Here is a 68847-nt window from a genome sequence, read left to right as displayed (position 1 = left end):
ACTAGAACTCCTTCATCCACAGGAACTAAGCATATTTTTCACATTCTCGATAAGAAGGCATACTTAATGAATAATGAGGCATCTATTGAATCGAAGCAAGACAGAGAAAAAGAATACAGTAGCAGCTAGGCTTCATGGAGAAACCAGTATTGTAACTTGTAAGCGGAATAAAGCAGTGATGAACTGATGGAAAAAGCATCATCTGGATTGAGAATGGCAATACTTGCAATGACAATGGTCGAAAGAAACATTTCGTATTAAATAGAAAAAAGGACAGAGAATTACACAATATTATCCTTCCTCAAGGCACTTTCTACATGCCTTTTAGTCCTTAAAAATTCAGAGTACAACAACCAGGAGTTTAAGGCCTAACAGGGGAGTGATTACATATCCCAATGTACCAATCAAGTTATAATTGAAAATCATAGACTAGTTCATCAATTGAGCACAGAAAACAACCTCTTCATATAACTTAATTGCTAAACTATTAATAAAGATGTTCATTCTATTCATGCCAAGCCAGAAACCTTCGAAAGCTAATACAGATGCTCCTAGAAGAGATAGTGCTCCAAAATGGGAGTGAGCACAACTGAAAAGGCCAGACTTACTCTATTTCTAAAAGATATAAGAGAATAGGTGTACCTCAAAAATCTCAAAGCGAAGCCATTGATTATAGGCACACCGTAGACAAAAACTTAATGTTGGAAAAAGTTTTAAGCTCTCAACATCAAGTATAATGTGTAGTCAAGACACGTAAATAGGTGTATCACAAAAGAATTAGTTGCTTCCTAATAGTGCAAGTATACTACATTTGGAAATGGATTTGTTACAATACAGACTCATCAAGGACAATAATAAAGAAGAAAACTTACTGTGAAAATCGCAGCAGTCTTGTGATGACCTTCTGGTGACCATCCCCTTCTTGAGGAGATACCTCACTTAAACTTCCAAGCCGCACTTCAAATTTATCATCAAGAAGGATGCTGCTTGCCTGAATATCTCTGCAATCACAGGAAATATATAGTTTCAATTGATGATTAATACTGGTTAGTAGGTCTAAATCTAATATCCTGCATCTTGAAAAGAGAAACACGTGTGTGTGTATATCATTTATCTCACAGTCAAGTTGAATAGAGACAAACTTAGATCCCAGACTGTTATATACTTGAAGAAACGACAACAGCAACAACAACAACAATAATAATAATATTTTTTAAGCTACTAAAATGGTGTGCATATAGAATTAGTGCAACAATCATATCTCTCCAATTTCACATATTACTTTATTTATCGAAAGTAATATCTTAACCAATCAGAGACAGACTTGGTATTGCTCAGGTTTCCAAAATTGTCAAAAATCAAACATAACCAAATATCTAAACAAATCCTCTTTCCACATTATACCATCATGGTATACTCATCTACATATGATGTACATAGCTGTCTAGTGAAGACACCAAGATTGGTGGTGTAATATCTGGGAAAATGATTTCATAAACAAGTAAAAGTCCAGCTATTCACACGCATTTAGAACTAATAGTCAGCCACATGAGAGAGGCTTGGCATGGCAAGCGGACATATAGGGGAAGTTGGTAATAAAGGACTCCAAAAAAAAAGGACATATAGGGGAAGATGGTAATAAAGGACTCCAAAAAAAAAGGTCATACGTTGAGGCTAAAGAATAAAACATCAAGATAATCCAAAGCAACAGTAAACTGGGGCTAAGCTCCCAAATAAGTCCAAGAAATTTGGACCGTAATGTATCGCAATACGACAAAGAAAGAGGCTAGTCAAATGGTGATGGTTAGCCTCTGGCCTAAAACTGAATATCCCCCTCCTTAGCATACAGAAGGAACAAAAACTAGGAAGAAACAAAAATAAACAGGAGGAACAACACGTGCGCATGTTTCGGTGACAACTACACATAACCAGCTCTAGTCAAAAGGATTATCCATTTGACGACTACAAAAACTGAATCAGTAAACAGAATATATAAATTGGTGCCCCTAAAACATCCTTTAAGTACATGGAACATAAGTGGGTGATATCAGGTTCAAAATTCTAGACAATAATTATTGTAGAAGTTGCCGGGAGATGGAAGCACATAAGAGTCCCACTAAAATACAAAAATGATTAAAGCAATGCTCAGCAAATCAGCTTGATGTAAACTCTGCTACACTTCTTGAAAAAGATTTCATGCATTTGCTAGATAATTGATAAGATAGATTGATGAGATAATTAAAAAAAAGTAATCACATAGAACATCATGACAAATAAGCAAAACTTAATAAAATGAAACATCCGGTGCGATAGTTTCATTTATTAGTTTATTTTAATCAAAGCAGCTCAAGCAACAAGTCTTCCAAGAATTTCTTCAACCCCAATATAAGCACATCACTGTCATAAAAGTGAAATAGCAATCACATTGTTATTAAAATAACTTAATATCAATAGAAATTGCAGTGCTGATATTTCTGAATTGATAAAGAACACAATTGTAGAAAAAAGATATAAGAATGATTTCAGTAAAGATAGAAAATACCTATGAACCAAGGGCGGCACGCACTGATGATGTAGAAAACATAGAGCCTCAGCCACTCCTGTCGCAATCTTCAACCTTGTTATCCAATCCAAAGACTGCAAACCCTCCTCTTCCGACTCGTTCTTTCTGTACAACGCACTAGACAAATCTCTGTTGGGCATAAATTTATACAAAAGAAACTTCACATTCTCATTATCCAAACAGTGCCCCAACAATGGGACCAGTCTTGAATGTGAAGCCTTAGCAAAAACATCCAATTCAATGGCATGGCCTTCCTTCTTAACAACACGCAAATCAATTTTCTTCACCACCACGGGAACCCCACCTTCCAAGATACCATGAAAGAGATCTCCTGAGTGCCCGTGCTTGATAAGATTATCATCACTAAACTCTGACGTTGCTTTGATCAACTGATCATAAGTAAATGAATCCCCGACAGCCGACAAGTTAACAGAGGCACCAGAAGGAGGCGGTCCAGCTCCCGAAGGCACAGCATTCGCACCACTCTCTCTCTGTTCAGCAGCTTGGCCTCCACATCTCATCAAGCAAAGCACAATAAACACAATCACAAGTACTAGAAGCACAATGCCGCCAAAAACACTAATCAATATATACTTCAGACTCCATCCTCTCTTCTTTCGGTTTGATCCCGGGGAGACGACGGGTGGTGTAGCCGGTGTTGGGGCTGCAGGGAAATCGAAAGAAAGACCTCTCGCCGCATAGAACTGCTGACACTCTGAGACACTCCTCTGGCCAGGTGGACCCCGGAGACAATTCCCAGCGAAAGACACATTCTTTGTTGAATCCACGGCGGGCTCTGAGCCCTGGAAGTAATTTCCAGAGAGATCAACCAAAACATACTTTGCAAAGAGGGTATTAAACCCAGAAGGGACATGCCCGTAGTACAGATTGTTGGAGAGATTGAAGGCAGCTCTAGAAACATTGGCACCCGCACTGGCATTGGCCAGAGGAATGTCCTCAAGGGTTCCAGTGAGGTTATTGTGTGAGAGGTCAACAAATTCAAGCCCCAAGAGAGACCAGAATGAAGCCGGGATAGCTCCGGAGAAGTTATTCCGACTAATGATCACAGACTGGAGAAACAAGAGGCCGGAGAAGAGAGCACTTGGAAGAGACCCGGAGAGTGAGTTGCCGGCGAGATCCAAGCTGCGCAAGCTTCTGAGATTCTTGAGGTCGTCTGGGATAGCACCGAGAAGGGAATTGAAGCTGAGATCAAGAGAAGAGAGGCCGGAGAGGTTGCCAAGCTGTGGGGGAACTTGGCCAGTGAGATTGTTGTATGAGAGGGTTAGGGTTTGGAGATTTGGTAGGGTTCCGAGAGCGGGAGGGATCAAACCAGAGAGAAAGTTGGAGGATAGGTCGAGGGAAGAGAGATTGGAAAGCTGGGAGAGGCTCGGAGGGATGTCGCCGGTGACGGAAGCGGCGGAGAGAACGAGAACGGAGAAAGAGCTCGAGAGACCAGAGCCAAACCAGGACGGGATCCGGCCGGGGAGAAGAAACCCGGAGGCGATGAAGGACTGAAGACGAGTGAGGTTGCGCAGCCCGTCCACGGCGAACCGGGGGTTAAGCCGGCCAAGTCGAGTCCGGCGAAGGCCGGAGACGTTCACAGCGACAACGCGGCCTCCACGGCAGGAAACACCAGTCCACGTCGAGCAGGGGTCGGAGCGGCGAGGCCAGTCTCGCGCACGGAGCCCTAGCGATGAACGAAGGCTAAAGAGTGCGGCGAGATCGGTGCCGGACGTGAGGTTCTGGGCCGTCGCCGGCGCCGGCGACCCGAAGAGAAGGGCAAAGACGAACACCAGGAGAAGCTCTGGCATGGCGGTGAGCTCACCGTCTCTCACCTGGTCCCCGCCATTGCCCCAATCCCATTGCCGGGAGGTAACACAGGAGGTAAGAGTTGAAGGCGGTGACCGGAACCCTAATAGTTATAATTTTTATATATATAAAGAGAGGTTTAGGAAGAGGTTGGGGAGAAGAGAAAGAAGAGGGGGGTGGATGAAATGAATGGTATGATTAATATTAATAAATAAATATTAATAAATTAAGTAAGTAAATAATTAATTAAATTTTTTAATTAATTAATTAATTAATTAATGATTCGTCTTCTCACATCTCCTGTGATTGTGTCTATTTCTTAGGCTTTTCAATTGGTTTGGGGGTTTCCATATAAAAAAGGAGAGGGTGAGGGATTGTTTTGTAATTTTTAATTTTATAAAGGACTTGAATGAAAAATGTTTGGAACGGATAAATCATATGTAGATTCTACACAGTGTACTTTGATTTCTCACTGTCACTAATGCCCTTGATGTTAAATGTTTTGTTATTCGGAGACACCCAACAATTTTTCATAATTATATATGCCCCCTCCCTCCCTAAAAAAAGCACAAGATTATAGGATTACATAAAAAAAAAAAATATTTATTACATATTCTAACTAAATGTGATCGATCTTTTGATCTATTGGCACCAGGTTCTATTTATAGGATATTTGTTTCGAGGATAACCAAAGATCATATCGTAAAATTTACTAACTCTACATTTATAGGTATTTTTAATTTCTCTGTTTATCAATATATTTATTATAAAAGTAAATTTTTCCTATATTTGTATAAGAATTTGATTTTTTTTTTTTTATTGAATGGAATTTATATTCTGAAATTGTTATAAAATTTCAAATCTTCGAACATTTGAATTGTGTACCAGTTATTTAAAATTATTGGCCAAGTTCTTAAAATTTAAAAAATTAAATATAATAATCAAGATTTTAATGTAATTTGTTGTAGAATTTATTTCCTTTTATGATTTAAAAAAAATAGCATGAAAACCCACCAAAAACTGATATTATTATTTTAGATTATAGTAAAAAAATTAATAAAAATTTAAATTGTATAAAAAACATTTTAGTGAATGATTTTTCAGAAAGATAATAATAATAATAATAATAATAATAATAATAATAATAATAATAATAATTTCTACAAAGATGTTATAAAGAAAAACTGTTTCTCCGACTAGACATACAGAAAATTAGCCATTTTTATAGGGGGTCCACAGGATAAAAAATGCTGGTGAGTGGCAAATCGGTAGATTTTGGAAGATGAGGAGGGTAAATGGGGAAATACGAAATGTTGATTTTAATTGGATCGGTCAACGACTTTGGGTATCTGGTCAAAGGATCACCGGGTGGAGTTTTGTGAGTTGATGCTGACGTGGACCACTGTGTCCATGTGACGGGCCCCACTCGTGCCCTTTCTGCTACGTCATCATCTCAGTCACTCAAAACTTGCCACGTGGCCAACGTTTTTAACGCAAATCCGTTGGACGGTCGCGATCATTGATCGCGAGAAAATTACCAAATGCGGAAGAACGTGGATCACGTGGCACTCACGTGTGCATCCAAATGGGAAATCATGCATTATTTTTTACATTATTTTTATTAATATATTTTGCCTTTTTATGAATAAAATTATTGTAAACAAATTTCTTTTTTCAAAAATTAGTTAACAATAGTACTAGTTTTACTATGAAAATTGTTTCATCAAGATTTTCATTTTTCAGGTTCGAAACGTGAATAGTGGTATCACAAATATAATCTTTGGTTGTGAGAGCGAGTTTGTAACCCAATTTTAATATTTTTCAGCTGAGTCAATTTTAAAAGGTGTGTAAACATCTGACACTTGACTTTATCCATCATATCAAAATAAAATTATAAAAATAAAAAAATAAAGTTGACACTCCTCTCATTTGAAGATTGCTATTTAGATCATTTTAATAAATTTATATTAAAGAAATTATTATTGAGAATTATTTGAAAATTAAAAGCTTGTTTTATTTGGCAAAAAGTCAACAATTTTTTGTTACATTTTTCAAATGAGGCAATTCTATGGACAACAATACAACTATCAATTTTTAGAAATGTAAATAAATAAATAAATAAAATATGAAGGTGATAATGATATTTAGTTCATTTGTTTCAAAAATAATAAAAAAATATAAACTATGAACTTTTTCTTCATTGGAAAAATATCTTTTCAATTGTGACATGAATCAAAGCAAAAAGGAGATAATTAATGTAAAACCAACATTAGTTGTTCACAAGATCATTGTCCAACTGATGATAATGAGTGAAGTATTTAGCTATGTAAATGTATATTATTTAATTTTAATTTGACATGTCAAAGATATAACTTACAAGACAAAAACTTTTATAAGATATATATATATATAGTCAAATATATATATTTGTGTGGTCTAAGTGTTCACAATCAAAATTTTATATTAAATGAATTAAGGTATGTTAGACAAACATAGGTCACTTCCAAAGCTCTAATCAAGTACTCAAAGCTTAATTAATAGTCAAACATGCAAGCCATAATTAGATAGAGAGAGGACTTTAATATATGATTTTTTAACATTAAATATGGATTAAAACTAAGTATAAATCTATTATTATAACATTAATTTAGGATATCATAAAGGTATTGCTTGAGTTGAAATTGAATTAAGACTTATTCAAAATTTTTATTAATAGACATGCGCGCCGAAATTGAATCCAACAATAAAAAATGAACTAAATTATTTAAAAAAGGAAGAAAGTTATAGCAATAAACAAGTACAACAAGAAGTTTACAATATATATATTTTTAGTTTTTTTCTTATTTATTAAGATTAAAACTTTGGAAAAAAAAAATCAAACTTTTAATGAGTTAAGCTCTAGTTGAGCTTGCTTAACTTTCAACTTAGGTAAGCTTGTCGGCTATACATTTGGACTATTTGAAAAAATATTTTCTTTTTTTTTAATGTAATTAGAATAGTCAATTCTTATAAATTTTCACAATTTATTATAACCAATAAAAATATAAGCCGACATAAATATCTATTATTTAGGTATATATATAATAGAATATTCAATTATCAATTTGATAGAAAAACAATATGAAGAACAAATAATTCTAAGTCAACTTTGTTGTATGCAGAAATATATATATATATATATATAAACGTCAACAACATACGTCCTTAAAATTACTGTTTTTTAAGAATGTTTGATAATGATAACCATTAAATGATGATTTATATAATGAACTATGTAGGATTACTGATGTTTATTGTACATTATTACTATTTGAATTGTCTAACATTGTTTGGTACTATGCATAAAAGGATGGTAGCCGTTGGATGTAAATCCAATATCACTGTGAGATGTTTCTGGATGGCACAGCCCCCTATATATATATATATATATAAAGTATTAATTATGATTTTTGTTTCAATTTTACTAGTCTTGTTTAATGAAGTTTATTTAAAAAAAAAAATTGCATCAACAGAGGTAACTAATCCCAATACAAAGGGTAATATTGTCCTATATGTTACTTATTTCTAAATTTTAGGAGTTCTAATAATCTTTTTAATCATTATGGGAAGCTTAAACGTAACAGATAAATTAGACAGAGAGAATATATATTAAGAAATTAAAAAAAAAATCAAACTTAAGAGAGATAATAAGAAAAAAAAGAGTTACAAGAGCAGTGCAAGATTTGAGGTTTTGATACTTGTGATCTACATTGAATACATCGCATGCATGCATTTGCATGGTATAATTCCCATCATTAACTCTAGTTAATATTCAAGTCAAATGTAGACTCATCAAGCATTATACAAAGCAATTATTCTCGTCCATTTTTTGAATGAACATGCAAAACAACCACTTAAACCACTCAAATTAAATCATGATGTTGAGTTTATTATAACCCTTGTAAAAATAAACAACTTTTATCTGATTAACCTTTGCATACAAAATGAGAATTAAAAATTTCTCATTTTATTCAATTGTTTTTTTTTTATCTAGCAAAATTATGTTTAAATTTTAAAGTGATAGTGATGAAGAATAACATATTTAAACATGTAGATAAAGTTAACCTTTAAATTAGGTACATGAATAGATAATTTGGGGTATAAAAAGTTTTTAGAAGTGGCCATTTATAACTCAATGGAGGGAATATTTTCTTTATATATATAAAAGAAAAATTGATAGTATCATCTTTTGAAAAATGATGAATTAATTTTACATTAAAAAATTGTATTTACTTATATTTAACCTTTTGTTCCTAAATCTCAAAATTAATGAAGAGAATAGAGTGCAGGTAATATGATCTTTTTATAATATTTCTGTTTATTAACCTAAAATAATGATGATGCTTAAGGTTACATATGCAAACATGTAAACCTAACTCCACCCCCTCTTGAACATGAACCAGAAGAATTAACCTAATAGTCTTTGGCCACCTAATTGTTTGAACTTTGAAGATGATGTTACTAGCATTTACATATGCTTCATCATGTTAAACATTAGCTATGATTATTTCTTTTCAATCAAAATGTGGACCTTAAAATTATTTGATAAATATTGTATTTGGAGAAACCTTAATTTCATTAGAAAAACAAAAAGAATGACTAGAGTGGAATAACAATTATATTAAATTTAGAATTGATTTTGATAGATATGGGTCTGACTTACTAATTATGAAATAAGTCTTTGCTAATGTTGCATTATTACTGAGAAAAAATGGTTAACATATAAGAGTTTGATTTTTTTTTACTTAATCATTGATAATTACACTGTATTTTAGTTTTTTTTTTTCCTATTCTATTTCATATCCCATATTTTTCTAACCTACATTTTTCATGGTTGTACTTGTACCCAAGATTTACTTGTGATTCTATATTTATTCATCTTAATGTATATATAGTTGTATATGTACTTTGCTAAACTACAAATGAAGTGGAAAGTGAAGGAATCCTCAATTATTAATAATGCCAAGAAGACATAGATTTTGTCCCTAAAGGGTTCCAAAAGTTGGACAAGTGTTTTCTCTTTATTATTGTTATTATTATTATTTAAATAATGTTTTAGTTTTACATAGTTAATCATTATTCTTATTGTCAAAAGTGTTTGGTGGCCTATCTGTATACAACCTGTGGCTCATAACAAAATGAAGGACAATGACATGATGAAGGTTTAAAGAATCAAATTAATATATATAATCAAGTTTGAAGCACATTAATGTTGTACATTTTTCTTTTAATTTTTTCAAATGAGAGACTAAGATTATCATGCATGTGGATCCAACCACTCCACTCACATTATTCAAGCATGGCCCTTAAATTGGGGAAAATGATTCCAAGGTTGCTAGGTATTTACAAACTAATTTGAAGGTTCTAATATTAATTTTGTAATACTCTCAATGTCTCTGATTTTATCTATAAATTGTTTACAATTTTTTTGTTGATCTATAATACTACAAGTGTCCCAATTGTACCTTATTCTTTTGTTTTTCACTAATCATGTTTTTTAGATAATTCTTTTGTTGCTGTTCTTGTTTTGGACATACTTTTTATTAGTTTTCTTTTTTGTTATTTAAATATTTTCTTTTTTCTATTTATTTTTACTTTTTCATTTTGTTTTATATTTGTTGTACAATTTCATTAACAATGTTCATTCTTTTTGCATAAATTACAATAATAGGAGGAACAACTTAGCTTTTAAGATGTTAAAGAAGAAGCATGAATTGTTTAAAAATATTCACTACCTGTTTAGATTGTAAACTGTCTAATTAGAATCATATTTTACTTGTTTCGATGCTAGGAAGAGAAAGGGTAAATAAATTTTATTAATTCAAAAATATTATTTATCCACTTAAATTATAAGTGCTTAGATTATATGTGTATATGTTCTAATTCTCTGGCTACTTTATTAAAAACATTTATTATTTGTTCAAATTGTAGGTATATCATCTCTAATTCTGATCAGTTATTTGCTATTCACTGTCTACTCATATTGTAAATGTATTAAATTTGAAGCATGAGTTACTTGTTCAGAAAAGTAATTAAAAATATATAAAAATTTAATTTTACTTGTTTAGGATTATATTGACTGTGAGAATGTAGGTTGAGATAAAAAACAATTTTAGTTTTTTTTTCTCAATGAGATGTGGATTGTAGTTCTTAAAATTAAATCCTTTGTTTTTAAATTGATGATTTGGTGGATGCTGATATCAAGGTTACTTTTCAAATAGTGGGAAAGTTCCAACATACTACACAAAACGAAGCATATAATAATAATAATAATAATAATAATAATAATAACAATAATAATAATTATAATAAAAAATTTGAAATCGTGGTGTTTTGATTTTAATATTTATGTTTTTGTAGTTTTAATTTTATAACAAGTAAAAAACACAAAAAGTTCGTTGCTAGTGTCATGTTGGTTAAGTGTCAACAAATAAATAATTTTGATAAATTTAAGGGGTGAAAAAAAAAATTAACTATTCATGTTTTTCAATATTTATTTATTTTTCTTTTATAAATTTATTTCCTTATCAAATAGATGGAAATATTAAGGCATCTTATTTTTAATTTTTAAATAACATTTTAGTGGTGTTAATAAAAATTTTAACTAACAAGACTTGGTGCAAGCGACGGTCCCAGTACTTCAGTCCAAGAAATTGATGGGTAAAATAATATTAAAAATAAAATAAATTTGCTCTTTTTAAAAAATTAAATTAATTCTTCAAGGTACGTTTATAATATATTTTTTTAATACATATTTATAAAAAATATAAAGAATATATATATATATATATGAGACCGTGTTTTCCATGAACATCTGTTCAATTCTACCGATATTTGTGCACAACCGTTGGATTTCAATTCAACGACTGCAAAGCATCTCTTTTTCCAAACATTGGATACGCACAATGCTCAACTATAGTAGTTTCAACAGTGCAAGTTCGTTAGATAATGATTAATTTAATCAAAACTATCCAACCCAATTTATATTAACATCCTCACTGAAAATTTATAAAAACCCAACGGAAACCAACCATCCATTCTAGGTGCAACTACATGATTTGAGTTTTATTTATGCTACTATTTTTGTATCGATTTATGTCTATATTTTTCTATGTTTATTTTTTCCATAACTGTAAATATCCGCATTTAATATATTCTCTCAATATCTTAGTTTGATTTGTTTTGTATATATATATAGGGTAAGCATGCAATTTTGGATCTTCACAGGGCTGTATATGTAAAAACACTAAATAGGTTTTTTTGTAATTATTAAGCTTTTACTCAAAGCGATATAAACAAAATAAATTATTTTATAAGGGTATATATGCAAAATATATATGAATTTACAATCAGTAGTGTACCACCAGCACTACGGGGAGTAATTAGGGTTTCGGCGACGGTGATCATGGAGGATGGCCGGCGGCCAACGGCGGCGGAGGTAATAGGGAAATTGAAGGACGACGGGGATTTCGACACTCTCCGCCTCAAGATCATCCGCAAGGTCAAGGAGAATGTACGCCTTTTGCCCAATTTGTTCTACAATTACTTTTTTCGCTTTGAATTGGATGGTGTATTGATCTGAGATCCAAGTTCTAATTTTTGGTTCTTTGTGTATGATTTTTTTTTGGGCATCGAATTCTTTGCCTGATTTTTGGTGCATTGTTTTGGTTTGAGAATTTTTGTTATTGGTGAATTTGTGTTGTTTGTCCAAATTTTGGAAAAGTATGAGATTTCTTGGATTTTTTTGAGTGAAACTGTGCAATCTTTGGATTTAATGTAGTGGTTTGTTGATATTTGTGTGACCAATTGTTGATGATTGTGTGTGGTCTGTCCTAAATTTTTTAATTGAATTTTTGGAGAATTAAAATTTGAAATTTTAGCATTTATGATCCATGTAGTAGTTTTGCTGATTTGTGTTAGTGTGGCAAATAGTTGATGGTTATGAGTTGTTTGTTCATAGTTTGGGATTTTCTTGATTATTTTATAGAGTAAAACTATAATACTTCAACTTTGATGCCAAATGTGCACAATACAAGAGGAATTTTATTGTCATACTGTAGTTTTGCTGCTTTGCATTAGCTGACAAATGGTTGATGATCGCGTGTTGTTGTGCTAAATTTGGGAAAAGTCTGATTTTCTTGAATCTTTGGAGAATAAAACTATATTACGAACTGTGTTTGATAAGAGGAATTTTATTGTTGTGTCATAGTTTTGCAGCTTTGTATTTGTTTGAAAAATTGTTGATGATTGTTTGTTGACATTGTTGTTCCTCCAAAACTGTGGAAAAGTTGGAGATTTTCTCCAATTTTCAGAGGGAAGAACTGTGAAATGTTTAGCTCTGGTGCACAATGTGTCTGTCCCATGGAGGAGGAATTTCTGTGATGGTTGTGTTGTATGCTTTTTGGTCAGAGATTAGGAAAAGTTTGTGGTTTTTCTTGTCCTTAGAGAGTTGGAATGTTTTTTGTATTCCATAAAGAAGAAATTTCATCTCAGTGTAGCAATTTTGTGGGAGTGAATGAAAGGATGAGAAAAAAGAAACAATGAACAAAAGTTGTCAGTCACTTCGTCTTGGTTTGAGAAGTAAGAGATATTGCATCGAAGATTAAGTTCATTCTTCTCAGTAAGTACGAATACTTCATCGAGTAAATCCTTTCAAAATTTGGTACTATGATTTCGAAGTTTGTCTCTCATTGTGCATTTTAGCCTGTAAATTAGCATGGTACACCTTGCTATATTGGTCGTACTCATTTTGTTGCATTAACATTGAACCACTTCCACGGTTAGAATGGATTCATTAAGGTAATGCATGTTGTTTAAATTTTTCATTGGCTGAACAAGGTGATTGAACTCAGGAGGAGCTAAGAAACAACATCATAGCAGAGGTGAAGCAATCTGTGGTTCTTAATGAGGACGGGGCCGAGAATTTGAAACCAAGACAACTTTCTGATGGTATTTATCAAGAAATTGGGTGAGCTAGAATTATCCTTAATTTGTTTTTGTTTCAATAAATTTTCAGTTGGATGGTGTTATCATCAATGCATTGAAATGTATGATATAAAAATTTATGTATCAAGTGAAACTTAATCAACAAATTTACAATTTGTTGATTAATGTCGATAGTGTGGATTCTCGGTGTTGGTGGCCAAGTATGCACCTTTCAAATGTTGTGTTGTAGAAACATATACCAGTTTTACAATTTATTGATCGATGGATCTTGATCAATATAGTACAATGATCGACACCATTTTAAATGCATCTTTGTGAATTTCTCATGCACCAAACTTTCTTTGTAGGAACAAAATCATGGGACAAATTTCAGACGAGCTATGGAAAGTTATCAGATCAAACTATGGCATGAAGAATGACATTAGAGAGACGGTGGAGTCTGTTTACAACAGATTAATCAACCCCAAAAAGAAAGAAGAACAATCTTCTCCCCCTCGGCAGAAGCCATCAAAGAGGAAAAAAGAAAAAAATCATTCCTCCCCTTCACAGCCGCTAACCGGTGGCAAAGAAGATAACTCCCCTTCGACGGCAGTATCTACACACAAAACAAATATTTCTGATGGCAGCGAACCAACTGAACCACCCGGCTTTGTTCCATCGAATCAGCACGTCAATGGCAACAAGGAAGAGCAGAAGGATAGACCGCATTGTGTTCCAGAGATGCTCGAGCCAAGCATTGATGAACTGCCACCCGGCTTTGCTCCACAGCACGTTGAAACTAAGCCGGTGATCGGTGTCGGTGAGGAGGACCCTGATGTTCCTCCTGGTTTTGGTTGAGGGTGCTCAGAGTTGCGTCGCAATTGTATTTCTAACTACAAATATAAACTTCAGCAAAAGTTCGATTTGATTTTCGGGTCATGAGCACTCTCTCATATTGCTAATTGCTCTTTTCTTGGCAATTTTGCAGTCTTTTATTGTGGTATCAGAATTCAGAAACATAATATTAGTCTGTACAAGTCTGTAAATTTCTGTTGCAAAGAATTATCTCAACTCAAGATGGTCTCTTGTAAAAGTGTCAATCATGAAGAAATAATAATAATAGTTTTTTTTTTTTTTTCTGAAATTTGTATGGTTTCTGTAACAATAGTCAGATCAATGAAAAAGAATAATAAACAAGAAAACATAAAATTCATCCCCAGATCACCAATATTAAATAAGAATTAAGAATCTCAAATATCAAGTCCTTGAGACAGAATTCATATATTCAGAAATCATAAACATGAACAATAATGTTTGAAATCAAAAATCAAAAACAATTATTCATCCCAATGTAATCATATTGAGTGAGAATTAAGAACTAAGAATTATTTGTTCCTTTCCCATCTGCTTCACCTCCATTGCCACCAGCATTGGATGCTTTCAAGCTCTGCAAACACATAAACCAGAATCACACCATCAATGAATCAAAACAAAAACAGAAACAAAGCAATATATATATAAGATTAAAGAGTTTTACAAGTACCAATTCTTCTCTCTTATGCTTGACAAAGTCTCTGAAATCATTGAAACTCCTCTGAAGACAAATCCTATGTTGTTCCATGGAAGTGTTCATGAAAACATCAAACTGAGACTTCAAGTTATCAAAGAAGTTCCCTTCTTTCCCTTTCTTTGAGCATGGTATGTTCATCTTGCTTTCAACCTTGTTTGACTCCATATTATTTCCCTTTCCTACACCCCAAAAATAAATATCACAATCTTATTTAATCCAAATAACAAGAACAAGAATAGAACATACCTTAATCAATAACAACAACAACAACAACAATAAAAGAACCTTCTCTATATATTTCCAATGTATAACATATATATATATATATATATATTTATGTGTGTTTCTTTATATATATATATATATATATATAAAGAGGAAAAGAGTAAAGTGTGGTTTGGGAAAGAATAAGAGATAAGAGGAATATCTGGGTGCAAAGAAAAGGCCAAGATTCCTTTAGAGCCCATTGGAATAGGTTTACCAGCTCTTGGTTTTTGACTAGTCATTTGTTGTATAGTTTATGTTAAATGATTAATTTGATTTTCTTAATTAAGAAAATAATATTTTTTTATATATGGATATGGACCATATGGTCATAACTTTTATTAGGACAAGTGATTATTTTTTTATTTAAATTACTAAATTAGGATAAGTATATGTAATTATAGTAACATTGTCTATTCAAAGAGTAAACTTTTTTTTTTTTTTAATTAATGTAATGAATTGTTTGGATTCATGAATAATAATGGATAATTATTAAAGTTAAAGGAAAAAAAATTATATGCAATTATAGCAAACTTTTTAATAACTTTATGTAATCCATTATTTAAGTCCTTTTGAAAATGATAATTATATGTTAACGGGTTAGACCCGAATATGAAATGGATTCGGATTCATTTGAATAGGGTTATCGGGTTAACGGGTTATCGGGGCTCCGTTAGAGCTTTCTTGTTATCATGTTGTCAAAAACTTCGTTTTTGGGAATCGAAGCGCAGTCATGGCTCAGAATGGTTCTTTCAAGGTTGGTTTTCTCTCAAAGTTTTGATTTTTATCTTTGTTTATCTTTGTGTTTTTCTTCATCTTTGCTTGAAATTTAATGCAGATAATACTTGGATCGTCTTCGTCTTCTCGGAAGCAAATTTTGGCTGAGATGGGCTATGATTTTACTGTCAAGGTTTGCTGATTTTTTTCAGCTGTTTTTGGGTTGAAAAATTTTTAGTGAATTTTTGGATGATTTTGATTTTGGGATTAGACTGCTGACATTGATGAGAAGGAGATTCGGAAGGACAAGCCTGAAGAGTTGGTTGTGGCTTTAGCTCACGCAAAAGTAGGAATTTTTCTTTTTTATTTTGAAGTTTTATCCCATCTTTAATTTTTCCATTTTTTTTTTTCTAGTATTTTGAAAAAAAGGTTTGATTTTTTTTTTCTTTGGTTTTTTTGAAGGCAGATGCAATTATATCAAGGCTTCAGATTAGTGAATTTAGAGAAGTGGATGCTGAACCAACACTGTTGATAACTGCTGACCAAGTGTGCTTTCTATTCCTTCTCATTTGTAGAATTCCACTAATTACTAGTATTTCCTTTTCGTATCTATAAATGATGCATCCGAAGTTCTTGGATATTAGTAATAATTTCTTGTTTCATTACTTGACTCGATTGCATTGCCGTATTTGTTTTTATATCTGGTACATTTGAACTTCTTATATACTTCTGATAATATCTTGTAGTGTTTGTTGAGCAAAATGTACTCATTAATTGTACTTCTTTTCAGTATTTATAGCTGATGCATTTGAACTTCTTGGATACTACTATTGCTACTACTGTTAATATCTTGTTTCACGAATCAAGTCAATTGCATTGTGATGTTTGTTTTACTGTATAGAAGAAGCAGAGAAACAGAGCAAAATTCATTTTTTTTTTTGTTCTGATAAGTCTCTTGAATGTTGGCTTTAGAGCTCATGGTCATCATATGGTCGAACTTTAGTTAATAGTTTTGCTGCATAGTTAACTGCAAACTCTCTTTGCCTTGTCTCGTATCTTTTCATTAGCTAATGCTTCTCACTCTTTAATGATCATTTTTGGAATGTATGTGTACAGTTCTTGTACGCTTTGTGTGGTGACCGATCTTTTAATTAATGTGATGGGTCCACTTCTATCAAAATAATAAATTGTAAATTTAATTTAGTTTTTCAGAATTCATGCTCATCACATTGTTGAACTTTGTTTTTCAGATAGTTAGTAGGTATCTATCTTGGCCAATCTACACTGGTTAATGCATCAAATTGTTAAATAATCATTTTGAGAATCTATGTTGTGTTTCAGTTTTCAAAATCTGTGCATACTCAGCCTCTTCTTTTTTATCTATCATTGATATAATTTCATCATTTCGTTGGTCTGGACTCTCTTTGCATTTTCGTGGAACTTTCGTAGTTTATCTCAGGATGAATGAGCTTAAGATCTCTAGCCATAACTCATAAGGCTTGCTACAATCACCATAAATTCAACTTTTATCTGGTGATAGTCTTCTAATATTGCCAAAAATTTCATTTGGAATATTAATTGTCATCGATATGTACAACTTGCCAAGGTTGCAACTTGTTCATAGGTTCATTATTTTTAATATGGAATTCGACAACCATGTATATTCCCTTCCATAAGATGGTTGGTCAAAGGAACAATTAAACAGAAAAAAAAGAAAAGAAAAATGTTGATGAAAATTATTCATATTTAATGTATCATCCAGGTTGTGGTTCATGGAGGGATGATACGAGAAAAACCAGCTGACGCTGATGAAGCACGAGAATTTATTAAAGGTTTCATCGAGACAACTTCCATTCTTCCACAATTTGCCATAACTGCAGTTTTTGTACAAAGATCATGAAACAAATTCTCTTTTCAGGTTATTCTGCCGGTCATGCATCAACAGTAGGATCTGTTCTTGTTACCAACCTAAAAACCGGGATCAGGAAAGACGGGTGGGACAAAGCTGAGGTTCTTCACTTGCAACATTGCCTTGCAATTCCTTACATAAAACAAAGTAGATAAGTTCAATAACAAGGAAGAATAAGTTTACATGAATGACTTTCTTTGTAGATATATTTTCACAAAATACCCGATGAAGTCATCGAGAATTTGGTAATCAAGCACCGATCATTTTTCGCGTTGCAACTATCTTAAAAATATATCACTTGCATGAATACTTCGATGATTATAATTCTTTGCTCTGTGCTCAGATCAAGGAAGGTGATGTACTCTACGTCGCAGGGGGCTTGATGGTGGAACATCCCTTAACTTCGCCTTTTGTTGAAGCAGTGGTTGGTTTCTTGTTAAACATCTTTTTTTTTCTTGATGGTTTTGTAATTGAATCGACATGCAAGTAAACGGGAATTAATTTTCATGTAGGTCGGTACGATCGACAGTGTAATGGGACTGCCGAAAGCTCTGACCGAAAAACTTATTCAGGAGGCTTTGTAGTCATGGACATGAAGATACATGCAAAACTTGATGTTCTTTTAGAATCAGAGCATTAATCTATTTGACTATTTTGTGATTACTGTTATATTTTTGGATGATAACTTTGCAATCCAATGCAAGTTTAGCTCTTGAACAACAAATCAGGATGAAATTCATGGTGTTTTTGGACTGAGTGGTAATTGACTAAAAGAAAATTTTCTCTTAACACATAGTTTTTGTTTTCATTTTTTCATCCATTTTCTTGAATATCTAGTAAAATTCTGAAATCAGAAACCTAAGATAATTTCATAAAGGGTTATATATATATATATATATATGCTCTGAAAAAAAATATTTAATAATAAATAGAAAAAGATGAAATGCATATATAAACCTTTGACATTTCATGTAAAACTTTAGTTATCTATTCATCTTTTGATATGATTTATGTGGTATATGCATTGAGCTAATCATTTATGAAGGAAATTTATTTATATTTTTTTTGAATAAAAACCAATGTAAATAAAAAAAATGTTTGTCATTAATCATTGTCATGATATTTTAAAAGCATGAAGAAAATTCACAAGAACCAATGGGTAATTTTGAGTTTGGCAAGGGTGTTTATGTAAACAAACCCTTTGTTAAACACCCCTGTAAAATTCATATAAACAATCTCTGATTTATAGTGTACACAAATTTCTCAAGCTCTAATCTTGGAATAAATGAAACAAACAATAAAGAAAAGTTTGATTTAAGGATATATTAATCAGTGTTAGTTGTTTGTCCAACTGAGAATTTCATTCAAACAAGTATAAGAGTGAAAATTTCACTCTCAAAAGAATATGATCACATTCAAAATTACATCTCAAACTAATCGGCATTATATGAAAGAGCCTCTTGTATGAGCTTCTCCGTGAGAGCCTTCGGCAGTCCCATCACACTATCCGAGGCTCCAATCTACACAAGCGAAAGACGAATTTTCAGAGAGAAGATTGTGAGCGGAAAATTGCTTTCTTGTGTTCGGGTGGATGAACAATAATACAATGAATATTTAAATGCAACACTCTGAAAGACATTGAAGCATAGCAAGAAGACAAATGAGAAGAGATAACTAACCAAAGTGTCTACGAATGGCAGTATCAATGGATGCTCTAGAAGCAAGCCACCGGCAACATTGAATACAACTCGTTCATCGATCTGATAAACACCAAGCAAATACGTAATCTATTTAAGCAATATGACTTGATGTTGAAATTTTTATAAATCAGTTGATACAGAGTTTGAAGTTTTACCAGGTTCTGGATTATCTCGTCCGGTATGTCATGAAAATAAACCTGCAAAGTGTAGTAATATGAAGTAGTTTGTATGTATTGATTAATCACATTTTCTGTTACAAAACCTGCTGATCTTAATTAAAAGTTCTTTGTTATTGGATTATGGATTAATTGTTCTGTGTTTAACTTGATAGAGTATTATAGATGCATTAGAATATGTTTCTTCATCAAACCAAGGAATAGAACTTACCTCTGCTTTATCAATTCCACCGTGTTTAATGCCGGTCTTAAGATTGGTGACAAGCACTGATCCCACAGTTGATACATGCCCCTGAGAATAACCTGCGAATGTTATAACCGATAGTTATTATGCTGTTTGTTTTCCAAGGCCAACTAAGTAAGCAATGATGAAGTCAAGAACTAAAACATCTACATCATACTCCTTAGGAATTGCCGAGCTTCTTCCTCACTGGTTGGCTTTTCTCTAATAGTTCCCTCATAGACCGCAACCTAAAAATTAATGCATTGGTTAAACAAAGCTTTATTGATCCAAGTTCACTATTTTTTAATGAATAAATAATGAAAAAGCTTGATCAAGATGTGTGTGTAGGTGCAATCAAGAGACTGAATGCGTACTATATCAGAAGTGATAAGAAGTGTTGTTTCGACATCCTTTTCTTTGTAATCTTTGGTGTTCAGCCTGGAAATAATGGCATCGGCCTGACATCAAAATTAAATAAAAAAACCACATTCAGCTCTATCAGCGAGCTGGTGAGGGAATTTTTTAATTAAATATATGACAAATAGCAACCAAAGTTGTAGAGAAAATACAGTACAACCATATGCTTGTAGTTATTAATAAGTGATAATTGATCAATTTGAAGTCGTCTACTTCTGCAACAGTAAGTTGTGATTGTGAATAATCTACATAGCATCAAAAGTTCTCATATTACACTTCTAAATGCATTTGAAACAAAAACTTGAATTCAACATGAACTAGGGGAAACTCAGACTTAGTGTTGTTAGAATTAGTGTCAGATCCATAATTTAAAAGACGAGTTTTGTTGATATAAGTGAAAAGTGGCTTGATGAAGTTCAGCAAAGGACAAATTACCAATATTTCCTTAAGTTCAAGCTCAATTGACATCTAGCATGTCATGAAGTAGAAAGAATAAACAAGCAGTGAATCTTAACACAACGTCAGATTGATAACTTAGAAGCTCTTTTGATGGTTCTTTCTTTATACTATATCATACCATTATCCAACTTGGAAAATTCCTCGATTATCTAATATTGGGTTGCTCCTACTCTGTAATTGGTCATTTGACATGGTACCACAAAAACAAATGGATTCTAAGAAATAAAGTATCAAGAATAAAAGAGATGGTGCAAATAGACAAGGTGAAAAACCAACAGATAGGATGATTAAATTGATACTTTACGAAAAGGATACACCTTATATTTTCTAGATTTGTTGGGTCAAAATTCACTGACAGGGAATAAGACCGAGTAGCAGAAATACCAAGCATGATATTTGCAAGCAAGTGAAGAACACAAATACCATAAATAAAAAGAGGTTATAATCAAACTGCCACTTTATCTTATCGCAAACAAAAGAAACATCCGACAAAAAGAAAAAGAGGTAAATAAAAAGAGAAATTCAACATTTTCGGTTTCAGCCATCAATGACATGAATCAAGAGAAACACAACAAATCCAAACCGAAAAATTATCACAGCTCAACTAAGCAAAACCAAAACACCAAAACCAACAGGCCTGCATATAAATCCAAAGGACAAGCTAATCCATTATATAAATAAAGATAGTCAATATCACCATTGACAGCATACCAAAAATCCACACTTCTTGTAAGAATGCAAACAAATAACACCAAAACAAGTCCTTCAAATTAAAAAAATAAAAATAAAAAAAGAAAAAAGAAACGTATATACAAAATCACCTTAGCTTCGGCAAGAACCGTAACCAGTTCTTCAGGGATTTCCCTTCTAATACTTTTCTCATCTATATCTGCAGTCTAAATTAAGACCAAAGCTTTAAACTTTCTACAAAAAAGTATAATAACAGAAACTAAATAGAAAGAAAAAGACAAAGATAAGGATTTGCAACGAACCATGACTTCAAATTTGTATCCCATTTCAGCTAAAATTTTCTTGCGGGCAATTGACGAGGACCCCAAGATAATCTGCAGAATCAATGGTAACATAAACAAACATCAATCAAAAGTGCTTTTTGAGGTAAATTACAGTTAAAAAAAAATCAACTTTTGAGATGCCAAACCTTGAATGAGGATTGAGATTGGCTCCCAACCATCTCCCCCATCGTTGAACGATGAATGAGGGAAAGAGAACCAAGAGAATGGATATAAGAACTGTTGTTTTACACATTAATCCTTCTAAAAGTTAGAAATTATTTTTTTATTTCTTTTTTTTAATTTAAAATATTATTTAATTTAGACATCTCAGTTGATATATTATTTTTTTTCTAAAAGTTAGTAATTTTAATAGGGTTTGACGACTGTGATTGATTCAGTTACTGTGCTGAGATTGATTGGATAGTTCAGATTAAAATACTGTACATCCCACTTTTTACTGTGTTTATAAATAGTGCGTAATGTTACTGTTCATAAAACTGTGTGTAACGGTTGAATTTCAATCCAACGGCCCATATCAACGTTCACAGATTACGAATCTGTGAATGTTAGCATGCGATGCATGCTATATATATATATATATATTTATTTGAAATTTAAAATTTATTTATTTACTTCTCAAATTTCTCACCACTGGAAAGAACTTTAATGTAAATTTAGAAAATTTGAGGGGGTATATAGCAATTTGAATACTAAAACTTCTCCAAGCTAAAGCCCCTACTAAAACCCTGCGCCGCTGCCATCGACGTCGTCGGAGCTCTCGAATTCGAAACCCTAGACGGCTTCGAGCTTGAATCAATGATCATGGAGGCGAACTCTATGGATTTCAAGGTTGGAGAGCTCCTGAAAGAGGTAAGGATCGATTCCGCCGCCTCGAAAACCCTTGATAAAGCTGTCTCTTCCATTGTGGATGCGATAAAAGCGATTCCGGAGCGAGTAGTGTCGTCAAAGGGAGCTCAGAAATTCATTGAGGATCTTCGAGTTCCGGCAAAGAAGGCACGGTTCACTTTCAAGAGCCCGGAGTCCGTCATTGTCGCCGGGAGTCACTCGATTAGGTCCATTGCTCGGCCGGATATCAATGTCGACCTCTTGGTTCGGATGCCCAAGGTGATAAAGTAGACCTTTATTTGTTTTTTTTTTCAGGGCTTTCTTCTTTTATCTGAGCGTTGTTGCTGGATTTTCTGGAGTTGATCTTGAAATTGTTTTTTTAGCGAAATTTTACCTTTTTTGGGGAATTCTTTGATCAATGGTTGTAGTTGTAATCACTGTTAGATGGAGTTTATATTGAAGATTTGGAAATTATTGATTTCTTTCTTTGAAGTTCTCTGGATTTTTATTTTGTTAATTTTGTTTCATTATGTTGTTTGTAGGAATGTTTTCATCGGAATGACTACTTGAACCATCGGTATCATGCAAAGAGATGCCTTTACCTTCGGGTCATTGCAAAGAGCTTGAAATCATCTCCTTTAGTGCAGAAAGTAAGGTGGTCAACCTTCCAGAATGAAGCACGGAAGCCTGTTTTGATTTTGTCTCTAGGTATCTTTTCACTCTTTTTCCTATTTTGATTCTGTCTCTAGAGTATTTTATGTGCTTATAGTTTTACTTGTTATGATTGGAAGTTATTTCCATTCATGAAATAGTATATGGTCAGTAAGTGTGCTTTTCTATCCATATTATTTTTTGGCACTTATTAGCTATTAGTCAATATAAGTGTATTTATGCCCTCGTTATCTTTTTGAAATTTTAGTGGAATTATGAATCATACAGCTTATCATTAGCAAGTTTCAGTTTTTTTTTCTTGTTGGTTCCTAACAAAACTTTCAAGTGCTTGGTTTTATGGATGGCTTGAAAGTTCTTGTTGGTATGGATGTTTTATTGGATTTTGGTTTGCTATAGAATGTTGTCTGATGGTAATGACCTTGATTTGTGCTAATTGCAGTGCCTGAGCTTTCTGAACTACATGGATGTTACATAAGGATAATCCCCACTGCTTCTTCTATATTTGATACTTCAAGGTTGAGCTTGGAAAAAAACAATGTTCGTGAAGTCAGTCAGGGTAATGTAGCAAAACCTGTTTGTTGTGTATTTTAGTTTGAAATTGAAGTCTGTAATATTGAAGGATTTTGCTCTCAATTTGATCATACTTCAATTTTATTCCTGAAAGAATGTCACATATATATAGAGAATATTTACAGTATTAACCTCTGATTTCTTTTCATTTTTTTGAAGATGGCATTTCTCAACCAACTCCAAGGTACAATAGCAGCATACTGGAAGACATGTTTTTGGAGGACAATGCAGAATTTGTCAAAAAAATGTTTCTTGAATGGAGTAGTTTGGAAGAGGCTTTAGTCTTGGTTAAGGTACAACAATTCAACTCAGCCTTATAAGTGCTTCTTACATACAATGTGCTAGTATTTCTGAATAGTATTCATTTTTACTTGTTGAATATAAATATTAACTCTGAATCTTACCTTAATTTGATCTCTGTTGGCTTGTTTAGAAAATCAGTGAATTGGCAATCGCTGCATGTGCAAGTGTTTTTTTTTTCTCCCTTACAGAAAAGTTTTAGCTTTAACCTTTCTTCTGTCAATGTAGGTTTGGGCTCGTAATCGAAGTTCCATCTATATGCATGATTGCTTAAATGGTCACTTGATCTCTGTCATAGTGGCATACCTTGCAACAAGATCTGGAGGAAATTGCATCAACAAGTCAATGAATGCAATGCAGATTTTCCGAATTACATTAAAATTTATTGGTATATGTCCTTTTGTATCTTCATTTATATTGGTACATTCACTGCAAATTTTTATCTCATTGTCTTTTTAGTTGCTAGAGTGGATTTTGTTTTTTATTCCCCATCTTGTTGAGAATTTCTTTATTGATGATCTTATAAACTTTAATTTCGGTTGGCATGGCATATGGAATGTAGCTTTCCATGAATCTATTCTTTTCGTACCAAAATTGATTGACAGACTCAATTTTTATTTAATTCATTTGTTGTTTGTCCACACTTTTTATCTCTACCATTTATTCAGCTTTTAAGAACAAATTTTTTGATTGAATAATTTGATAACCAAAGAGAATGGGGGGAAACATTACATCAGGATTCTTTCCTTGATGATGCATTACTGTATTGTCGAATCTGTTTCGAAAATTAACTAAGGAAGTCCTACTTTCAGTTCATCATGATTGCTTCATATTTCTTTCAATTCGAAAATGCATGTATATTTACCTAAATAGTGAAAATTATCTTAAAACTACTTATGAAATGTCGCTGCCACTTTCAGGTACTTCTAGTGCATGGGACAGGTGCCTTTCTCTACAGCCTCTGGGGCAATATAATCTTTCTCAGGAGGTTTGTCACATGCTTTTGTTGGATATTTCTTGAACCTTGATGATTTTCCATGCAACCTCTGGTAAATAGTTTATTTTCTCATAGAAGTTATTTTATCCACTCCTGATGGGAATCAATTTCAGGATCTGAAACAATATCTACAAACTTTTGGTGTTGTTTTATTGGATGCATCGGGATGTTTGAATTTAACATTTCGATTGAAAAGGGCAGCCTTTTCAGAGGTAGTTCTCTGCTTTATTATAATTTTTTTTCCTCTTTCAGCTTTTTTCAACTGCTTCTCTTCTTTTCTCGATTTTTACCTCTTGTTTTAGTTCTAATTATCATATTTTGTCTGAATATATTTTAATTTTCAGCTTCAAGATGAGGCTGTTCGCACACTTAAATGCATTGAAAAATATGGAGATGGTGGATTTGAAGAGATATTTATGACAAAGGTTGACTTTGCTGCTAAATTTGATTCTTTCTTGAGGTAGATTGGTGTTGAATATTAAATATTTATTTTGACATTGGACACTTACTAACTTGCCAACCATTTCGAGCAAAAAATGTTCGAGTCAGAATAACTTCTGTCAAACAAAGTAAATAATAACCAGTTTTCAGCAATTGCTTACTAGGTTCATAGTGTATGAAAAGTAGAAATGCATCCCCTCATGTGTTTATGCAACTAGAAGCTACTATCCCTTTCTTATGATTACGTTTAATATAGAAGAGTGCTTAAGGCTTCAGCAATAGTAAACCAGCAATACAAAAATCGGCTGTAGAAAATTAAGCAATCAATATAATTCAAATTGAGCTTTGGTTATTGTGGAGGTTACAACACCTCAAAGCATACAGTAAAATGAACTGAGTTATTATATTTGTCTTAGAGTGCTAAGTATGTGTTGTGCCTGTATGTTTTGACATATAATTAACATCCTGATGCAATGAATGATTCCATGGATCTTCCTATGAAGCATATCTTAAAAATATCAAATTTTTTGCGCCATGTCACCTCAAGACAATGCCATATAATCTGAAAAATGCATAATGTGGTAATATTCTGAAGTCCACTTAAACAAATGTAATTGGCATACTTTTGATTATTTTTTGTCTAACAACACCTGTAATCATTATTCTATATATTTTTTATGATATTTGATCTTATCATATTTCCCTCTAAGATTTCAATTTTAATAAATGAGGTGCTCTCCATTGAGCTTTGTTTGTGAACTTGAACATATTCCTTACATGATTTGTTTCTTTTTTTATTCCTAGAATCAATCTGAAGGATTGTAGTAGGCTATATATGCCAGGCTTCTGTTTGGATGATGAATGTTGGAGAACAAGTGAAGACAAACTGCACTCACTTTTGAAACAAGGACTGAATGATAGAGTGAAATTAATTCGAGTGACCTGGAAAAATGCACCTTTTGAATGGAACATAGAAGATGTATGTTATCTAAACTTCTCAATGATGACTTATTAGAATAATAGATTATCTTTCACCAGAACATCAGCATTTCTTGAATTGATTCAATAGGGTCTGTCAAAGTTCAGTGATGAACCGATGCTTGTTGGCATGTTAAACAGTACACAAGAAAAGAGTTTTCGAGTTGTTGATGTCGGTCCAAGTCCTGAGGATAAAGAAGAGGTACTTTCTTGTTTCTTTGTTGTGCCTAATTCACATAACTGAGATGGTTGCCATGTTCTCTTTCTCCTCGCCAGTTGCACCTGATATTCCTGATATTCCATGTTCTAGGCTATCAAGTTCAGAAAATTTTGGGGAGAAAGAGCAGAGCTTAGAAGGTTTAAGGATGGAACCATAGCAGAGAGCACAGGTGATCCACGGTTTTGCATTTTTTGGTTCTTATCACATTCACCTTTCATTTTTCTTCAGGAGAAGTTGTCTCCAATTATTATGTTCTTCACTTATAGTTTGGGACTGTGAATCCTGGGAGAGGCATCTCATTATTAAAAGAATTACTGAATACATTCTCTGGAAGCATTTCCTCCTACCAAAGGAGGACATAATACATACAGCGGATCAGCTTGATTTCTGTCTTCATCTCGATGGCAAAGGCAAATTTGCTTACTGCTTCTGTGTCATAAAATTATATTATGCATCTGTCTCTGGTTTACTGTTCCCTGAATATATGTCTTGCTGATGATTGCAGATTCTGCATCATTTTCCGGTAGCCTTCTTGGGGCATTTGAAACTCTGTCCAAGAGATTACGCAATATAAAGGAAATTCCATTGAAGATATCAAGTGTGCAACCATTAGATCCAGGTTCTCTTCTCTTTAATGCCCCCGGATTACCAGATAATGCTTGCTTGTTAGTTTTATAAAGTCAATATGCTCTTATCCATTTTCTGCAGCTCTATCAGTTGTGTCTTGTGTCCAAAACCATCCATCCTTTTTCATTATGATTCGTACCAATAACCTCTTGCTAGACACTTAGGTTACCAAATATGATTAAATTCACTTCTCTTGCAAATCCCAACTGTTCTAATCTAAATCTGATTTATGAACTTCACTTAAGAAAAATCTCTGTGTATTTGTGTGTGTGTGCGTGCGCTCTTGTGTGGATCTTTGGCATGTTATTATTGTGTAACAAACTTGAGAGCTTGTCCATTGTAGTCACGTATGACTAAGAAATGATAATGGCTGCTGTGAAGTTCATGTGCTGTTTATGCTTCTTTTTGCCTCCCTTGTTTTCTTTTTTCTCGACTTTGGATTTCCATTGCCCTCCTTCTGTGCCTCTAATCTATTGCAAGTCAGCGGAAGATGAACTTTTTAAGTTCATGACTGAACCCACTGACAAGGTGCTACTTTGTTATGTGATATGCATGTACCTTGGCCTGCTGAATTTATTTAAATTTGCACTGTCATATGAAGTTGTGTTTTATGCCAACAACTACAGCCATGTTTGTCAGAAATTAGAATTTTGTCAGTTTTTTTCTGTATGTTTGACATGCTTGACCCAAGTTTTATTGTTTATGCAGCTCTAAGGCATACCTCTGTCTATCCTCCTCCACCTCATCCTTTGGCTTTCGAAAATAGTGTTAGCCAGAAACCACCAAAATTTGCTACAACCTGCATCCACTCTCTTGAAGTTATGATTCAGGTAAGATTCTGTTTCTCAGATTATGTGATTTTGGAAATGTTGCCATCAAGTTTTTGTCATTTTCCCAATGTTATATGTTCCTTGTATAAAAGTGATCAGTTGAGTTTTTTTCCCCTAACATGCTAAAAGCCTTGAGGAATTTGCTTTCAGTTTCTTAAGCAATTCTCTGGATTCTGAATCATTGTGTGCTTTTCAGATCTTTTTGTTTTTTGGACTTCATTGTTATGTTTGAATGACATTTATTTTCACCTTTACCATCTCTCATCCTTATGTCTGATTTTGACAAGCTATTGTAGATTGTGTATTTCTGTGGCGGACCACATTTTTTATGACTCTTTTCTTGCATACAGTTAGAGGGATCAGGAAATTGGCCATTGGATAATATAGCAATCGAGAAAACTAAAGCTGCTTTCCTTTTGAAAATCGGAGAAAGGTCGCGGAACTTAATATTTATAATGGTCAATTACTTCTGTAAAACATGCTAATAATATTGATACCTCAATCCTTTTTGATTTCTAATTAAGTTCTCATGTCAGTGCAGTCTTCAGGATAAGTGGGGTGTAATTTGTGATGCAACTGATGATGAGGTGAATGTCCTAATGTCTGGCCATGCCTTTCGTCTTAAAATTCTTCATGAAAGAGGTGTAAACCTATTGAAAAACCAAGGTGGGATCTTGAGGTTTCGTAATATCATTTCAATGAAAGCGGATATCAGTTCATTCAGCTTTTTAATTTGTGATTTATTTTTTTGGTGGTAGAAACTAATAAAATGAAAAGCACTTCACTGATAGACAAGGAGCTATTCCTCCGCAGCCAACACTCGAGCATGATTAATGGTTTACACGGTCGATATCCTACATACGGGCCAGTTGTGAGGTGAATCCCTTTCCTTCTCTATGAAATATTCCCTAGATCATTTTGTTTTGGAAGTTCTTTCTTTAACATCTGTCTTGTTCTTTTTGTGAAGGCTTGCAAAGCGATGGGTTTCATCACATCTATTTTCTTCTTTCCTAACAGAGGAGGCAATTGAATTGGTTGTTGCATACCTATTTTTGAATCCATTTCCATTTCTTGCACCGTCCTCCCGGATTACTGGATTTTTGAGGTATTGTTTAGAAGCGCAATCAATTTCTTAATTTTGCTGCTTATTTTGTCTGCTCAACTATCAAACACCATGAACTTGAAATTAATCTTTTGTCTAATACAGTGAAATCATGAAGCTAAGACCTTTTTAGTTTTCTACAAAATGAAAATTCTTCTATGTTATTAATTGTTAGTACTTTGATATGTTTCATATGCATCAAATGAATGCAGGTTCTTGCGGTTGCTATCAGACTATGATTGGACCTTCTCTCCCATGATTATTGATATAAACGAGGATTTCACGTCGGATGATTTAAAGGAGATCAATGTGAGCATCATCTGTTTGTTAACATTAGATGGGACTTTCTTCCCTGATTAAATCATTCATGATAGATGACCATCAGCAAGTTTTCTTTTTTTTATGTCTAGGAAAACTTTATGCTTAGCAGGAAATCATACGAAGAAAATGCTCAAGAGGTAGAGCCTGCTATGTTCCTGGCTACGGCATATGACAAGTCCTCTGAAGCTTGGACCAAACATTCTCCAAACAAAACGGTATATCATCTCCTCGAAAGTTATTATTTAAAATAGATTCCATGCCAAAGATACTCCATCTCTTCCTTCAATTTTATTGATTGTTATTATATTAATTTAGAGGAAATGTTGCATTAGATCCCGCATTGTTGAAACAGAAGGCCTAAAAAAGATGGCTAAACCATCTGTACCTATTAATCATCCCTGACAACTTGAAATCATTTTTTTAAGCCAATTGCTATGCTATCTAGACAAAATCATTTTGATTTCATATATTGAATGGGGATTATTTGTATTCTCTCAAGAATGCTTGCTAGTTGAGATATGTTACATCGGTTACCTATTCTGTTTTTAATGTAAGTATGCAATAATTCTTTTAATGGAGAAGGTACTTAAGCGGATGGCTTCTTACGCCCGGAGCTCTGCAGACCTTTTGACGAACCTCATCATGCAGGGCAGCTCTGGTCCTTACACATGGGAGGTGAGTCTCAACGGCTGTGCGTTGGTTGCCTCGATCCTTCCACAAAATTTTTCCGTATTATTATCTGTTTTTTATTCCAGTGTTTGTTCCGGACACCCTTAAACAACTATGATGCCATAGTTCTTCTTCATCAAGATAAACTCTGTAATCCTCACCAGGTTTTGTTCCCAACTGAGATGAGCCCAGGTTGGTTTTCCTTTCCCTTACGTACTATAAAGTTAGTGTCGATCTTTCTGATTAAAACAAACGATGATTCCTTAACCCTTTAGGAAAGCATGTTATTCGGGGGAAAGCTAGTAATGATTTTCATGCCTACATGTCACGTGGTGGTTCGAATAAAATCGTCGAAGATGCAAAGGATAAGCTGATGATAAACTTCGACCCAACCAAATGCCTATTAGATGATCTAAGGGTAAGCACAGCACAACCAACCACAAGTACGTATTTTGATGCCGCTTTAGATACGAAGATTTCTGATTCTCAAATTGATCTGCAGAAAGAGTTCCCGGATACTTTCGAGGTGTGGTATGATTCCATCGGTGGTGACGCAATTGGCCTGACATGGAAGAGAAGTTCGAAGGTACTTAAATGACAAAGGACTTGTCTGCAATATTGATGTATCCATTGTTTGTTTCCTGTCAAGCCGAAGATTTATGGTTAATTGCTTTTATTCGTAGAAACGTGGCCGGGAATCAACTGGCAATGACGAGGTTAATGGAGAACCAGTAGACATGCTGAAAAATGTAGGAGAGATTGGCAAAGGGTTTATAAGGAGTGTTTACCTTCTCAAAGCTCCAAGACTCCAGGATCAGTCATGATCAAACAGTAGCACCAATCAAAATCATTAGAAGATATTTAATTGTTTTTATTTTGAGTGATGTATTATTATTATTATTATTATTATTATTATTTTCTGCGAAATTGTTGTATTATAATCAGAGGGGGAATGTTTTGGTGGTTTATTTGCAGCCTGTTTTGAAGTTCATGGTAAACGTCCAATCTATCAATTTATTTATAATTACATATAGTTTTAGCAATGTTTGCGTTTACCTCCAAATCTTTTGCTTTTTTTGCAAGAAACTCTCATTTCTTTTCAATTATCACTTATTTTTCTAATTTTGTTTTTGCAGTACTGCTTAAGAATTTAGAAAATTATATACAATTATATAAAAAAAACCTGAAATTTTCTTATCAGCATAACAATCAACAAGAATTAGAGAACTCCCTACAAAGAGAGCGAAAAAAAAAATATCCTTCTTGATTTTTAACATGATGTATCACATTAATTTGTTCCATGATAATAAAAGCTTTATATTAAAATAGATTTTTTTTTCATACAAGCCTTTTTTTCACGCGGAAAGACTAAATACATAAAGATTCAAACTCAAAACCATTCCGATGAAGTCGAGCCCCGGTCATTACATCGACTCTTTAATCATTACATCACAAGCAAGATTATAAAGCAAAGCAAGAAATTTATTTGCATTACCCTAAATACTTAAATAAGGCATGAGACCCGGGTTATTACATCCATGTAATGTTGTTAAACAAAGAGCAATCACAAGTACAGATTGGAAGGTGTCACAATAAGTTGCACACTGAATGCTAGCTTTGTTGAATACCACTTGGCCATGTCTGGTTCTTCACTGGTGCTAAAATGGTTTCAACCTCCTCCAAAAGATCATCATCTTGGCCTATATTCAACAGCTCCAATGCAGCACCAACATTCTCCTCAACCTGCACAACAACTCAGTCATATTCCGGACTTTACGCTGGTGGATCGATAAGATTGTGGAGGCATCTCATGAGGTTTTCTCATTTGATGATTCCGTCTTTTTGCCAACCACAACTAGATTGACAACCCGAAAAAAAAACCTCAATACTTATAAGTTAAAGAGAGAATCGGTTGGAATGATATGAACATATTGTTAGATAAACGGTAGATGCCGCATAAGAAAGGTGAAAATTCTCCAGGTGAAAGGTCGTGGAAGAGGGAGAGATAGAACCTTTATATGATGATATGTCTCTGCATAGTTTAACTAGCCTTTCGGCTCTTGGCAGAGCAACGTTAAAGCGAAGAATTTACGTAACTGACCAAATAGCTGTGACTAACGGCTTCTTGTTGTTGTAGTTGACTACGTATTTGAATCAAACTAGTGGAGTAATTGTTACAGAATGAAAGAGAATAATCAATAATATGTAGACGAATCACAGAACCTGTTTGACGGAGTTCATGCCTACAAGCACAGATGCTACTTCTTTGTTCTTCAGGCTATACTGAAGTGCTAGCTTTGAAATGTTCTTCCCTTTTTCCTTGCAGTGGTTTGCCGCAGCTTTGCATGCTGACTGAAAACAATGCAAAATAGCAATAAGTTTACATACCAGAGTATGCTAAATGACACTAAACCTGTAAACCCATGTGAAATGCAAAAAATTCTAGAGAATTTCAAGTGATATTAGCTATCACAAGGACATTTTGAATGCTAAGGAATTGCAAGCAGGATTTTACCTTGAGTTCCGATGACGCCGGATGCCACTCAGGCGGTCCGTTTTCTGTGAGAAGGCCCATGGCAAGCGGAGATGCGCTAATTACACCAACACCCTTGCTCTTCAAGTAAGGAAGTAAATCCAGAAGTGTTAAATCATTGATGCTATAATGGCAATATGAAAGAATCACATCCACCGAACCAGGCGGCACCCTATCAAGCACATATGTGAAAATGTCTAACGGCAGCCCTGTTATCCCGATGAAACGAATCTTCCCTGTTTCTTTGAGCTTTTGAAGCGCAGGGATTGTCTCATTCACAATCTGATTCAATTCCAAAACAAACTTAATTACAATTCTTCACATCAAACAATTTGCTCAAAATCTTCATTTCCTAAATGCTACAACTGCAACAAAGAGATCCTCAATATATTGAATAATTCACTTACTGCCATGCTTGCAAACTATTAATAAGCTCCAAATATTCATGAAAATTCAATCAGCCGATGCAAAATCAGATCCTACAAACTGATTCATAATGCCATAGAGAACAATCACAGAGCCCTCATGCAATAGAATTTATACAGACAAGCAAAATAGTCAGAAAAATATTCCATAAAACTCATAAAAGAACTCCAACAAACAATGCCAGAAAATACAAAACAGATGCACAACAAGACAATCTATGAATGGACATCAGATGACTGAGAAAATTTAATCAACCAATGCACATGCAGATCCAAATCACAAAAACTTCACAACATCTTCATGAAATAGAATTTACACAAACAAGTAAAATTCTCCCAAAAATCACATGAAAAACAAAAATAGCAATCCAAAAAGACTACCAAAAAGTCCAAACAAATGAGCCGCCGTAACAACCTACAAATGAGCTCCAAATGTCCAAGAAAATTCAATCAACCAATGCAAATTCAGATCCTACAAAGCAAATCACAATGCCATAAAGAACTTTCTCAAGATCTCCATGCAATAGAATTTCTACAAACTAGTAAAATAGTCTCACCAAAAAACAAAAACTACAAAACTAATAGAGAACTTCAAAAAAATCCAGAAAATCCAAGAAACAAACAAGATATAAACTTTAAAGAAAAGGGAGCACCTGATCAAGAGACCCAAACTCAATGTCATGGCACTGGAAAATATCCACATAATCAAGCTTCAATCTTTGCAAGCTCTCATCAATGCTCTTCGTAACCCTCTCCGCGGAAAAATCAAACCCATCCTTGTAGCGCCCGCACTTCGTAGATACAACTATCTCATCCCGCGGCACTCCGAGATCCCTCAGGCAGTCTCCGAGCACAGTCTCCGACACCGTCCCCCCATAATACCTGCCGAAATCAGCTCCAATTGGTCAAGGATTCGAAAAAAGTTAGGGTTTTGTGGAAGAATGGAGAATGTACAGACGGAGAGGTGTCGAAGAAGTTGATGCCGAGTTCGAGAGCACGGCGCACGGTGGCGAGGGCCTCGTCACGGGAGACGGGACCGAAGACGTTGCCAAGCGGGGACGCGCCGAAGCCGACGCAGCTGAGCTTGAGGCCGGTGTTGCCAAGCTCCCTCCTCTCCAGCTTCGCCATTAACGACCTTGCGATTTGGTTCCGAGGGTTGGGGTTTTTGGAGAGGGGAAAGGGAAGAGTACGGACGAGAGCGTGCATTCAGATTCGTGTTTTGTAGTGATTAGTGCGGTGGCTGTAGATGCTGGGAGTTTTGTCTATTCGAACCGATGTTTGACACGTGGATTTTGGTTTCTGATCTCGAGGAGTTACAAACGGTGCTATTAGGATGTACGAGGTTTTGGATTCGGATGCAATGAACTCTGTACTGTAGTCATGTTTACCTTGCTGCTGACGTGGCAGGACCGGGACAAACTTCCCTTAATTAATACGGATTTATTTTTTTTTTTAAATTTTAAATTATATTATTTTTATTAATAATTATATCATGCTAATTTTTCTTTTTCATGGATTTCAGCAGCTTCAAAGGTATAAAAAAAAAAGCTCCAAGGCTTCAACTACAATTGCCAATTTTTAACTGTTATAACTTAAATATAAGCCATCAGAATACGAAGCTGGTTTTTTTTCAATAGAATTTGGGTTTTATTTATTTTTCTAATAGTTCTGATGTTGTGTTTCTCGTTGTTATTTTATTATTATTATTTTAATTATTTTCGTTATATATTTTTTTTAATTATTTTTGTTATATTTTATTTAGTTCTATCATTATTTTGTTTATCATTTTCCACTCCTAGTGGAATGTGAATGGTTTTCTTTTTTTCTTTTATTTGTTTAATTTTTTTTTTGATGATTGTGGTTCATTCATCTTTTCAAAATTTTTTTATTGTATATATAATTATTAAAATTTAAAAAAAATAATTAGGAGTTTTGAGAAATGAAAGTTTTTTCGGATATATGAAAATTTGAGAGTGAACTAGATTTTCCTTCCAATTAATTAATTAATTTTAAAATAAATGAACTAATTTTAAAATTAAAATTTAATATTTTAAGTAATAAAAAATTAAAAAAAATTTAATATCAATCCCAAGGCAATATCAACGGTTGTGATCCATTCGCTGCTTCCCCTTCGCTGCTACCATTCAAACACGAGATCCCTCGTCCCCCAAAACCTCTCGCTCGCGCCATTCCTCCTCTTCTCCCAATCCCCAATTCCCAAAATTAGGGTTTCTCCATTCCTCTCCTCCTCGAGCTCCGCGATCAAGACGGCATGAAGGTGAATCTTTATCCTCTCTTTCGATTTCCAGTTTCATAGACGGAATTCTTTGATGATTTCTCCAATTCTCTGCGATTCATCGATTTTGATCAGATAGCCATCGAGGGATGCATGCATGGAGATCTTGACAAAGTATACGCCACTCTCAAACGCTTGGAAGAGGAGGAGAAGACCAAGATCGACCTCCTTCTCTGTTGCGGCGATTTCCAGGTAGTATTTCTCTTTGCAGGCATTGGGATTGGCAGTGCATTCTCTTCTTTGTGGTCTTTGAACCTAATGGGTACTTTTTGATCAGGCTGTTAGGAATTTGAATGATTTAGAAAGTTTGAATGTGAAACCGAAGTATCGGAGTATGAATTCGTTCTGGAAGTACTACTCAGGGCAAGCAGTAGCCCCTTATCCGACCATTTTTATTGGTGGGAATCATGAAGCGTCGAATTACTTGTGGGAGTTGTGAGTTGCTTACTGCAACCTATTTATAAGAATAAAAACATTTATTTATGGCTTTGATGAGTTTTTGTGATAATATATATTGTTTGTTAGTTAGAGTAATTTAGTGCTATTTTTCTCTTTGCTGTGTATTTGCAAGATATTATGGAGGATGGGCAGCGCCAAATATATATTTTTTGGGCTTTGCTGGAGTGGTCAAGTTTGGTAACATTCGAATTGGGGGATTGTCGGGGATTTTTAAGCAAAACCATTATTCTCTAGGCAAGTTGATGCTATTTTTGTTTGATAAGGACTGGTTGCAATCTTTATGCAATTCAGTTTTCTTTTATAATAGATTGAGTTTCATGTAATGATGTTTCCTTTCTCAGTATTACTTTACTAAATGAAATAAGAACATTTTAGCTCATAGATTTTCTTACATGTAACGGTTTTACATTTGACTTTGGATGCATATTGATTTGTTCCTCTTTGACTAGAGTTAACTTTTGTGTATCAACTATTAAATGTGTTATATGTTCTCCTTTGATAGGACATTTTGAGAGACCTCCCTATAATGAGAGTGATATTCGATCTATATATCATGTGCGGGAGTATGATGTACTTAAGCTTATGCAAATTGAGGAGCCAATTGATATTTTCATCTCTCATGATTGGCCCCTTGGAATCACTGAGTATGGAAATTGGCAGAAGCTTTTGAGGGAGAAACCATTCTTTAAAGAAGAGGTAATCCTACTATGGGTTGACAGATATTTTTCTCATAGGTCTTTGGATGCGTCATCATTTTTTAAATGAGGTTTTAGATGCAGTGAAGTTACTATGTCTATTGTTTTGTCAGAACTATTTGTGTTTTCATCCTTCTGTAGTAGAATTCTTCTCCTCACTTATGTAATAATAGGAACCTATATGATTTATTTGCTTTATTGAAACACAAAAGGCTGTAGAAAGTGTCACTGAGCCTATTGTAGTTTTGAATAAACCATGATTTAATATCTATTGATTTTCTAGGATACCATACTAAAAGAAAATGAGCTCTTATTATGGCAAAGTTTGATGTTCTCTGGCTTGGCAATTTTCCTTAGGTATTGCATTCTATAAGTGGGCCCTTTACCACTTTACCATCAAGACTTGTTGATACAAAGATGGACAAAACCGATATAGCTTGTTGTACTTCATAATAATCAAAACATAAACAGAAGTTTATTTTGTTAATTTGGCACTTTTCCTTATGTAATCTTTACTAATGATCTTAGTTGGAATGAGGGATTTTTTTTCCCTTTACTAGGAGGGGGAATGGTGGGATAATATACTTTTTTTTTAACCGAGTTGACTCATTTTCACTCTTGCTTTGTGTCTTTGTCTCTCCAGAATTGCTTCTTTAAATAATCTGATGGTTTTCAGAACAAGGTCTGCCTGCCTTTTGGCATATGCAAACTTTGCTCTCTGAATTTTTTGGTCACTCAGTGTTGGGATGAAGATGTCCCTCAATCCAATGTTCTTTTATTTTCTTCATCATTTTACAGATTGATACTTAAAATCTTTCTCTGATTGCACCCTTTTATTCTACTGTCAAAATATGTAATCTTTCCTTAGGTTGAGAAAAGGTCTCTGGGTAGCAGGCCAGCTGCTGAGTTGCTGGCAAAACTTAAACCGCCATATTGGTTTTCTGCTCATCTTCACTGTAAATTTCCTGCAATTATCCAGCATGGGGAGGATGGACCTGTCACAAAGTTCCTTGCGCTTGATAAGTGTCTTCCAAGGCGTAAATTTTTGCAGGTATATCATGCTTTTATTGTTTTCATTTCTAATGCATTGATCTAAGTGGTATCTGGTAAGCTAAACATGATGCAATCTGATTCAATCTTCAGATTGTTGAAATTGAATCTGAACCAGGCCCTTTTGAGATTCACTTTGATGAAGAGTGGCTCACCATAACAAGAATGTTTAATAGTTCTTTCCCCGTGACTCGAAGATCTGCAAGATTTGTGTAGGTGCATGATATTATTACATCATGAAATCTCCCACATCAGATCCAACCAATAGATTTTTGCTTATATTAAGAGGACTTATTCTTGATCTCAGAGCTGAACAGCTTGGCAAACAGGCTCATCAACAATGGGTTCGGAATAAATTGAGTGCAAGAGGGCCCAAACCGTTTGAGTTTGTTCGGACAGTCCCATCCTATGATCCAGATCAGCCACATCCCAGTACTACACTTGATGGTAATGTTGCTAATGTAATAACATGATTATTTTCTTATTGAAAACTTCTGAAAAATCTTTACCAGGAAAAGGATAATTTACTTTATTTGCTTTAAACATGTTTATTAATTATTATTGTTCTTTTTAGTTTTACTTTGTTTATTCGTCTTCATAGGGAATAATTTCATTTATATTCCAACTTTGTCATGCCTCTTGGAGACATGGGACTTAATTCTTTAGTTCCTCACTTATTTTCTAGTTGTTATTTTCCGCTTGTTGGTGAACTCCACTTTTTCCTTTATTTTTTTATGAAAGTAAAAAATTGAAGTCATAAGAGCTTTATATTTCTGCTGGTGGTCAAAGCTGTTCTGTTTGATTTTGTTGGGTTGCAAAATTAAGAAACCTAGGCCATGATGTGCCAACAAAAGTGAAATTGGATATGTTTGTCAAATCACTTTTCATTCTTTGATGCTCCAATGTCAAGATCTCAAGATCGATTCTCCAAAGTTCCAACAAATATTTTATGAAAAATATGGATGACTATCTTCAAATTGTATTTTATCTTATTTTTCATAGGGTCATTTATTGATAAGCATTGTGTTCTTACTCTGCTTAACAACAAGAGAAGTGTTTAAAATATTTAAATAGGCTAAGCATTTTTTATTTTATTTTATAAAGAGATAAATACATTGATGATGGCAAAATGCTCCAACGTGTTAGGTAACTACTTGTTTCCCTGTGGTTTGGTTCGAAGACCATACATTTAATTCAACCTATTTTCAAATAACATGGATGAAGTTTTGCTCAAATATAGAAGCACTTTCACATCATCATGAATTAGCTTCATAGTATAGATTGTTTATTTTGTATCAATGAAGTGGTTCAGAGGATTATCAAGAATAAATGATTTCGGAACTGGTAGATAGAAACTGAAATTTGAAATCATTTATCAATAAACCAAATTTTGTAGAGAAGTTGAAAGTTTGACTCCTAGAATGTCATTTAAACTAAATTGGTAGTCCTTCTCTGTTTAATGTGATGCTTATGGCAAAACTTTCACTACATTATATTATACGTAACAAATAATGTATCCAATTACAACTAACAAGGTTCTCACGAATGACTATAGGTGGCAATTATAATGGCTTTATTTCCCTATTACTTACGAAATTTACATTAGTCAACATGAACCATATGCCAGGTTTTCTAAATTTATTCCTCCTGTAATGATACATTTGGCACTTTAGCTTGTGATATGCTAGCAATTGCTAGTATTTGTTTATTTTTAGCTTTTGAATTATATTTGTTAATACTCCTTTTGCACTCTCCTTTTTCTCTTTGAAGGCAACGTTGTTTTTAAATTTTGTTCAGGTCATTGCCGGAATCCTCAAACAGAGGCTTTCCTGCAGTTGCTGGAACTCCCTTATCTTCTGGATGCTGTAGCCCAGTCCAATACATCAGTGGAAAGTTCATTACATTCTGCAGGTGAACTCAATGTAGTTGTACTATTTGGTCCCTTTAGTTACCCTTGTTATGTATATAACATCCCTAGACGTGGGTCTTTATGACTCATTACAAATAGGACAACTCCCAACTCTGGCAAGTGGAAGTTTGGGTTCTGCCAACCCTCAAATGAACATCATTTAAAGCCATACTATCTTACTGCCAAGTTAAGGCTCTCTGTGATTATTGTGGGATATTCTTCAAATCATAAGTGGTAAGGTGATGTTTTTATGCAGTAATCCAGTGATTTCTATTCCGCATCTAAAGACAATTAACAACGTCAATAGTCAGTTTTAATATGAAAATCAGAAGGCCGTAGTTGAACTTATGAAAGCTTGGTGTTTGTGCTTAGAAGTAACCAAGCATGGTGATGACCTTGTACTCAACTTGCTATCATTATCTTCTACTCAATTATAGATCTGGGTCGGGATTTGCGTTGAAGATCCATTAATGTTCTTAAGGTTCAGAAATTGTTTTGCAAATTATACAAGATTTTACTTTCGATAACTTGGTGAAGGGTTGTTTGTTACTTTGATTGGGATGAATTTCGTGGTCATCATGTTACCATTTATCTTTGGCATATGATCTTTGAGATGTTGAATTTCCTTGCTAACATTTGGTCTTCTACTTATTTTTATTAATGGCATATGCCCACATGTAACATCAGAAACCCATTGAGATGCTGCCTTGATTAAATCTTTCACATTTTGCTTTGTATTTCTTTCCTTTACTCGATATTGGGCCTTTTTTATTTGGGTTATCTCTTGACAAGCAGTTTTCCTTGGCCCCATTTTAATAATAAATGGAATGTATTGATTGATACAGAATACTTTAATTCTTTCTATGCACCCCTGGAATATTTGTGAGAAATCTGTTGTACTTTTTCCTTGTCATAAGGTTATAACTCACTAAACTTGTATAGCTTAATCTCTAATGTATCCTACATGGTTAATTGCATAGCACCTTTCTTTAGCAAGTATTTTTTTACTGATTCAAATATTTGCTCAAATTTTCCATCATTCTTACCCATTCTGCTCAATTTGTCTTGTGAAATTACCAGATGCCCATCTTCATTCTTCTTACATCAATGATGAGTCCATTGACCTGGATGATGTGGATTACATGGATGACATGGAGGAGCTCACAACCAATGAAGATGCTTAGTTTTCTCCTACACCTGCACATGGTCAGCATCCTGTTGCGTACATGCTAATGCCTCTTCAATACTTCATAATGAAATTATCGATTTTTCTTTTGTAAATTTTATTGTGAAAATGTCCGATTTACTATTGAAGTCAGGAATTGATTGCAAGTATGGACCATACATTCTGATCAAGATATTTTCTTTCTTCTTTGACTAACAATATCAGAGCTTGTAAACTACAGTCTTTTGGATATGGAGACAACTCTGCATTCCATTCAAACTCATGATCCTGTCAAAATCACTGTCGAAATCACAAGAACTGTTGTTTGTCTATTTATCTGTTTACCATATGTTAGAATCTCTAGAATGTTTTATATGAAACTAAATCTTCTCTTCATTCGTCAATGAACAGTAACGTGTGGACCAATAATTGAATTCAAAGCCTTTGCAGAGGCTCTTTTGAATCCTTCGAACCTGCATGTGCCACTTCAAGGCTCAGTAGCATGATGGACCACGCATCGAAGAACAAATTTTCAACTGCTTCTCCAGGATTTCAAACAGAGCTTATCTACCGTTAAGGTCCTCTTTCTTCTCCATTACATTCTAACCTCCTTGCCAAACTCTTCTTTCCTGTTTCATGTCTTGTGGGACTCTTTTACTTTCAATAACTCTATACAATGACTTCATCTCCAAACCATTTTCATACTGGTCAAACAATTAGTATAGCAAATGAAACATCAGTCAATCACTTAGTGGATCACTTGTATTATTTGTTGGTTCCGTGAGGAATGATAGGATAGTTTGGCCTTGTGATTGGTTCACGTGCACCACAAGAGACTGATACGGATTTCCTGTTGTTCTATGTGGACCAAACTCTTGGCGTGCTATACAGCTCTTTATCATTCCTTGTAGCTTTCAGTTGTTGCCATTTACATGGCCTTAAAGCATCCTTTTCTTCTGAACTTTGCAAACTGATATGTTCAATTAAAGCTATATGTCTTGCTTACATATGAGGGTTGAACTGTTGAAGCATAATAAAGGATACGGCAAAGAGATTATTAAATGATTAAGGACTAGTCAGAGTATAGAACAGTGCACGTTGCTTGTTTATGGTTTTGGAGTTTTAAACCTGTATTGCGTTGCCTTAAATGGAAAAACCCTCCGTGTTTGTATTCAAAGAGTGGGGAGTGAGTCAGACCTGCCTCAGCTGTGGAAAATGGCCAAAGTAGTTTGCTGGTGGTAGTGTTAGACATCTCAAAGGGTTCACATTTACAGAAAGTGGACAGCTGCTATGCTTTGTGACATACTAAATCTAAACCCGTCAATGAAAAATTCAGATTTAGAAGTTTGGGTTCAGGTTAGAGAGGCTTTTAGCTAAGTTGACAAGTAAATAAAATAAATTACAACAACTAAAATTAAAATCAACATGGTAGTTCCAGACAAGCAAATGTCAATCTTGATGGCTTGAAAAAGCCATTTACCTATTATTGTCCCATAAGGTCAAATCTTCTTTTTTTTTTCCTCCTTTTCTTTCCAATCATATTACTCTGTTGGGATTCCTCCAATCCTATTACTCTATTGGAATTCCTTCACTTTTGATGCACCCTAGATCAAGCTTTTGGGTTTGAACGGATAAACTAGTAATCTAGGATGTAGCTATGTTTCATTGCTCTATGTAAGAGGTGGTAGAAATAGTACACAAGTGTCTATCTATCCATCTACTCCTCGGATGTCATGCAAGCTCTCATCTTTTCAGTAGGTGTGAGGACCAATTTCAACCTCTAGTTGTTTTGAGCTTTGGAAAAGATAAGGAGTAGTTGATGCTCATTTGACATGACACTTTGTGACAATGGGAGGAACTATGGTTGCTAGTAGTATAGAGCCATGGACCAAGTAAGAGACCTCAAAGAAAGAAACAAAAACATTAGTCTAAGGATATCCTTAGCAAATGTACATTGGCATTCTTTAGCCTTTCATCTTGTTCTTCTTTTACTGCTGTTTGTGGAGACCGCATGCTCCACCAACCTCATTATTTTCTGCACCAATCAAATGAATTGCACTTTGATTTGAGAATGAGGGAGAGAGATGTGTGGAATCATTCAGATGGATCATGGTATAAAATATTGGCCTAGGATTAGAGCTCCCCATGATTATAGACCCACTTCTTTCCCACTTTTAATAGGTCCTTTTCCCCTTAATATGCCCCCACAATTACTTTTGTAAGACTATTTTTTTTTTATGTACCACTTAAGTCATTCTTACTTGTTTATATATCCTCCCTTTGATGATGAGATAAGTAGTTAGCTAAAAGTTTCATAAAAAAATCAAGTCAATAAGTATGTACTTAAATTTTTTTTAATTTTGACTTTACGTCCAAAATGTATGTAAGCAATTAAAAATGTTGATAAATTTGTATGCATGGTAATATTTATTTTATAAAAAACATGTTTGTAATTAGCTACAACTGTCTTTTTATTAAGGTCTTTTGCATATACATATATGTACTTGTTAAATTCAGACACAATTTTAAGGTTTATTTTTTCTTGTTATTTTTATAAAAACCTATAGTTTTTTTTATATTTTTCATGTTTCCTAGGAATGTATATGTTATGTAAAGGAAACCCTTTAATAGTTTAGTTGAAAAGCTTAATCATTTGATGCGCTCCTTTGGGAAGTGGAGGCCATTTAGTTATATAATTATCATTATCCAGTGGTTAAAAAGCAAGATTCAATGGTGCGTTTGAGACTAAAGAAAGCAAAATCAAAACCCTAATAAGTGTTTCTCCATAACAATGTATATATAAAATAATAAATTCCAAGATAATCTTAATAATGGATAGCAAGCTCTATAGGGTGGGCCTTTAGTTATTTTAGTTGACTAACTTATAATTTTTAATTATCTTTAATCATGCGCTGTCCTTTGACATTCTTTATGCGTCAACTTAGGGACCAAACTTTGCTTCCATGTAATCATGCATGTTTTATGAGTTTATTATTATTATTATTATTATTATTATTATTATTATTATTATTATTATTATTATTTTGGTAGGAAAATAGAAAATACTCAAAATAACAAATTTAAAAGTGTTAAAAAGTGGTAAAGGAGTTTTTTTTTTTAATCTTGTTTTATCAAAATAAATTGACTGATTAGAATGGTTGTGACATGTGCTGAAAATTCCAAACAAAACTAGGACACTGGTAATATCTCATGCTTAATATTAAATTTTCATGGATCATAACACAATAATATTTATTTATTTATTAATATTGAATGGGGAATATGAAATGTAGGACCCAGAGATATTTGGAACAATAACATGATGTAGAACCAGTCAAACTGATTTTTTTTATTTTTTTATTTATTTTTAAATAATAGTTATGAATGTATATCCAAAATGTTTGATTTTGTTTGGACTTTGCCAATCGCTATAGTGCCTTGTTCAAAGTTTTTTTCTCTTGATGAACTTTATTTTCATTTGTGTCATGATGGTTTGCATCTGCTCCTTTCATGGAGTTCTCTTCATTGAGATTGATTTAGATGGTCACTAAATGCTGTTTCTTTCTTTTGGTCAAACTTTCCTTGTTAAAAGGTTTTTTTTATGTATATCTTCAAATGGACCATCTGATTCAGGATTTTTCTGGCATATATCCTTGCTTAGTGTGGTTGGTGAAGTAATGTCTAGGGTTTTTTATATATATAAATTATCTTTTTTTACTGGCTTATCTTGGTTTGTTGAGGTTTTCTATTGTTTTATTTATTTATGGAAATAATCTGTGTGATGTAGGTTTTGTTTATTAAATGTGGACACAAGTTATAAGGTTTTTGTGAGCACAAGTTATAAGTTCACATCAAATCATAATTCCTCCGTGTGACATGACCTATTTGTACTTTTCAAATATAAATGTTGGTAGATGATCATATGCATTTGCATCTTTAGCTCATAATTTTTTTTTTTTTTTTTGGGAGTCTTGTTATAGTACCTGTATCTTACTAATTACCACCTTTAAAATTTGGAAACTGATTTCTATGTTTTCTAGGAAAAAATAAATCTAGCTTAGACTAATAAAATAGTGGGGTGTTTTATGGTTAAATATTATAATTATGAGAGGGATAGAACAACAATAATTTTGTCCCTGTTTCACTTCATCCTTTAGTTCATGCCAAACCAAATAAACCAAATAAATAAATAAATGAATGAATATTGAAAGTGAACCAAGATTGTGCATATATAATTGTGCCCTTGCTGATGGCAAAAGGTGCCAAGGGAGAAGGAGCAATTGAAGAAGCTTCTTGCCTTTATTTTATTTTTCATGGGGAAAAAAATCATATATAAACAGAGAGAATGGCCATAACAGTACCAAGAATGGTACTCAAGATAGGGACAAGAGACCAAGTGAAAGTGAAAGCTCATGAGTTAATTAATGACTCTCTTCTTCATTCAAAAAGGGTAAATGAATGCATGGATTTTTTATTAATGACATTTAGGACTATTCATTTCATGCTTATTACATATATTCCCCAGACATGTTTATTAATATATATATATATAATCCGTGCATTTAGAAGACCAAGATCTATGTGGGTTATACTTGAGACCGGTTTTTCTTTTTTACTATCATGCTTATTTCCTCAACATGTGATGTGAGCTTTCATCACTTTTACTTTCTCAAATAAACTGGGATTAGTGCCGCTAACCACCAAAATCAAGTGCCTACCATGACTTGGTGTATATACACTTATATGTTTATGTGTGTATATATAACATTATAATAGCTTGTGTATATTTTTATGGTGCGTATAGATAGATATACATAGGGTAGAGGAACAAGTCATTTCAGGATTGTGCACAAGTAAGAAATTAATATTTCCACTCACCTGTGTCCTCAAACCCGTCACTCTCCCTCTTTGCTCAAGGCCAAGACCGGCCTCGCTGGATTGATGACCTCTGCTCTACTCTAAATTTCTCATTTTAAGTTGTTTTTCGTCTTCTTTTCTTTTCTTAGCTACTTGCAGCTCCCTTTGCACAAAAACTCATCCGTGTCCCTCACTTTGATGAAATTTGAGATTTGAATCCACTTTTTTGGTAAGAATATGAACATTCTATATAGGGGATTCGGTGTTTATAGACCAAGCAGTTATTGACGGTATAAGATGTTTATATAAAGATGTTCAATTATAAGATTGGCCATTTATATAGATGCTCACAATTATAAGATTTTTTTCAAAAGTATATATATATATATATATATGTGCATGTTTATTGTTTTATGTATGTTTGGTTTGTTTGGTTATTAGGGTTGTGTGTGTTTGTATGTGTGGCAGAGAAGGGGGAAAAGCTGAAAAAGGGTAAGGAAGAAAATGGTAGGGTTGGGATAATGTGGAACTGAAAGGAGGTAGAGTGGCAATAATAGCAGGATATATATTGTTTTTGTTTCATAAGTTTATAGCAGGGGGACCCCTCCACACCAGGCTCTCCTCCACTGCACACTTTATCACTTTCTTGTCCTCCTTCCGTTCATTATCATTTCTCACTATTTGCCAACCTCACTCTCTCTCTCTCTCTTTCTTTATAAATATATATATATATATATATGTGGATATATAAATCTAGGGTTAAGTTTTGGTGAATCTCTCTCTGTGTCCATTTATGTAAAATTTAATCACAACTAGACAAGGCATATGATATATATATAGAGTAAAGTTTGGAAGATAATTCTATTACTAATTATTTATTAAGTTGTATGAATAAAATTCTTTGGCTATTTTATCTCACTATGGTGGATTAAGTTGCATGAATAAACTCTTCGTCTTCTCTTTCTATCTATTTATTTAGGATTACGGTTAAGTTACTCAAATAAATTTTTTTACTATATATACATCTATGATATATATATATATATATATAGGATTAAGTTGCGTAAATAAATTCTTTCATTATTTATCTAGAATCAGGGTTAAGTTTCTTAGAGAAGTTTTCTTGCTATATACTCATTTAAAGTAGCTATGTTAAAAAGTTTAGAATGATGTATTTCTCTCTCTTTAATGTGTGCATCTCTTTATAAATATAAAATATAAAACACTTATATATATAGCTATATAATATTTAGTGTATGCACTTAGGGTTAAATTGTAGTGAAAAAATATATGGTTATCACATGATAGTTTTATAAGAAGACAAAAAAAGAGTGGAAAAAAAAATTGTCTATAAAACATTAAAAATGAGATATAAAAATGGAAAACAAAAAAAAGTGGGAAAACACATAACATGGATATATTGGAACCTTTGCCATCTACCAATTTATCAATAAATTATATATTTAATATATGAGAGAATTTAATAATATTTCTAATTAGTTTATAAATTATACATTAGTTTATATTAAAAAAAAAAAGATGGAGAGAAAAAGAGAGAGCAAAACAACAATAGAAGAACACGGAAGAAAGAAAAGGTGAGTACTTTTGAACAGAAAGGTTGTTTACTAAGTTAAGTTTTTTTCCATATATATAAAAGAAATATTCAGGAACAGGAAAAGGAATTTCATGGTGATAAGGTCATCAACTTTTCAATTGGACCAATCCTAATATTATTCTTATTATATATAAAAAAAATTCTTTTGAGTTCTCAATACCATTGGTTCTGAATAAATTATGATTTATTTATCTTTATTATAAAAAAAAAAAATTGAATGTGCAACCCTAATTTTCCACATTTCTTATGTTAATATTGATGAAAAAAAACTGAAATTTTTTTTGACTACAATGGTAAGTAAAAATATATTCAAAATTCAAAGGGTTTATCATTTTTATTTTTTACAAAACCATTTATTAAGAGAAGGTACAAATGAACTTCATTATCGTTTTCAGCTTTCACCAACTTATTCGAGACGTCATTTTCAGTCTATTTTCTATCACTAAGCACACCTTAAGACCTCCAAAAGAAGCACTTTTTAATCATCCCAATATTTATTTAACCTTTCATTATTAAAAGAAGACAACAGAAACACTAACTGAAAACACATCACCATAATAATAATAATAATAATAATAATAATAGAAATCCATTTCTAGTGTCAATAGTCCCCATACATTAGAATCATAACATCTTATAGAAAAATCATATCTCCTACACACCCACATGAGGAATGAGAAGAGGATCAGTCTCCAATGAACCCTTCTTCTCATCATCAATATCAACAATGCATGGTTTCTCTTCCAAACAACCTACTTTCTTCTTATTAACCTCCTCCTCCCCCTTATCACACACACTACTAATTACACCACTCTCACTATTACCATTATCATTATCACCATCATAACAACAAGAAGAAGATGATGATGATGAACATATTGTTAGAAGTCTTGCTCTTTCAACTTCCACAAGCCAATCAGTCTTAGCCAATGCCAAAGCCATGCAAGCAGCACAAGAAGCCTGAGCTGCAAGCAAGCCTAACCAAAGCCCCGGAAAGCCCAAACCAGCAACAAAGCCTAACAAAACAGCCACCGGCATTCCGACCATGTAAAATGATCCAAGATTAATATTTGCACCGGTGCTCGGCCTCGCACTTCCACGGAGAACACCACAACCTGTGGTCTGTGGACAATTGCCGAGCTCACACAGGCCGGCAATAGGTAGAGCCACCGCGGTGAGCTCTAATATATCTAAGTCGTTTGTGAACAACTTCCCCCACCGATGTCTCACTGATGTCGTGAACACCATTGCCATGAGGCCTATAAATACGGCGCAGAGCAATGAAACCATCGCCGCCATGCGAGCTTTGGCCGGACGATTAGCTCCGAGCTCATTGCCTACTCTAGTGGAAACTCCTAGGCTTAAAGACGATGGGAATACGTAGACTAGTGCCGTCGTCTGGATTAGTATTCCCATTGATGCTACGGAGGCCCTGGGGTTGCTAAGAAGGCCGCAAAGCATGATCATAAGCTCATACCACCACCACTCTAAGCACACCGATATGCATGTCGGCACGGCGAGCTTTAGCAACGCTGACCATCCCCGGAGACAGTCCATGCATGGACTGACCCATGAGTCTTTGTAGACTCTAGAGACTAACAAGTAGATGAGCAGGAAAAAGAAGAGGTTGAGGTTGGTTAAGGACATGGCTAGAGCAACCCCTGAGATACCCATTTTGAAGTGGGTAACAAGGAGGAAGTTTAAAGGTATGTGGAGAATGATTGAGAGCAAGGAGCAGTAGGTTACTGGCATGGTGATGCTCTGAGAACGTAGGTAGATCCTTAGAGGATTGAGGAAACATAGGATGAAGAGATCAGGGATGGCGAAGATGATGAATATGCGAGCCGACGCAGCAATCTCTTCATCTTGCCCGGACCATACAAGGATTGTTTTCATATTGAGCCAGACTAGAGAGATGGGGAATGACGTCGAGAGGAGGAGCAAGACAGTTCGCTGAAGGGTCAGGCCGAGGACTTTGCGTTGCCGTGCGCCAAAGGCCTGGCCACAGATTGGTTCCATGCCTAAGGCTAACCCGGAGAGAACCGAGTAACCAGTGATGTTTGCGAAACCGATGGCTAGAGAGCCTCCGGCGAGCTCTAGCTCACCAAGGTAGCCTAAAAATAGCATCGAGATCATCGACCGGGAATAGAGGACCAAGCCTGTTATTGCCGTCGGTACCGATATCTTTCCTATTGCTCTCACCTCCTCCACCACCTGAATTTTATTCATGTAAGTTATCTCTTTATCTATCATTGTCCATACAATCTCATACACCACTTGTATATGTATAAATAGATAAATATACCTCTGAGAGAGTTGGCCATCTATGGAGGTCAAGGTCTTCATTGGAATGCATGGGAAGCTTGGTGTGATTGTTCAAGTTGAAGAGGTGAGACTTGGAAAGAGGAGAAGGGGTTGTGTTGCACATGATGTTTGTAAATAGGTTTAAGTAAGTTTCAATAAAGATTGAATTTGTGTAGTTTGGTTCTCTTTAGCTACTTGTCTAATAAAAAAGATCTCCACAAACTTCGAATTGGGAGGGAGGGGGGTTTTAATGGCTTTTATAGGACAACAATGAGGTCTATTGGGAGGGAATACTACACGTGTCACTAAGATATCACTGGTTTTAAAAGTGGACCCAAAAAAAAATTAAAGAATTGGATATCTTGAATTTATTACTACTATTGTTGTTAAAATAATAAAAATATAACCATTTTATTTTATGAATTAAATCAATTAGTTCATTATGAAAGAGTCTCTTGCTCCTCCTCCTGAGGTAGAGCTTATCTAAAAGAGCATGTGAAGCCCAATAAATGATTGGTAGTTAAGAGCCGCACAGCATCTTTTCCACTGATTGGTTGAGCTGATGTTTGCTTCTTTTGGCTCTTTTTGTCTAGTTTTTTTTTTTTTAAAAAAATAAATAATAATTTCAACCTCTATCTATTTATCTATCTATCTATCTATCTATAAAATCATAAAAGTCACAGTAAACATAATCCCCAAGGAAATGAAATTTAGCTCTTAATCTCAAATCCAATCTTATTCGTTATCATCTAAATAATCTCCAGCTTAAAACAGACGAATAATCAACACAATCTATCTGATTCTCAGAACCTTAAAAGGATGGTATGCAATTAAGGAGACCCTTTATCCTCTTCCTTTGTTTTCCTCTTTAGGCATCCTTGCTCCCTTAATTGAACTTAAGGAATCCACTACCTTCATCTCCCTTTAATTAGTGTCAATTCAAATTAAATTTCCATTAATTAATTAATTAATTAATTAAAATGTGTAAATAACTAAATAAATAAATAAATTTACCATGTGTGAAATGTGAGTGGTAGTGTGTGGAGGCAGCAGTTGGAAGGTAGGGAACACAGATGAGGACATGTATACGTGCTTGAATTACATCCACTTGTTTCATTGCATCCCTTTTCACAACATGTCAAGTAATTTGCAGATGCTGCTTCTCTGCACTCTTTGGCAGCACTGCAAGGGAGTCCCCCACCACCACCACTCTCTCCTCTAATCACATAACAACATAAGCTCAAAGACACTAACATACACACATGTACACAGAGATTAGAGATTAGAGAAAGAAAGGATGGGATGAAGAGATACAAAGAAAAAGAGTGTCAGAAATGCATGTGTAATTCCAGCTGGGAACTGAGACAAGCTGAAAAGAATGGGGAGGCAAAGACATGCAAGTGCAATAGTATCAAGGGAAGAGCAGTGACAAGAATCATGCAGGAAGGAGGGGGCAGAGACTAGAGACTAGGGGGGTCCCAATTCTAATTTAATTATTTATTTATTTATTAATATAATTGTGAGGATTCAGAGAATTCGGGTAAAGGAGCTGACCTGAAGTACAGCCACTTGAATGGGCAGTTGCCGGTGATGTCGAATTTTTGTATCTTTGGTGAAATGTAAGCTGTTATATCTGTGGGAAAGAAAAAAACATGAAACAAAAAACACGTATTCTAAATGAAGAACTATCAACCAAATGGAATATGTTCTAGTGTCGGTGATATGAAATTTTCGTACCTTTGGGTCTAGTCTTGTTGTAAAATGTAAACCGAACGATCGTTGCATGGCTTCTCTGTGTAAACAAAAAGCACCATGAATGAAAAACTAGATTGTGTGAAGAAAATATCAAATAGAATATGTTCTTTAAGAGAAAATTCTAGTGCAAATTGGCTTAATTTGGGGCCGGATGGTGGACCAATCACTTGTTGGGCAAGAGGTGCTCCCAATACCTGGCCAGTTGTGACCTGCAATGTTGTGTCATTGGTCATATGTTGTATGCCTTTGAACACAAAAGAGAGATAAATAAACAAAGAAAAAAAATAAAAAAATCTACTTAGCTTAATACCATGATGATGTCTGAGTTTATTTCTCCTTTTTCCTGTCAGAAAAAAAAACATCAAAGAATATTCATGGTTGTTCGCTGTAGAAGCAGGAGAAGTAATAACAGGAAAAGAAGAAAGGAACTTCAACGCAGAAAAGGTTCTGGCAGCAGTGCAATGGGGGCATTGAAGGCATTCTGATAATTCTAGAACCTTATAAATTATGATGGCCCCATAATCAGGAATTTATTCCTTAATGTTGATGCAAGAACATCAAATTGGCAAAAATCAAAGTTCAAGCATAAGACTTGTCCCCATCAAGGGCACTAATTGGCATATCCTCATTACCTGTTGGCCACTTAGCTCTCAGTTCAGGTGGCCTTAGGAGGCATAATTCTGAGGATGTTATTCCAGGCAGATAAAAATCGAACAGAATCAGTTTAATAAAGAGCGATCAGTAAACGACTACACCACGCGGTCTAAGAAGAAGAATCCGTTTGTGCTTATCTTCAGCTGCATGGACTGTGACCCATTCTTTTCGAGTTTCTAATCTCAAAGTTTGTAACCACTATGATTGTTCCATCAGAAGAGGCATCTAAAGTGCAGGCAATTTCCTGTAGGTTGACATTTCAAAAAAAAACGGTGACGAACATCTTTCGAATTCTTAAAATTCATTCATCCCCTTCAATCTGCAAGTTGACTTGCTTTCCAATGGCACCTATTCATCATAGGTATTTGATGTATTGAAAGGTTTCATGCATGTATCATCTAACTGTTCACAAAGAATCTGCTTTAAGAAAGTCACAGTTTAATGCAAAAAACTTTACCCAAATTTTTCGCATTGAACCAATGACTCATCAGTGGACTTATGAAAAACAAAGAGAACCTAACATCCAAGCTGCTGAAACGTGAACAATGAATCATTTTTATAGAACATTAACTTGTTAGCATTTATCTCCATTTCTGTATTTTTGACAATTAGATAATAAAAGAAGTACTTTACACACGAGTTTAGTAGGTTTAAAAGAAAGAAAACTCTACTTCACTGTTTTGGTGCAATGAACTGTTTACATTCTTTTTACTGATTATGCGATATAAGACAAAGGAAGAGCAACAATTGCCAAAACAACACTGAAAAAACAGCTGCAAATAATTCCACAACAGACAGTGGTGAATTTCAACAAATTAGCCTACGGTCTACTTCCCAGGTGTCATCAGGGGCAGCTTGATTTGGGTATCACCTATTTGATAAAGTTAAGGAATAATAATGGATTGTTTAAAAAAAAGCACTCGAAATGTTCTCAGGCCAAAGATTATCAACGAGTTTGTTGAATGAGATAGACACCAGTTATTGTAGAGGCTAGTCAGACAGCAATGCTGTGAGGAACACAATATTAACTTCAGAACGAGTGGAACAATATGTATTAAGTGGTCAAAATAGAAGGTGACTACTAGTGGCTATGTTGAAAGCACTAACTTGGAATCCAGACTAGCTTCTTTTGTGCTTGCTTGCATTTTACCCTTTGACATAAATAGATATAGAATAGCAAAGCATGGAAACAGTCATTAGGGAGGATGCGAAGGAATTTCTTGTTCTATGAACATCAAAGAGGCAACAAAGCGCCAATTCCGAAAGTAGAGATAGAGACTCAGTCATTGGTGGTCCTCTGTTAAATTCATCCCATAATAGATAACATCAATGCTCAAAATATTTAAGTTAACTTAGACGATATAAAGTAAGGGATTTATGTATTTCCCATGACCATAACATTTATGGCCTCGGCCTATGATGAATCTCCTCTTTTTTGTGTTGCCCAAGTTAAGAATCTTCCTAGAACTCCATTTAGAGAATAGTGTCTCATTTTTTGCACTTTTTTGTAACAAATGGATGTGGATATTGAGTCAAAAAGTACTACTCAGAAGACTATTCACATATTAATTCCTTTCAAAGTTCAAACCCTTTAAGACAAAGCTAACTGCATTTATTTGCAGTATAGTTCTAGACAAAATTTGACATCACTAGCACCAACACTTATAAGTATCAAATCCTACATACTGTACTTCATGACAAAGTTCCATGCATTATTCTTAAAACCACCTATGGTGCAGGATTAGTGTTGTTAACATCAATCTTTACCATAAACTTCATAATTAGGGCCTTATTCTCACAAGAATTCTACTGACACCTTGGCAATAACTGTCTTTCACTTATCATATATGAGCATAGTTAAGTGCTTCACTACACCTGGTTTCTTAAATGCTTATTTATCATGTTGGTTATGCTTAACATTTTCTTCTATCATGACCCTAAAAGTATCATCTGTAAAAGAGCAAGATATCAAGCATACAATATCCTGAATTTTAAACCCATAGCTTCCTTTGTTTCTACATTTTGTGTTCTTGTTTTGTAACGGATGGACCCGACAACTGTCGACTTTATAAATACTTATATAAACTTGGATGCTGTAATACATAGTATTATAGAAGTATAACTGAAACTTCTTTCCATAATATGCTTTCAGTAAGTGGCATTGCATTTTTCATGTCTTGACATTTGTGCATCACTCAGGTGGAAAAATGATTTGTCTTGTTCCTTTGACCTCATATCTGATTATTGAATGCATTCTTCACCTTCAAGACAGCATATTCCCCATTGGTCCTTTTCTTATTTAATGTCAATGAGGTTATAACTCCACCAGCCGACATTCTACATTCGGCTTATGCATCTTCCCTGGTACATTCCCATCATTTTCTAGGATACTGAAATTTTGATCTTGATCGGGAATGGACAATGGTGAGACTAGTCACAAGTGATTACCTTTATAAAAATGTCTGTATCTTGGTCCTCGAGCCAGGGCACATTTGTTGCTCTCAGTCCACTTTAGTGTGATAACCGGGTTCAATGGATATATTGAAAGATTTGGTTTTCCAAGGTGAGGAAGAGCAAAGATAGTAATTTTTTTGCAGGAATACTTTTCCGAACTTCCTTATCCCAAATCTTTGATGAACAGTCATTATTCAATCACCAAACATTTTACTAAGAGTCCTAATGCTTCCCGCAAAGGAAAGTCAAACAGAATCCATGGACTGGAAAAGAAACATATCATTATATTTCTACCTAAAACATAGGACTAATATACCATATGAGTGAAACTCAAGAGTGGTTAAATAGTGATATAAGAATATATGTTGTATTGCTCATATTCAATAGTTGTTGTATTATATTATGACATCCAAATTATAAATGATGAAAAATGGAACAATTTTAAGCTTCATCCTCTAACTCTACTCACATCCTTATTTTTAATTACCATTTACCTAGATATTATGCATTGTACACTTACGCATTGACAAGCATGGAATTACTTATTTTCTATCAGACAATACAGATTTTAAAATTTGATTCCACAGCTCATCCTTGATCATATTTGCAGGAGTGCATACCTGTATGCTATATAGTTTCCTCTTCTGTTGCCAAGCTGCAAGCTCGGTCTCTTTTTTTTTTACTTCATTGAATTACACATACAAGGGGTGATGGGAGAATCATTGCTCATGGTCAACTTCATTCACCCAGAAAGATAATTTCCCCGCCACTCTTCTCCAAACATCTATATTTCACTAGTCACGATAGGGGTTTGTTTTCTTTATAACAAACCACTACAGACATTCTATTCGCACATATACTTGTTGAAGAAATGCGTATGTAAGTATATCCAAAGAATGAAAAAACATTGTGTACACAGCCCTATGCATAAGTCCATGTAACTTTGGACTAAGAAGGGAGATTGAATAATCAGGAAATGCAAATCTTGAGAGTCATTACTATTGATCAAATTTCCTACATAAATTGACCAAAGCAAATAGAGGATTTGGAAATGCATCTCTAAAATTCTTAGTTGTCGCCTGCGAGAGGTAAAGTTAACAAAATCAGTGAAAATTATTCAATTCGAGGTATTGAACTAGAACAGTTTGGTTCAGTCTCAGACTGAAAATACTTCAGAATGTTCAAGTTATGCTTGATATTCAAATAAAATTCATCGACGGAATTTTAGATAACACTCAAACAAGTAGGAAACCACATTCTGTTCATACAAACCAAAATTTTAACACAATTAACACACTAAAATCTAAACATAACACGAGTATCACATAAATATTAATTTATGATATTAAAAAATATTCAAATTATTTCAAGCCACATTTGAAAGAACAAGTCCAGTGTGGATTGAATTGAATTGAATTGAACTGAATGACAAACCAAACTCAAACAGTGAATGAATTTGAACATATCAGCGAGTTCAAATTAGGTATAAGAAATCCAAACTAATCATACAAATGAACTACTCACACTTCACTAAAAAACACTTACAAGAATCAAAGCCACAAATTATCCCTACTCATTCTTCCACAAATTCTTATCATATCTTCAAAATTCTCAATCAATAATGTCGGAAAACAACCAAATACATTACAATTTAGGAAATTTCAGAACAAAATTAAGCTCATCTACTTCAAACCCTAACGGAAAGGGAAAGGAACAGCAGTCGACGCCGCGGGACAAGGAAGGAGGAGGAGGAGAAGAGAGAGATGATTACCGAAGAGATTGCCGGCAAGCTCCGGCAGAATCCACTGGCCGGCGATGCTCCCGGCGGTCGGCACCGACGAGCCTGAGAACCCTCGCTCGAAGGGGCGCGGGATCTCCAGCGTCGTCACATTTAATTATCTATATATATATATTATTTATAATAAGAGTGATGACGTGGATGTTCTTGCCAGCTCAGCATTTTTTTTTTAAAAAAAATTAAATTTAATGAATATTTGTGAAAAATATACTGTTATAATTGTGAGCAATTATTCAAATAAATATTAAAAATTATTTCGATGCTTTTGATTTTATTCGTGGGATATCTTAATTCTTATTTTTAAAAAATATATATAATGATTTTTTCAAAAAAAATTACCATCACTAACAAATTGATTATTAGTTTTGGATATCTTTTTGAGACTAATTTTGTACAAATTACCGCACATACTGCTTATTTTTTTAACTTTATTTTTTTAATTTTTATTTAGTTATATATATAGAGAGAGAGAACTCACGTTTGGCAATTGGCTTCAATGTAAACCTCAACCAAGAGTGATTAAAATACCTACATCAATCCTTGCCTCTATTTCTTCTACCAAATTATCCTCATTATACCAATGATAATTGTAATCAATCTTCTTATTGCTGCGTGGAAGCATGGCTCTCTCATCGCCCTCAAACTGATGTGCCATCTCTCTAGCATCTGTGACACCGAAAAATCCAACATCAGAAGACTTAAAGCACTACACTCTGGCTCCATATGATCAACATTCCAAAACCCTAGTTCTCAATCTCTAATCCTTGATTTTGTTCAGCTGCTTGAAAAATCTTTTTGAAATTCCTCATCATCCCATAAATGAACCTAATACTCATATTATCTTCAAGAAAAGCAAGATGGAGTCCAATAATGATCAAATAAATGCAGAGATCGACATCAAAAACACAAGAAAATGGTGGCTTGGAAAGCAAAACAAACTCATAATATATTTTGTGGAGCAGGAGAAAAAGTTGGTGATGTGGATGTTATCTTGTTTAAGAGAGCTATTTGGAAAACCTATTATGTAAGTACATCATTCCTCCATTAAGGTGAGCTTGTCATTATGTCTTGATAAGTGCTTGAATGTACATGTTTTTTCATTACAAACCAATGCAATTAACTTGTCCTTTTAGTGGATTTCATATGAATTGATATATACTTAGTTCATCTCTTGTAAATGTGCGAGCTATAGATTATAAGCTCAAAAAAAAAAAATCAAGGTGAAAACCAGCAAGGAAATGGAGTTCCATAGGGTTACACAATGGTAGACACGCCTCAATGTAATCTAAGTAGTGAAGAGCATTAGTTCTCCCTTAATTTCAGAGAAACCAGAGGACTACACATGGTCCACATGCCCTTGTGTATCAGGCCGTGTAGCTCTCTGGAAAATCATAGTTTGCTTCTAAGCAGTGACATAGGCGCCCCATGTTGACCTTTCCCCTTCTAATTTTCATATGACCCAGTGTAAAATTTACACAATATAGTGTAGTCAAGGATCAAGGCCGCCGGCCGTGTGATCCCAAGGCTTTCTAAGGTTTTGGTTCGAGAGGGATAACACGGCTTGGCACATGCCCCATGCTTGCCTTCGAGTACTGGTCCGATACTTGCACTATAAAAATGTAAAGATAAGGGTTTTGAGGGGACTTCCTCTAGGGCTTCTTCCACCCTTTATCCTAGAATTTTGCTAGGGTTTTTTATAGTGATTGAAGAGGTTTTCCAACAACCCTGTGGATGAAATTCAGATCATCTCTCTTGGGTATTGAAGATGTCGCTATAGAGAAGAGATCCTTGGTGACTTATTGGAGAAAATATCAATGAGATTGCTTAGGATGAAGCATGGAGCACAAGGAGGTTTTCTTGATCATGTTTTTAATGTCGTTTGTATTCCTCTTTGATTGTATTTGGCATTTCCTTTGCATCGGAACTAAACCTTCTGGGATATTAGGTCATTGATGGATCTTAGGATGTAATATTGTATTAGACATTGGATATCAGTTATATAATATTTGAGTTCATTTTTATTTGTGATTGAATTATATATTCTAATGCCATGATTTCCTTATAGCAAGAGCTTGATTTCATGCTTAATATATATATGTGTAGGGGATTGAGAAATCACTAAACATATATAGATCTACAACAATTTAAGGGAATTGAGTATAGACCCAGAGGTAGAGGGTTTAGTGTCTCGATTCTTCTGATTAGGGTTATCTTACCTCTGGATTTTATTAAGTGTACTCATGCAATCATAGGGGCTCAGTTGGAGAAAGATCTCAATTTAGGGTATTCTAGAGCATTAGTCATTAATTGTCTTGAGGAAGAGATTAGTGTGATTGAGGAAGTTAGGGTTAATCCTTTTTATGAGGTTCATAGAGTGCTAATGCAATCATATTGTGCAGGTAAGGAAGAAATTCTGTCCTAGCTCAATAGTGGATTAGTTGTTCATTGTCTTGAGAAAAAGATGAATATGATTTAGGAACATTTGTGGTCTAATTTACTCAATTATTATCTGATATCCTAGTCAAGCATTTAACTAAACATCCTAGGGGGGTCCCTTGCCTGGATACCTTTCGTCATGATTGATAGCGTCCTCCCAATTTCACCTTGTTCGTTATAGCTTTTAATTCATTTTACTTTTGTTCATTAATATTCTTGCTTCTATTTAGCTAAATAATAGATAAATAGTTACTACTAGTACTTTTTATCCTCATACAATTGATAACCCTACATGTATACATACTATTACTACTTGATATAACCAGTGCACTTGGGAAGACAATGCATCATGTCTCCAACCTCTCATTTCTCATTTGGGGGGAACATGTTACATTTCTCGTTCATTATAAACATATAGTATAGTTTGTAATATTTCAATTTATTACATAAGCCATATAGTTCCATAAAAAATCTCTCTATGAAATATTCTAAAAAAAGACATTAAAAATTTGTGAAAGCTCACATGATGACATTCATTATAATAAAGCTAGCTAGCCACGTCTTGGGTTATCTTTAAATAGATAAAAAAGGGTCCCCACTCTCAAACCTCAATCACCTCATTTTTGTGCCATTTGTAGGACATAGAAATTGACTTGATAGTTGTGGAATTTTCTAATGCACATTTGTTTCACATGTTATTCTCTTGAGACCTATGTGAGAATATTTTAATACAATAAAATAGATTAAGTTCATGGGGAAATTATTAAGAAATAACATTATAATAAAAATATAATTCTTGTGGTAGTTTCAAATAGGTTGGCCTAAGCAATTATCAAAATATGAAAAAATATTTGGGAGATAAAGTAGACTTTATAATATTTATTTATATTTAATTTTAAGATTTTAATATCATTAAGTGACCCTTAGACCATACCTTGTTAAACATATTACTTAGGAAACATTCTAGAAGGATGGTATTTAAATTTTATGCCAAGTTCATGGGAGGGGTCTCCAATGCACGTCACATGATGCTTAATTATTTATTATTAAGATTAATTAATATTCAAACTAAGTTTGGTAGCAAATTAACTATATTAATTAGTAGTCTTATGTATTTCAAATCATAGCTAGCCTATCGCTTTCAATTTTGAATAAATCAATCAATCTAAGTCTTAAATTAATTATTTGCTCTTCTTCTTATTGACTTGTTTGGTAGAGGTATAAATGTATGTTAATTAATATAATTTTAAACTAGAGAGGGTATAAATGAAATATTTAAAATGAGTGATTATATATATATATATATTAAAAAGTGAATAAATCACTTAAATTAAAATCAGAAGAAACACAGTCTACTCCAAAAAGCAAAATAAAAAGAATCAACTACAAAATCATCTACTAGATGTGAAGCACCAACGAGCAGAAATAAAAACAAATAGAGGAGCAACTATTAACGTAAATGTAATACAATTACTTTATATAAAAAATAATCACAGTTCATGTGATAATTTTTTTAAAATATATTTACTCATTAAGTTGGGATTTTTTTTCAAAGAAAGGAGGGAACGTGTCAAATAAAATATAAAAACAAGAAGTCCCAGTCATTGAATTTTTCAAAAGTGTAACATGCTTGTACAATAATTTAAACTAGCTAGGAGAATCACATGTTCTAATCATAGATTTAATAATTAATAAATATATTTGATGAACTCTCAGGAACAGTGCCCAGATTAATGCTAGAAAATTCATTTAAATAAATGCATGAAAGTGACAATTTCTCACAATACATCAAGCCCTTTCATCAAAAAGGAAGAAGAAGAAGAAGAAGAAGAAGAAGAGAGGTAAGTATATTTATAAATATATATGATTCCTCTTCTTCCTATAAATATGTATATATGTATCACATCTGTAATTTATATTTTTGCTTATGAACATCTCTTTCTCTTTTTCACAAGAGTTCTGCAGTGATGGGCATTGAATCAATTCAACGTCTAACAAAGCTGGTAAATATATATATATATAATATAAATTAAGGTTTTATTGGTTTTGAGAGTTTTACTTGATAGTGAGAAGTCATTTTGATGAGTTTTAATTTCTTGTTCATGATATATTATCAGCTGACACCACAACAGATGGCAGAAGTGATTGGAAATAAGTTCCGGCCATCGCCGTCTTATGATTCTCCGGTGATCACTAGTAGTACTATACCAAGTAACATGATCAGCTGTTCTTCCATGAATATAATTTCAACAATGGATGAAGAAAAAGACTCCGGTGCCGCCAATAAAGCCTTGTTATCGACGGCACCGAGTTCTTCGTCTCTTAGAATTTTATCATTTGGAGATGAAAAAGAAGCAATAGAATTTGAAATTGATGAAATGGAGATTTTAAACACTCAGAGTGCTTCAAAGTCTTATTGTGAACCATCAAGCTTCAATATTTCAAGGAAGAAGAATAAGCCACCTTCTTCATCTTGCTCTAAGGATCATGTTCTTGCTGAAAGGAAACGGAGAGAAAAGCTTAGTAAACTCTTTGTCGATTTATCGACTACTATTCCTTACCATAAGAAGGTACATACTTAATTCTTGTATTATATTTTCTTCTCATTAATTCATTATATGGTTGTAACATATATATGGTAATCCACAAATTATTCTATAAGTTTACATTTAAAAGACATGCATCTATACTGACTGTTTCTTCACAAATGAAAAACATTTGATTGCTCTGATGTTTTAATTTGTTATCTATTAGGCTTTTGAGTTTTAGCATTTGGTTATGCTTTTCAATACGAGAAATTGGTGAATCCTAGTTGTTTCTCTTTATTGCTAATACTTTCATATATATAGAGTAAGATGCTCATTTTTAACCTTTCTGACTTTTTGCAAATTAAGTTCTCGAGTATAAAGATAACTAGTCCTAATTAAAGTGTTTATATAGTTAAATTGGTGTATTGTTTTTTATTTTTATTTTTATTTTTATTCTATTTTATTTTTTTGATAAATGCGACTAGTGTAATTATTTAGGGGAATGCACACTGGCCTTGATTATCTAGACTGTGCGCTAGCACTAAGTGATGTGGGGTTTTGGGCTGGTATTAAAATTAGATATTAATTAAATTAATCATCTCTTATATATATATATATATATATGACATGATAAGAGTTGGTGTTATGTTTGAATGGAGTAACCTTGATTAGTTTATAACATATGTTTAGATATTAGGGAAAATGCACTAAATTATCTTGTATTTTGTCTCTTTATCAGTTAGGAGTTTATGGTCTGAGTTTTGGTATTTTAGTATCTTGTAATCTAAACCTTTTGTAAAAAAAGTATCAAAACACTTAACCCCGTTAATACTTACTAACATAAAATAGAAATAAACCTGAATTCATCCTTTTGCCTTTGTTTAAATCATGTGTGAACTCATTTAAATCATATAAAATTAGGGTTTAATTTTATATCTCTGGGTTTTAAGATAAATTAGGGATTACAATGTGTAATAAGTAGCGGGAATGGTTTTTAAATTGTATATGTTTTAGTAATATAAACAATGGCAAGAGGGTGAATTCAGGTTTATTTTTATACTACACCAGTAATTAACAGGGTTAAATGTTTTGGTACTTTTTTGCAAACAGTTTAGATTGTAAAATATTAAAGTACTAAAATTCAAACCATAACCTCCGAATTAAGAAAGAAGTAAACTATAAAGTATTTTATGAAATTTCATTTAGGTATTACTCCGGGAAGTGCCAAGTGTGGATATTTCCATTGATTAATATTGCATTTTTTTTTTCATTAATTTGGCTTAAAACCTATGGTCACTTTTAAATAGTCTTGCACAATTTCTTAAATTTGATAGCTTAAAATAAATTTGTCTAGCATACTAACTACAACAGTATTTCTAGCTTTCCATCATAAAAATCTTTTGCATCATATTCCATCCACAATATTAAAACATATTTATCCGATCAATTTAATTGGTGCAATATGTGTATACATATTTCACCGGTAGTATCTATTTATGTTATTGAATGATTTCTTTCTTTATTGATGGCATGCCTGTTTCGTATGTAAATACACACTTTACAATGAAACTTATGCCATTCAATATATTTTTTCTTTGTAAATGCATATACATAAATATTTTTTCTACTTGAATTATTTCTAATTAAGTTAAATGAATAACTTTCATTTTCGCCCCATTAAAAAAGCATATGATGACATTGTATTACTCACCCATTTATCTAAAATGCAATTAATTTATGACTTAACAAAAGACCTGATTTTCAACAGAATGACAAGGAAAGCCTTCTTGGAAACACAGTAGAATACATAAAGGACCTTCAATCAAAGGTGAAAGCTTTAGAACAAGACATTGAAATACCAACTGAATTAGCTCTTCTTGTTGCTAAGAGACCTCTATTGATGGACATGGATGAGAACTTCATGTTCTCAAATGAAAGCTCCTCAGCATCACTGCAACCTCCTCTTAAGATTGAAGCCAAGCTCAATGGGAAGACTATCATGTTAAAGATACAATGTGAGAACCACAAAGGAGTAGTTGTGAAAGCAATGTTTGAAATTGAGAAGTTCCCAATCATCATCACAAACACTAGCATCATGCCATTTGGTGATGATTCATCACTTGATATGGTTATTATGGCTCAAGTAAGTTGCTTAATTAATTTCTCTACTTACAATAATATATATGCTTGTTTATTATGGCCATTAAATCAGTATATGTTAATATCTTTGCTTGCATGAAAGGTGATAGTTTTCATTCTTTAATTATAAATACATTATCAAAATAATTGAAAATAAAGTGACAGCATGATAAGTGGTTTAAAATAATTAATGCTCTAATAAAACTACTAATTATATTGTATATAGAGAGAGAATGACACTTAAGTATAAGTTAGTTTTCAATTCTCTTCGTCACGCATATGTATATATATTGTAGGTCACCTGCAAACGGTCATAGAAAATCTGCAAATTATCAAAAATAAAAGAAAACGCAAGAGAGGAGAGAGATAGAGAGCAGAAAAAGTGAACCCGAGAGGCATTTATTATTATTATTATTATTATTATTATTTTGGGAATTGTGGGGGAAGGGGAGTCATTGGATTGTCATTCAATGGTTATAGAACCGTCTAGAGACACATTATTTGAGATATCCTCAGAAGACGTACACTCACATGTAATATATATATATATATAAAAAGAGAGTTTGCTTGCTACTTGAGGAACAAGTGAATATGTATACAAGAAAAAATTAATTAATTTTGCAATTAATGCATGAGAACTCTTTAAATTAATTTTTTTTAATGGAGGAAAACTATGCTTTTTGCATGACAGGTTGAAGATGGAGCCTCTGTTATAGTGAGGGATCTTGTGGAGAACTTAAGCTCAACTTTTAAACAAATCTTGTGGGAAACTTAATTAATTTATTATAAGCTGTTGGTCTAATTAGAAAGTTGGCATGTCTTGATGTTGTTAATTTATCTTCTTTTTGTCTACTAATTAAGAAGATTAACTTTCTTAATTGATTTATAAGTAGAACAACTGATAAGATTTGTTTAAAATTTTCCTCCTCTTCTTTGTAAAGCTACCATTTTCTCTTAGCTCTTGTACTAATTAATTAAAAAGGAACAAATTAATCAGTTTTTTTTATGCGTATGTATATATATATATATATATCTATAAAATATTAATAACTAATATCTTAATTAATAATTAATATTGGATAAGATTCTATAACTATATAATATGTAAAAAAAATTATTGAAATAATAAAGAAGAATGAAAACTAAAAACTGTGATAAAGAAGAAAACTCCCAAAGTTGGAAAAACAATGTTGGAGTACGTGACAAATTTTCTGATACTTAGGAAGACAAGGTATACTTACTTTATAAACCGAGCATGCTTAAACTTTTAGACTCAAAAACTCATTTGCAAAATTAATTTAAAATTTTGAACTTCTCACTTCAAATCCATCTCAATTTTTTTTAAAAGCAACAAAAGTGTCACCCCATAAGAGGTTATCAAAGAACAAATAAGTACAATAGTGCACTAATTTATCATGGTTTGATCAACTCCTTAGAGATTTATTAACTTAGTCGGACATATGGTGCTATTGGAGTCTTATCACATATACGCCCAGAAAATTTTCAGAAACGACTAAATCGAACTAATAAATCTCCCAGACATGCAATCTTGGAAGGGAGAATGTTAAGTCTGATGACGTGAATTGGCATTATATGACAAGCCAAGTGGTGACATGGCAAGAGAATAATGACGTAGCTAGATATGACTCATCAAAGGAAAAGTGACTAGGATGATGATGTGGCAAAGGATGTTGTCATGACATGTGATGAAGATCAAGGTGGAGATTTTATGAAGATCAAGGTTGAAGATTTTATTTAGTAGATATTCCTCTCAATACAATCATGTGATGATAAACTATTTTTGGAAAGTGCATTAAGACTATAGGATCTCTTCAAGAAAGGTAAGTTTTATTTTAGGTATGATTTTCTATCTTTGGTAAGATCCGGGATGGCAATCCATATCTTTGATAGAGCTACTTTTTTAGAAAGATCTATTTGAAGAAAGAGGAATATTCTATTATTGGCAAGAGTTCAAGATCATGAAGATTATATGAAGCTATTAGAAGACACAAGTTAAACTTGGCATGAAGAGACAAGGTTTAGTTTGGTGTGAAACTATTTGAAGACACAAACTAAATAAGGTAAGGACAAGCCAAGGAAATCATCAAGACCATATTTAGCATCACATATTGAAGAAAGATCCAAGAGCTATCTATGGGTGGAACTATTCATGGAGACTAGTCATGTGTGGAGATTGTTTGAAGATTGCATGAGATATGATTAGAGATTTGGAGATCCAAGCATGGATGATTGGAGATCATGCTTGAATATATTGAAGGCTAAACTTGGATGAAGATGAGATCAAGTTTAGTAACAATATTTCATGTGCCAAAAGAAGATCATTTGGGAAGACCAAACTTGGGCCAAGTTTGGAAAAGAGATCAGGAGATCTTCGGTGGCTATCTTTGGTGAGATGGTCGCGTGTGCCTAGGTGGGCACGTCCCTCGGGAGAGGGAGACCTTCTGAAGTGACGTGAGGAAGGAAGCAGCAGCAGGCAGGAGGAGCTCGGGTCGAGTCAACTGCTATGAGGCGGATTGAAGGAACCGGGAGGTTGAAGGTAGCAGATTCGGGTGCATCTGGCTAGAACTCAGTCATGTTCAGTAAGGTGGGCCATGTTGCAACTGGGTGTTGTAACATCTAACTTTGGAAGGTGTCCAAGTTAGGAAGTCGCGGAGAATTCTAAAAGATGTAACTTTGTGGACGTCGGTGCGTCTATATAAGACATCCTGCTTGAAGATTTAGGATGAGCCAACTAGTGAGAGACTCTTCGGTGAGAGTTGAGTGTGTGGCCGTCGGATAATCTTGAGAGGATATTTTTTGTATTGAAAGAGTGAGAGAGTGTTGTACTCCTTGTTCTTATACCTCTTTTAGTGGATTGTTTCTCCGGGCCTGGCCCCCCAGATGTAGGCAAGGTTGTACCGAACTGGGTTACCAATTTGCTTGTCTCATTTATCTTACTTTGATTGTGTGTGAGTGGTTTATTCTTTGAGTGAGTATTTGAGTTAACTTAGCACCTCACACCCCCACCGGAACCATCAGAGAAAAATAATATTTTTCTATAAAAGACCCAATAAACAATATTGTCATAGAATTTTTTACAATGTTGCAATAATACTGTCAACCCAAAAAATTCGATCCAGAGTCTAGTCATTCAAACTGTAGTAGGCATTAATTGTAAATCCATCTCATATATATATATATATATGTTCCAATGGAAAACTTAGCATTCATTGTTGAGATGTATATCTTTTATATATGTTTAATTACTGTACAGATCCCTATAATTGTGTACTTTCTGCTCTTTTATTCCTTGCAATATTTTAAGTATAATTAAGTCCTTATATTTAGTCGAATTAATTAGGTCATTTTAGTCTGCTGTGTAGATGGGCAAGTACAAATTACAAGGACTTAATTGTAACTAAAATTTTTTCTGTGGACTAGAATGACACAATTCAACTAAATATGAAGACTTAATTGTACCTAAAAATATTAGAAGGACTAAAAGGTAAAAAAAAAAAAACATAATTATAAGGACTTGTACAGCAATTAAACCTTTTATATATCAATATATTGATTTTCTCTTTAATTTATAAAAAACTAAAACCTCTTTCTTTTTCTTCTAAAATGAACGATCAAGGAGATAACGTGCCAACAATAGTAGTGACAGTGTTGAGAAAAGCTCCACCATCTTGCACTTTGTGAAAGCTTATACTTTATTATTATTATTATTATTATTATTATTATTATTATTTATTTATTTATTTATTTATTTTTTTTATTTGAGGAAGAGGAGCGGGGCAAACCCACTAGAGACCCCAGGAACGTGCACAAGCCTCTGTGGAACAAGTAGGGACGGGGCCGCGCTCACATGAGCGCTGGAACCACTCGTACACAACTACTATTCACAACTCCCAGAAATGTGCCCTCAGCCGAGAATCGAACTCTCACCACTCGGTGAGAGCTCTATCGGTGACCCGTGTACTAATAGACCCGAAGGTCGTTGGCATTATTATTATTATTTCCGACATAATTAGCCACTAGAAAACCATCAATCCCACTTTTTATATATATATATATATATAACTTACATAGTGAGAAGGGGGTTGTTCAAAGACAAGTGTTTGTGCGCACTTAATTTCATTTTTTAATTGACATGAGTTTCACTTGTTATATTCTGTTAGTGCAACCACACTATTTATTGGCATGATTTGGCACCTAAACCAAGTGACGTGACAACTAAGGTGATAAAGCATAATTGATGATGTGGCAAGCATTATGACATGACAAGGAGACTTGGAGTACAAGGCAAACATCTTGAAGATCTTCGTGGAGCTATTTTTAGTAAGCCTATAACATGGAGGCAAATATCTTGAAGATCATGGTGAAGCTATCTTAAAGATCTTGGTGGAGTTATTTTTGGCAATGCAAGACTATTTGAAGACAAGATCATATCAAGACCATATTTAGGTGATTTGATTGAAGACTAAATATGGTGGAGCTTAATTGAAGAAATATCTATTCATGGTATGAATGAAGGCTAATTGAAGATATGATTTGAATAATCCTTGATGAAGATTGATTGAAGCCTATTAACGGCAAGATTTAAAGACCAAACTTGGGTGAATTGAAGATCAAGTTTGGAGAATCTTTGAAGGTCAAATTTAGGTGGATTGAAGACTAAGTTTGGCAAGTTTCGTGAAGACGCACAAGGACGTGCGCCCCTTGCGAGGGGACTGCGTGATGAGGAACTGAGGAGGTAGGCTAGTTGCCGGCAGTCGGGATCGGGAGATTTGGCTGCATCGACTCGGACTAAGCATGACCGGGAGGTTGATGGGTCTTGAGGTCGTCCGCAACATAACCAGAACTCAGTCAAGTCAGCAATCAGGGCCATGTTGCAACTTATGTTACAACAGGAGTTGCAACAGCTAATTTCGGAAGGTTTTTAAATTAGTAGCCACGGAGATTCTAAAAGAGGTATGTGCTATATTTGGGACGTTGAGACGTCTATATAAGCTACCTTGCTCGTAGATTGTAAGTGTGACTCTTGAGTGACTCTTGGAGGAGAGTGTGTGAGCACCAGACAATCTAGAGAGGGTAGTGATCTTTATTGTTGAGAGTGTGAGTGACAAGTGTTTGTACTCATCTATTTTTACCTCTTTTAGTTGATTGTTTATCTCCGGGCTTGGCCCCCCAGACGTAGGCGAATGGACGCCGAACTGGGTTACCAACGTTGTGTGTCTCCTTGTGTTTGTTTGTGTGCTCTTTCTTTATTGGTTTGTGTGAGACTTCTATGAGTGCTTAAGTGTTATCTAATACTTACAAACCACATCGGAGGAACTAACATATTCAACTTGAGATAAATCATGAATATTAAGATTTCAAGATTTCTATTTTATAAATATATAGGTTGAAATTCAC

At 33.9% G+C, this 68847-nt stretch overlaps 8 protein-coding genes and 1 long non-coding RNA gene across 15 annotated transcripts in view; 4 read left to right on the top strand and 5 right to left on the bottom strand.

Annotated features, from left to right (window-relative positions):
- Window positions 1–4524, bottom strand: part of LOC120265505 (probable LRR receptor-like serine/threonine-protein kinase At2g16250) — a 5785-nt gene extending 1261 nt beyond the window's left edge. The window contains exons 1-2 of the mRNA XM_039273437.1: window positions 2543–4524; window positions 873–1001 (exon numbers count right to left, since the gene is read on the bottom strand). Coding sequence (XP_039129371.1) covers window positions 873–1001; window positions 2543–4374 — 1961 coding nt within the window. The 5' untranslated portion in view covers window positions 4375–4524. The remainder of the gene's footprint in view (window positions 1–872; window positions 1002–2542) is intronic.
- A 7237-nt stretch (window positions 4525–11761) lies between these two features.
- LOC120264331 lies at window positions 11762–14475 on the top strand. Its single transcript, XM_039272138.1, has 3 exons — window positions 11762–11924; window positions 13264–13379; window positions 13705–14475. The coding sequence occupies exons 1-3, from the start codon at window positions 11817–11819 to the stop codon at window positions 14192–14194; spliced, it is 714 nt and encodes a 237-aa protein (XP_039128072.1). The 5' UTR covers window positions 11762–11816; the 3' UTR covers window positions 14195–14475.
- A 70-nt stretch (window positions 14476–14545) lies between these two features.
- LOC120265791 lies at window positions 14546–15245 on the bottom strand. Its single transcript, XR_005537737.1, has 3 exons — window positions 15153–15245; window positions 14880–15085; window positions 14546–14783 (listed from the first exon to the last, which is right to left on the bottom strand). It is a non-coding gene; the product is annotated as an uncharacterized LOC120265791 (long non-coding RNA).
- A 628-nt stretch (window positions 15246–15873) lies between these two features.
- Window positions 15874–18520, top strand: LOC120264533 (7-methyl-GTP pyrophosphatase-like). Of its 2 annotated transcripts, XM_039272352.1 has the most exons (9): window positions 15874–15927; window positions 16009–16080; window positions 16159–16233; window positions 16350–16433; window positions 17650–17719; window positions 17806–17897; window positions 18000–18041; window positions 18140–18220; window positions 18309–18520. In XM_039272352.1, exons 1-9 carry the CDS (start codon window positions 15904–15906, stop codon window positions 18378–18380), a joined length of 612 nt encoding a protein of 203 aa, XP_039128286.1. In that variant the 5' UTR covers window positions 15874–15903; the 3' UTR covers window positions 18381–18520. The 2 variants fall into 2 exon arrangements, with proteins under 2 accessions (XP_039128286.1, XP_039128287.1); XM_039272353.1 differs by lacking the exon at window positions 18000–18041.
- Window positions 18521–19094: 574 nt separating this feature from the next.
- On the bottom strand, window positions 19095–22004 carry LOC120264933 (7-methyl-GTP pyrophosphatase-like). Its single transcript, XM_039272831.1, has 9 exons — window positions 21931–22004; window positions 21764–21835; window positions 21593–21667; window positions 20270–20353; window positions 20074–20143; window positions 19884–19975; window positions 19652–19693; window positions 19476–19556; window positions 19095–19316 (listed from the first exon to the last, which is right to left on the bottom strand). The coding sequence occupies exons 1-9, from the start codon at window positions 21970–21972 to the stop codon at window positions 19230–19232; spliced, it is 645 nt and encodes a 214-aa protein (XP_039128765.1). The 5' UTR covers window positions 21973–22004; the 3' UTR covers window positions 19095–19229.
- A 524-nt stretch (window positions 22005–22528) lies between these two features.
- On the top strand, window positions 22529–31356 carry LOC120264932 (nucleolar protein 6). 2 transcript variants are annotated; one of them, XM_039272829.1, is made up of 25 exons: window positions 22529–22909; window positions 23173–23338; window positions 23742–23858; window positions 24032–24165; window positions 24401–24560; window positions 25093–25160; window positions 25283–25381; window positions 25514–25629; window positions 26415–26589; window positions 26680–26790; window positions 26899–26977; window positions 27075–27218; window positions 27314–27427; window positions 28144–28265; window positions 28616–28698; window positions 28807–28931; window positions 29024–29141; window positions 29233–29370; window positions 29580–29676; window positions 29778–29903; window positions 30271–30363; window positions 30444–30549; window positions 30633–30775; window positions 30860–30943; window positions 31041–31356. In XM_039272829.1, exons 1-25 carry the CDS (start codon window positions 22601–22603, stop codon window positions 31179–31181), a joined length of 3168 nt encoding a protein of 1055 aa, XP_039128763.1. In that variant the 5' UTR covers window positions 22529–22600; the 3' UTR covers window positions 31182–31356. The 2 variants fall into 2 exon arrangements, with proteins under 2 accessions (XP_039128763.1, XP_039128764.1); XM_039272830.1 differs by lacking the exons at window positions 30444–30549; window positions 30633–30775; window positions 30860–30943; window positions 31041–31356 and having other exon boundaries at window positions 29798–29903.
- A 302-nt stretch (window positions 31357–31658) lies between these two features.
- On the bottom strand, window positions 31659–34530 carry LOC120265808 (L-galactose dehydrogenase). Its single transcript, XM_039273781.1, has 5 exons — window positions 34274–34530; window positions 33969–34197; window positions 32873–33172; window positions 32581–32709; window positions 31659–32100 (listed from the first exon to the last, which is right to left on the bottom strand). Exons 1-5 carry the CDS (start codon window positions 34519–34521, stop codon window positions 31969–31971), a joined length of 1038 nt encoding a protein of 345 aa, XP_039129715.1. The 5' UTR covers window positions 34522–34530; the 3' UTR covers window positions 31659–31968.
- Window positions 34531–35459: 929 nt separating this feature from the next.
- Window positions 35460–41850, top strand: LOC120265785 (lariat debranching enzyme). Of its 2 annotated transcripts, none has more exons than XM_039273751.1 (11): window positions 35460–35593; window positions 35687–35803; window positions 35889–36046; window positions 36183–36304; window positions 36573–36766; window positions 37634–37816; window positions 37909–38027; window positions 38123–38262; window positions 39613–39726; window positions 40805–40930; window positions 41340–41850. In XM_039273751.1, the coding sequence occupies exons 1-10, from the start codon at window positions 35588–35590 to the stop codon at window positions 40906–40908; spliced, it is 1257 nt and encodes a 418-aa protein (XP_039129685.1). In that variant the 5' UTR covers window positions 35460–35587; the 3' UTR covers window positions 40909–40930; window positions 41340–41850. The 2 variants fall into 2 exon arrangements, with proteins under 2 accessions (XP_039129685.1, XP_039129684.1); XM_039273750.1 differs by having other exon boundaries at window positions 41301–41850.
- A 6157-nt stretch (window positions 41851–48007) lies between these two features.
- LOC120265471 (protein DETOXIFICATION 48-like) lies at window positions 48008–56401 on the bottom strand. Of its 4 annotated transcripts, XM_039273398.1 has the most exons (6): window positions 56300–56401; window positions 51731–51763; window positions 51403–51629; window positions 51220–51298; window positions 50680–50914; window positions 48008–49575 (listed from the first exon to the last, which is right to left on the bottom strand). In XM_039273398.1, exons 5-6 carry the CDS (start codon window positions 50746–50748, stop codon window positions 48016–48018), a joined length of 1629 nt encoding a protein of 542 aa, XP_039129332.1. In that variant the 5' UTR covers window positions 50749–50914; window positions 51220–51298; window positions 51403–51629; window positions 51731–51763; window positions 56300–56401; the 3' UTR covers window positions 48008–48015. The 4 variants fall into 4 exon arrangements, with proteins under 4 accessions (XP_039129332.1, XP_039129334.1, XP_039129333.1 ...); XM_039273400.1 differs by lacking the exon at window positions 50680–50914; XM_039273399.1 differs by lacking the exons at window positions 51731–51763; window positions 56300–56401 and having other exon boundaries at window positions 51403–51715.
- Window positions 56402–68847: the final 12446 nt, after the last annotated feature.

The sequence above is a fragment of the Dioscorea cayenensis genome, chromosome 7, assembly GCF_009730915.1.
Source record: "Dioscorea cayenensis subsp. rotundata cultivar TDr96_F1 chromosome 7, TDr96_F1_v2_PseudoChromosome.rev07_lg8_w22 25.fasta, whole genome shotgun sequence".
In the NCBI taxonomy this organism is placed as follows: domain Eukaryota; kingdom Viridiplantae; phylum Streptophyta; class Magnoliopsida; order Dioscoreales; family Dioscoreaceae; genus Dioscorea; species Dioscorea cayenensis.
The sequence above is the reverse complement of the archived record's forward strand: the minus strand, read 5'-3'. Positions and strand labels throughout refer to the sequence as shown.

Excerpts from the sequence above, each read along its gene's own strand:
- LOC120264331 (XM_039272138.1), top strand. The coding sequence starts at position 11,817 with ATGGAGGATGGCCGGCGGCCAACGGCGGCGGAGGTAATAGGGAAATTG. Across the intron at positions 11,925-13,263 it reads TCCGCAAGGTCAAGGAGAAT|GAGGAGCTAAGAAACAACAT; the intron begins GTACGCCTTTTG and ends GATTGAACTCAG. Across the intron at positions 13,380-13,704 it reads GGTATTTATCAAGAAATTGG|GAACAAAATCATGGGACAAA; the intron begins GTGAGCTAGAAT and ends CTTTCTTTGTAG.
- LOC120264533 (XM_039272352.1), top strand. The coding sequence starts at position 15,904 with ATGGCTCAGAATGGTTCTTTCAAG. Across the intron at positions 17,898-17,999 it reads ACGGGTGGGACAAAGCTGAG|ATATATTTTCACAAAATACC; the intron begins GTTCTTCACTTG and ends CTTTCTTTGTAG. Across the intron at positions 18,042-18,139 it reads ATGAAGTCATCGAGAATTTG|ATCAAGGAAGGTGATGTACT; the intron begins GTAATCAAGCAC and ends CTCTGTGCTCAG.
- LOC120264933 (XM_039272831.1), bottom strand. The coding sequence starts at position 21,972 with ATGGGGGAGATGGTTGGGAGCCAATCTCAATCCTCATTCAAG. Across the intron at positions 20,144-20,269 it reads TTCTTATCACTTCTGATATA|GTTGCGGTCTATGAGGGAAC; the intron begins GTACGCATTCAG and ends ATTAATTTTTAG. Across the intron at positions 19,317-19,475 it reads TGCCATTCGTAGACACTTTG|ATTGGAGCCTCGGATAGTGT; the intron begins GTTAGTTATCTC and ends TCGCTTGTGTAG.
- LOC120264932 (XM_039272829.1), top strand. The coding sequence starts at position 22,601 with ATGATCATGGAGGCGAACTCTATGGATTTCAAGGTTGGAGAGCTCCTG. Across the intron at positions 22,910-23,172 it reads TCTTGGTTCGGATGCCCAAG|GAATGTTTTCATCGGAATGA; the intron begins GTGATAAAGTAG and ends TGTTGTTTGTAG. Across the intron at positions 30,550-30,632 it reads CCCAACTGAGATGAGCCCAG|GAAAGCATGTTATTCGGGGG; the intron begins GTTGGTTTTCCT and ends TTAACCCTTTAG.
- LOC120265808 (XM_039273781.1), bottom strand. The coding sequence starts at position 34,521 with ATGCACGCTCTCGTCCGTACTCTTCCCTTTCCCCTCTCCAAAAACCCC. Across the intron at positions 33,173-33,968 it reads AGTTTGGGTCTCTTGATCAG|ATTGTGAATGAGACAATCCC; the intron begins GTGCTCCCTTTT and ends GAATTGAATCAG. Across the intron at positions 32,710-32,872 it reads CGGCGTCATCGGAACTCAAG|TCAGCATGCAAAGCTGCGGC; the intron begins GTAAAATCCTGC and ends CATTGTTTTCAG.
- LOC120265785 (XM_039273751.1), top strand. Across the intron at positions 36,047-36,182 it reads TCGAATTACTTGTGGGAGTT|ATATTATGGAGGATGGGCAG; the intron begins GTGAGTTGCTTA and ends TGTATTTGCAAG. Across the intron at positions 36,767-37,633 it reads AACCATTCTTTAAAGAAGAG|GTTGAGAAAAGGTCTCTGGG; the intron begins GTAATCCTACTA and ends ATCTTTCCTTAG.
- LOC120265471 (XM_039273397.1), bottom strand. The coding sequence starts at position 49,789 with ATGTGCAACACAACCCCTTCTCCTCTTTCCAAGTCTCACCTCTTCAAC. Across the intron at positions 49,576-49,666 it reads GATGGCCAACTCTCTCAGAG|GTGGTGGAGGAGGTGAGAGC; the intron begins GTATATTTATCT and ends AATAAAATTCAG.